Source organism: Nicotiana tabacum, chromosome 22, assembly GCF_000715075.1.
Source record: "Nicotiana tabacum cultivar K326 chromosome 22, ASM71507v2, whole genome shotgun sequence".
In the NCBI taxonomy this organism is placed as follows: domain Eukaryota; kingdom Viridiplantae; phylum Streptophyta; class Magnoliopsida; order Solanales; family Solanaceae; genus Nicotiana; species Nicotiana tabacum.
Window position 1 is genome coordinate 3,930,252 of NC_134101.1, and position 72,089 is coordinate 4,002,340.

General features: G+C 35.4%; 5 protein-coding genes across 6 annotated transcripts; 4 read left to right on the forward strand and 1 right to left on the reverse strand.

Annotated features, from left to right (window-relative positions):
* The first annotated feature begins 1,462 nt into the window (after nucleotides 1–1,462).
* LOC107830752 (E3 ubiquitin protein ligase DRIP2-like) lies at nucleotides 1,463–13,399 on the forward strand. Of its 2 annotated transcripts, XM_016658390.2 has the most exons (8): nucleotides 1,474–2,085; nucleotides 3,359–3,458; nucleotides 5,060–5,390; nucleotides 5,516–5,591; nucleotides 5,811–5,964; nucleotides 6,075–6,125; nucleotides 10,593–10,665; nucleotides 12,710–13,399. In XM_016658390.2, the coding sequence occupies exons 1-8, from the start codon at nucleotides 1,971–1,973 to the stop codon at nucleotides 12,887–12,889; spliced, it is 1,080 nt and encodes a 359-aa protein (XP_016513876.2). In that variant the 5' UTR covers nucleotides 1,474–1,970; the 3' UTR covers nucleotides 12,890–13,399. The 2 variants fall into 2 exon arrangements, with proteins under 2 accessions (XP_016513875.2, XP_016513876.2); XM_016658389.2 differs by having other exon boundaries at nucleotides 1,463–2,085; nucleotides 5,516–5,964.
* A 7,121-nt stretch (nucleotides 13,400–20,520) lies between these two features.
* Nucleotides 20,521–24,747, forward strand: LOC107830753 (uncharacterized). The gene is made up of 6 exons (XM_016658391.2): nucleotides 20,521–20,900; nucleotides 21,949–22,044; nucleotides 22,147–22,365; nucleotides 23,190–23,286; nucleotides 24,080–24,142; nucleotides 24,252–24,747. Exons 1-6 carry the CDS (start codon nucleotides 20,628–20,630, stop codon nucleotides 24,443–24,445), a joined length of 942 nt encoding a protein of 313 aa, XP_016513877.1. The 5' UTR covers nucleotides 20,521–20,627; the 3' UTR covers nucleotides 24,446–24,747.
* A 1,474-nt stretch (nucleotides 24,748–26,221) lies between these two features.
* LOC107830754 (histone H1-like) lies at nucleotides 26,222–27,519 on the forward strand. Its single transcript, NM_001326247.1, has 2 exons — nucleotides 26,222–26,503; nucleotides 26,731–27,519. Exons 1-2 carry the CDS (start codon nucleotides 26,312–26,314, stop codon nucleotides 27,376–27,378), a joined length of 840 nt encoding a protein of 279 aa, NP_001313176.1. The 5' UTR covers nucleotides 26,222–26,311; the 3' UTR covers nucleotides 27,379–27,519.
* A 2,148-nt stretch (nucleotides 27,520–29,667) lies between these two features.
* Nucleotides 29,668–38,804, forward strand: LOC107830755 (flowering locus K homology domain). The gene is made up of 7 exons (XM_016658394.2): nucleotides 29,668–29,801; nucleotides 31,366–31,869; nucleotides 34,174–34,423; nucleotides 36,240–36,388; nucleotides 36,469–36,744; nucleotides 37,042–37,236; nucleotides 38,364–38,804. Exons 2-7 carry the CDS (start codon nucleotides 31,369–31,371, stop codon nucleotides 38,544–38,546), a joined length of 1,554 nt encoding a protein of 517 aa, XP_016513880.2. The 5' UTR covers nucleotides 29,668–29,801; nucleotides 31,366–31,368; the 3' UTR covers nucleotides 38,547–38,804.
* Nucleotides 38,805–44,916: 6,112 nt separating this feature from the next.
* LOC107830756 (iron-sulfur protein required for NADH dehydrogenase, mitochondrial-like) lies at nucleotides 44,917–49,863 on the reverse strand. Its single transcript, XM_016658397.2, has 8 exons — nucleotides 49,656–49,863; nucleotides 49,429–49,564; nucleotides 48,602–48,724; nucleotides 48,348–48,445; nucleotides 48,072–48,198; nucleotides 47,080–47,165; nucleotides 45,960–46,085; nucleotides 44,917–45,584 (listed from the first exon to the last, which is right to left on the reverse strand). The coding sequence occupies exons 1-8, from the start codon at nucleotides 49,680–49,682 to the stop codon at nucleotides 45,414–45,416; spliced, it is 894 nt and encodes a 297-aa protein (XP_016513883.1). The 5' UTR covers nucleotides 49,683–49,863; the 3' UTR covers nucleotides 44,917–45,413.
* Between the last annotated feature and the right edge of the window lie 22,226 nt (nucleotides 49,864–72,089).

Below are 72,089 nucleotides of genomic sequence, written 5' to 3' on the forward strand. Positions count from 1 at the left end.
GAAGATCGGCCCCAAGCCCCACCGGGTTAGCAACCGGGACCAAACACCCGTATTCGATAACACATAGGTCGTGACTCCGGAATCGGTCCTGGTTCAAACGACCTCGAAGAAACATTGTTACCATAACAGAAGACCGAAATGTCCGTGACTGATCGGATATTACGGCGGAGAATCTCGGCATGTATCAATAAGGAACAGACAATCAGCAAATCAAGAGATTTTTTTTACTTTTTATAGAGTTGTAACTAATGTAGGACTCCCTTATTATATAAAAGGGTATGATTACTTGTAAAATATATTGTAACACGCATTCCAAAGCGATACATTATTATTCTCTTTAATCTCTTATTCTTCTGTGTCTTGATACCGATCGAAGTACGTCCGGCTCATGGGTGATTAACCTTCCAAGGCTGAGACTGTTCAATTGTGTAGTTTGCATTTACTTTCTCATTGTTTATTTCAATTGCAATCTAATTTATCGTTTTGTGTCAATTTAATCCTCGTATCCTTAGAACCACTTACAAATTTAATTGTTATCCGATTTTGAGGGTAAACAATTCTTCAAATCTCTTAAACTTTTTTCTCCCCAAATTTCAAATTACTTCAAATGAGATATTATTTTCATAGGCATCATAACTTTTTAAACGAGATATTATTTTCATAGGCATCATAGCTTTTTAGTTTGTTTAATCTTTTGTTTTTCTTCATTCTCGCGCCAAAGAATCCCAATCAAAATGAAATTCCAAGCAAGATTTTTGGATAGTTGATTTCTATTTCCAATTTTGATACTAACCCAGCAAAAGAATATAGTATAATCACGATTTAGTCTAAATAAATTTATCACCAAACACTCGTCTTTAGTCCAAAATTTACTGTCCTATAAAATTTTATAGAAGTAAAAAAATAGAAAAAGGATGTTCTAATATATTCCATATATAATTCTTATCTTTTCAAATTAATCGTTACCAAATTATCTCACACTAAGCTCTACGAGAGTTGAATCTAAGATTTAAATTCTATGAGTTCAGCCTTTAAGATTCCTAGTATTGAATTCATTATATTTCTTAAAGTTATAGGTATGGTATATACTTATGATTTATGGCGATTTCAATAAATTTGAGCACATAAATTTGTGATTCGTATCGAAAGTTATTGATTCGATAAAATCCGTTGCTATAGGGCTACATCCTCCCCGAACATAATAGGTGAATTTTACGTGTTTAAATTCTTAGAAAAAAATTATATTTATTCCTCAAACTTTGATATGATCTACAATAAAGAGCAAACATGAAACTTATTTCTAATTTCATTACAAGGGTAAAATTCGACAAATATTTTCTAAAGTTAAATCTCAAATAGTACAAGGTAAAATTTGTGACTTTTAAAAAAATATATCTGTAAAAATAGTAAAACTTGCAAGTTACTCTGTCCGTAATATATTTTCTAAAAAAAAGTACAGAAAGTATTCTCTTTAGTTCATGCCATTCTGAACACGAAGCCTCAAAGCCATTTTCTCTCGATTTCAACTCCCAAAACCCAAATTACACAAACACAATACACACAGAAGTAACAGAGAAGAAGAAGAAGAAGAGAAGATCATCAACGACCCGAATCCCCCCACCCCTACCCCAAATCCATCACCAACCCACGTCCCCTTTTCCGAAATCAAATCTACCCCTTTTTTCAAATTTCAATCTTTTCATACCCAGATTCACATGTCACTTTACTGTGATAACAGTTTTGCTTCATAACAAGTTCTGTTTGATGATTTTAGTTTCTGTTTTTTTGGGTTTAATGCAGATAAAGAAAGGGCAAATGGACGTAAATTCCATGTGTTTATGAGGTGTTTGTAGCATGCACTGCTTGATTTTACGTGAGATTTGAGACTGAGGATCTATAACGAGGACTGGGTTTCATATTCAAAGAATTGTAATTAAGTGCGAAGAGCTGATAATTAATTAAAGAGAAATATGGCGAATCAAGTGGTGAAAGTGAAGAGAGATAGAATTGCGGCATGCATAACATGCCCTCTTTGCCATAAGCTCTTTAGAGATGCCACTACTGTTTCCGAATGTCTTCACACGTGTAAGTTCTTTCTATTGGAATTTTGAATTTTCGATCTGAGTTTGCTTTATTTGTACTATCATTTTAGGTAGATTAAAATTTGGGTGATTTTAATGTGCTCAGAGGTTTTATGTAGTCTTTTCTTTTTAGAGAATTGAGTATACCTCTTTGTCTCGGTATTTGAACGGTTATAGGGTGGTTCGAACATAAAGTCAGTATCTTGGCTTTATTAACTAAATGGGACGAGCTATACCTGTTTGATTGATAAGCTTGGTTAAATAAATGTCGCATATTTGCTTAGTTGTAATGAATTAAATTAGCAGTTGCTAATTTTTATAGAAATTTCCTATCCAAGATATCTGCTTTGTCAACTATATAGAACGAGCTATACTTGTTTGATTGATAACCTTGTTTAAATAAATCTCACATCGAACATAAACTCAGTATCTTGGCCTTATCAACTAAATGGGACGAGCTATATTATTCCGATATTTTTTGGCTGCTACAGAGAAGTGTTGTTATAGAAGATATATTATCACATAACATAAAAATTGGTTCCAAGAAAAAATGGCTTTTATAGAGAATGATTGTTATATATGAATGCCGTTATAGAGAGGTCTGACTGTACCTTTTTGATTAATAAGCTTGTTAAACTAAATGTCGCGTATTTACTTATGTAATGAATTAAATTAGCATTTGCTGATTTATATAGAAATTTCCTATTCAAGATATCTTCTTTATCAATTAAATAAATGGAGCTATACTTGTTTGATTGATAAGCTTGTTTAAATAAATTTCACATATTTACTCAGTGGCAATGAATTAAATTAGCAGTTGCTGATTTATGTGGGAATTTTCTCTTCAAGATCTTTGCCTGATGTTGTTCCGAGAGAGAGAGAGAGAGATGGACACTTAGGTTCATTATGTGTAATTGAGCTTCAACAAAATGTGGTGACGTGGCACATGACTTATTCTTATGCTATATCTCTTTAATTTTCACAGGGTTCAATTGGAATTTTTTATGAAATATATGTTAATTATGCAGCTATTGGAATGTTAATTTCTTCGCTAATCACATAAGGAGGAACATATGCTTGATTGACCTTAGTCAATGTATACTTTTTTAAACATCATGGTTAATGAATGACTTAAACTTCCTTACATTCTTCTCATTCCCCTTAAAAAGAATAATTTTGCTTTTTAATTTGAGCAATATCGACACTAGCTTCTGTTGTTTCTAGAAAAGATGAGTTTTTTTCTTCCTGTGATAATATTTTTTCTGAGTTTCACCCAGTTTGCAGGAAATGCATCTATAAGAAGCTCTCCGATGAAGAAACGGAACGCTGCCCAATATGCAATATTGACTTGGGCTGTGTCCCATTAGAGAAATTGAGGTCATAAATATCTTCCTACTTTCACTGTTTTCCCTTTTTCTGTTAATCTTCACATGCAAATGTGTGCTTGAGTGCTCAATTGGCATATTGATGTAGATAGTTCTAGTTTTACCTTTTGCATTTATAGTTATACGCGGAACTTCTAGTAGCATATCACTCTTTTGATTAACTTCATTTTGTAAGCCTATCAATTTTAACAGCATGAAGCGTACTGCATGTTCAGTTCCAGACTGCTTTGCAATGTTGTCCCTTTGAAGTTTGATATGCATATGCAACAAGTTAGAGCGTCTTGACCCTTGTGTGAAAGATATGGGGTGGAGACTTTAGCTTTATAGTTTTTTTTGATATTTAAAGAGGCCAAATGCCTGGATGTGCATGTGTTACCTTCTTACTTTTTACTGACCTAACATCAATTAATGATGAATCTGAGAGCAATGTGCTATGCTCATAGGAGGATGGACATTCGATGAAGTATTGAAATTTCCACTTTCTCCCACTACAGTTGCATTATTCTCTACGTAGTTCATTGCCAAATAAACAATTCTCCAAGTTGTTCATCAATATTTCGTGCTTTCCGTACATAGATGAGTTAGAATCTTAAGAATACTGAACAGAGATCACAGTGCTCTACATGATTGTTTTGGTGCTTATCATAAATGAATTAGGATTTCACTTAGAAGATTGGGCAGAAATCAAAGTGCTCTTCCGTGTTTGTACTATGTACTGCTAAGATTGACTAGAAAGTTTTAACCGAACACACTGCAAAATTTCGAATTCACTTAAAAAGTTGATCTGTGATACATTTTGGAGGTTCTGCCAAATGAGACCACATAGGCAATGACAAGTGATTGCTTGCGGTATGTAGAGAGGAAACTTGACATAGACAAAGTAAGGTGACTTGTACTCTAAGAATGGCCTTGATAACATTAGGATTTAAAGTTCACTTTCGTGGATCTTGGAAGTTCTTGAAGGCAGTAGAAGAGAGAATGACAAAAGAGAAATGGGAGTATGTAGTGCAACATTTGACTTGTGGATATTAGCTAATTGTATATATCTTATTAAATAAAACTGGGTAGCTTTCACCATTTACCTTAGGCCAGGCGCAGTGCGATGCTCATTGGCTATCATGAAATTTTGCTGATCATGAGTGCACGTATATCTTATTAAAACAAAATTGGGTAGCTTTCACCATTTACCTCAGGGTAGGCTCAGTGAGATGCTTCATTGGCTAGCATGAATTTTTGCTGATTATGAGTGCACATACCTGCACTTATGCATATAGTATTCACATCCATGGTTGCTTGAAATATGAGGTTTTCCTGAAGCTTGTTCGCCCTTTCTGCCTTATCCTGGAAAATCTTTGTTGAATAACTCCTATAAGAAGAAAAAAGAAGGCGTTAAGAGACCCTTTTGGTCCAATCTTAGACACTCGATCCTTTTCCGAACGTGCTCCTATTTCGAGTAAAGAGAGAGATAAATATACACAGCACATTGTACTGATGGGGCCGGTTCAAAGTGACTGAGGGGTTTTCTGGTTAACTCTTCTTATTTGCCATACCCCACATGTCAATTTATCTTTTCTTTTTTCCTTTTCATTTCAGGCCAGATCATAATCTGCAAGATGTAAGAGCAAAGATATTCCCTTACAAGAGGCGAAAGGTGCAGGCACCTGAAGTTGTGCCTCCGATTTCCCTTCCAGTCAGGAGAAAAGAGAGATCACTATCTTCACTAGTGGTCAGCACTCCAAGAGTATCAACACAGACTGGAACAACAGGAAGAAGATCAAAATCAGTGGCAAGAAAAGCATTACGAGGCTCCACCTTTTCTGTTGAGAAACCTATCAAGAAAGAGGAAAAAATATCTGGAGAAGATCAACTGGATAGCTCTAGTTCACCTGAGACTTTGACCAAGTTCACTCAGAACATAAGGCAGGTAAAGTCATTCTTCAATAGTGGTGTGGTGCATCATCTTAGGCTTCCTTGGAATATTTTCTGAGGTCAGTATCAAGTGTATATGGGTGGATATTCTTGTTAAACTTAATCCTGCCGCTTCTGCAGAATTCTTCCAGTGCTGAGCTTTCTGGCCAACCCACGCCTGATAACGAAACGGAGAATGGCACGGACCAGTGGGAAGGTAAAGTTGATTTATGGAAACCTTTGAACTGTTTGGTCGAAGTAGCAAACCAGAGCAAGTCTGCGAAGTTTACTTCCCAAGGTTCTACTGCTAAATTAGAATGTCTGCATTCCCTTGGCAATGAAGCTCATGTCCATAAAACTAAATTGAAAAAACGTGGACTGAAAATCAAAGTTCACGATGACAAGAATAACAGCGGAGCTTCTCATTTGGGATCAGATAAACCTAAAAAGTTGCGAAGGAATCGCCAAAAGAAGGCATCAGAATTTGGAGAATCTAGTATTTCACCACAAACTGTGCTGGATGCAATCACTGCCAAATGTGAAAGAAGGAATAATCCAATTTGGTTCTCATTGGTGGCCTCTGAAGATCAGTAAGAATCTACTTTATCTTGTAGAATCCTTTTTATGTGTATATCTTTCTGAGAAAGAAATTGTATTTCCAAATGATTTTATTCAATGAATCTCCAATCAATTGTTTCAGGGAGGGAGGTGCACCCTTGCCCCAGATTTCTGCAAGTTACTTGAGAATAAAGTAAGCTTCTTTGTGATTTCATTCCTGTCTTGTAGTGAAATATTTATCTTGTGATGCGGTTTCTGTCTGGTCTTAGAATTCTTTGTTAAGTTCTAATGATCCGAATGAATTGCATAAAAAATGTATATGGCTGCACGAGTTAGATACTTAAAGCCTCGATATCTTTTGCTCTATCGATATGGTAAGAGGGTGGAGGAGGGAGTAATGTATCATTTCTTCTTTTCGAATTTTGAGCTTAGATGCTAATTATCTCTTTTGATAGTAACTATGGCATCACCAATTTCTCCTAGTGCCAAGAAAGGAATAAAACTAATTATGTTATGTTTTTCGATTTAAGCTGTACAGATTCTATTTTCATTTCTTAAACTGAAATATCTTGCATCTTATCATAAATTAGCAGTTCGTATATGTGCCAGCTACAAAATAAACCAAAAGTAGCATATCACCTCACTTTTAGACCTCCTTGTAATAGAATAACCATAATTTTTACTTCTATTGAATTAACTATTCAAAGTCAATATTTCTCTTCTAGAAATCCTATAAAGTTAAACCATGACGTTCAATATGACATGGAGAGTAATTGGTAATTGCAAGATTACAGCGAGAAAGCAATCTTGCTTTATTATCTTTATAAAAGACTAACTAAAGTCTTCCCAGCTTGCTATGTCCTTTTCTCAGTCTCTGACAATTGATTATTTTCTCATTAATTTTTCTTGTTGTGGTCTTTTACCACTGGTGTTTGATGTCTTCTCTAAGGCATCATTACTTACTATTGGTTGGTTGACCTCTTTCTTGTAGCAAAAAATCATATGAGGGAATTTCACATCCAACTTAGGATAGTTCTCTCCAACGACTTAGCTTCTTTTGCTCCATTGATTGATCTTGTTTGTCTTAAAGCTAACTTAGTAGCTTGTATTACCTTTTCACATTTGATGGATTTGGAATTTTGGATATCTTCATATAGTTTTCCCACTATATCTTCATATAGCTAACCCTGCTTTTAGAACTGATTGGACCAGCGCTAGCCAGTTAAGCTGGTCAAGTGAAAATCAGACCCTTACTCTTAAAATTTATAATTCTGTGAGTTGGACATCTATCACTTGTTGTGCAGACACCGCCTTGGAAACAGATGTAGTCGGAGAGCATCTGGAATAAAGAGTGAACTCAGATGGCAATCACACTTAGAAGAGTAATTTATATGTGCAAACAATTCCATGCATGGAACAAATTACCCTGTCTTCATATACCAAAAGGGCTTAATATCCAACTCTAACAAAGGAGGACAATTAACTTCCACGAGACGTGCACCTAATGAAGCCACTGGATGAGGACCTGCGGGGCCATTTTAGTACCTTGCCTAATGGATTCTTGCTGAGTTGTTCACATTTTGGACTTACAATAATCCATTTGATCATAAGAAGGTTACGACCGAGATCAATTCGTTGTTCAGTTAAGATGAATGTAATAGAAATGCGGATATTGAGATCGATATGCATTCATACAAGATTAGGGGAAGATATAAATAGCACATATAGATGATAAAATGGGAGAGGGTCGCCTGAGATTGTTTTGTTATGTTCTATGTAAATCTTCAAATGCACTAGTATATAAGTGCAATAAGTGCAATACAATAATGATTAAATGTGTTAAAAGGAGACGAAGCAGACTTACAATTACATGGAGATAGTTGTGGCCTACAATCTCTCAAAATTCATGCAGACTTGGAGGAGAATAGAAAAGAAAGAAAACAAATTATATATAGGTGATACCAACTAGTTGTGATTAAGACATAGTCACCTTGATACAATACAATTACACCAGGCTGGTGTAGAGAACATCTAGTGTAAGAGAGCCCGTAAATTAATTTGAGTATTAGGTATGGGTGTTTAACGGGCGGGCTGGGACGGGCTGGACACAAAAAAAATCAGCTCGTCCGTTTAACGTTGCGGGCTGTTAGCGGGCTGTACTTTTTAGGGGTTTTTTTTGTTCGTCCGGGTTCGGGCTTAGCGGGCCGTGGAATTTTTATTTTTTTTTAAAGTAAATTTTGTTTTTCTTATTCAATGTTATTGATACTTAAGTGTTTGAAAACTTTTAAGGCTTAGAATTAAACTTTGAAGTTTAAAGTTTTAAATTTGAAATTTAAATTTTATAATTTTAAATTTGAAATTTGAAAGTAAGTGGCTACAAAAAATTATTTAATAAGACCAATTGGCAATATGTAAAGATCAAGCTCCGAAGACTTTCATTTGATATTTTTATTGAATAATATATAATACTTCAAATTAAGTTGCAAGTTCTTTTTGATTTTGTTATTTTTGAACTTGCAAATTAAAAGTTTACAACAATTATAAAAATAAAAAAAATAGTACATCACATGCTTTGCATCATTTTTGTAAGTTCATCCATGTCAACATGAGGTTCTTGGTTTCCGGCATTGGTTGAATCAGCACCATAAACCATTATATCTCCAATTTCTTGGTCCTCCGCTTCATCTACCTCGTCACGCCCTTGATTTCGTCGTTATGATCTTATCCAATCTCTGAAGCACACTAGAATTTCTAAAGCGTTGCTACCCAATGAATGACGGGTATCTCCTAGTTGCTGCCTTGCTCGGCTAAATGCACTCTCTGATGCGACTGTTGAAATCGGCACATTTAGCACGTCTCGAGCCATGGCTGAAAGAACAGGAAATTTATTTGAGTTGCTCCTCCACCAACCCAGTGGTAGAAATTCCTTTGTGCCGGGCTCTACTGACTTTTGCAAGTAGAATTGAAGTTCATCAATATTCCTGTTACTGGTTTGTTAATGCTCCCCTAGTGTAGACCAAATCAAATAATCTTCAACACCATCATTATCATCCAAAGCACTGGTCCCAGATGTTGAAACTGAACTTGAAGGAATATTTGCATCTACAGCAGAAGAAGCATCAACAATATTAGCATAATAATTATATAATGTTTCTAAATGTTTGTGTAGATCAGAAATACAAGTGTCAATATCAGGAGTTTCAGTTGGTCCATTAAAAAAAAAAAAAAAAAAGGGTTAAAAAATGGGCTGTAGCCCGTTAACAACCCGTTAACGGGTTAACTGGCTTAGCGGGTTCCGGTGCACCGGTATCAAAAAAATGTTCGTTTGAAACCCGCTCCCCGCCCAACCCGTCCCAGCCCTCCCCCACGCTACAGTACCGGGCTGAACTGGGTCAGCCCGGCCCGATTAACAGGTATAGTATTAGGTTGAAATGGGTCCAAATGGAGTGGACTTGATATCGATGGTTCATATACTAGACCTCAACTAGGTCGGAATTTTTAGTGAGTGTGATACAGCACTCCCATAACCATTACTCCCTCCGTCCCAATTTATATAACACTCTTTCCTTTTTAATCCGTTCGAAAAGAATGTCACTTTCTGTGTTGAGAAGTTTAACTCAAAAATTCCCATTGTACCCTTAATGAGATGATTTATGGCCACACAAATATCTAAGGCTTGTTTTAGATCACAAGTTTCAAAATTTTTTATTTTTTTCTTAAAATCTGTGTCAAGTCAAAGGGTGCCGCATAAAATGGGATGGAGGGAGTATTATATATTACGTGCCCTGAAGTTGCTAATTGGATTTCTTGATAGAGATATGCGGAGGATACGGGTTTTGGAGTCTACGCAGAATATGCTGAAGACAATTAAGGTACCAAAGGGAACTGCTTTTTAAACATTGAGGAGCTGGTCTGCCCTTTCAGTGTAAGTGGTTTAGGACAGTGTTCCTTAAATAAGCAACTAGTTGAGACAAATTCCTGTTGTTCGACCTACAAAATTGGGTTGAATGCAAGGTAAAAAAGACGTGGTTGTGAACTACAGTGGTGGTTTGTTGGTAGAGTTGATAGGCCAATCATCTAACACCATTAGCTCTTCCTCTTTGTTCCATTAGGGATAAGCTGAGGAGGCATTTCTCTGTCTCTGGAGCTCCTTGGACAACTTGATGATTAATATTTGTGTGTTGCATGATGTTTTACAAAGCATTTTTACCAATTGAGCTTTTACCTTTGCGTTCCTTTTTTCCCCTTCACTTGTTTGATAGCTTCTCAAGTGTTGCCTCTCTATATGAACTTCTCACATATAATTTCTTGCTTTCACTATCTCACTGAATGTTGTCATGTATTGGCAGTCTTTTCAATATATTATTGGATCAGTTGTTGGTTCTGAAAATATTGAAAGGGACGTAATAATCCACATTTTACTGTATTTCTTCTGGTATTATAAATACCAGCATCAATCCGTTCTGATTTTCTGTCACCAATTGGTTGGTCCTTATAGAGACTGAGAGGATCTATAGGAAGGTCAAGGGAAAAATAGCCATGCACTAAAATTTAGATTTAAATTGTCCACTTATAGTCGGATACAGCCACTAGTTTAGCGTTTTGCGACTGTCTGCACATTTTTGTTATAGTATTCATGTTCTTTTTCATTCTGTTGCAGGGATGGAAATATTCCCGTTTCTTTCATCCAAAAGTATCTGATGAGGAAGTTAGATCTTATGAGCGAAGATGAGGTAATTTTTGTTGCTCTTTGGCTACCATTTAGCACTTACAGAATGCTCTCAACATTTATGCACTAAATAATCCAGCATCATTCTGGTCAAAGTTCAAACAAAATATGGAGGGGCTTGATTTTTTCTAATTCTTTGTCCTATTGAGTGTGATTTTGGTCTAGTTGGTTTCGGTCCTTCTGGAAGTAGGAAGTATTAAGAAAATTGGTCCAACTGGAGAACTTTTTGGGAATAGAAGGTGCAGAAATTGTTTCAGCATTGAAGAAATCACCTTGCATCATGTTTGGTAACATAAACCTTGGATAGTTTAACCGTTTTGAGTTATGTGAATATTAAGACGAGGGACGGTAATTTGTCTTATGTGATGTTCAACGGTAATATGTGGCATCTACTAATAAGTTATTTTCCAATTTACCTTTCATTTCATTCAAATTGAGAAGGGAAAGGGTAGCAAAGACGCATAGAAGCAGGCGCAGAATAATATTGTTTGTTACACCACAACACAACAACCCAGTGAAATTCCACAAGTGGGGCCTTGGGAGGGTAATGTGTACGCAGACCTTACCCCTATTTCATGAAGGTAGAGGGGTTGTTTCCGATAGACCCACGTTTATTAGACCATACACGGTGAAATAAGTAATCCGTGTTAGTTTCAAGGGAAAAAGGCCAAATATACCCCTCTACTTTCGGATATTGTCTACATTTAACCTCCGTTATACTATCCGGCCAAATTTATCCCTATCGTTATACTATCCAGCCAAATTTACCCCTACCATCAGCAAACTTTTAAAAATTACCCCTTGATCTGTTAAGTAATCCAAAATCTCTCAATTTCCTTTTATTTAAATCACTTGTTCTTCTTGGTCCACTATTTTTAGAAATTACTATTGATGCGAATGTTAAAGGTACTAGACTATACAAATTATTCATGGATATATTTAATTACCAATGCACCCAGTTCTTTTCTTGTGATAATGAGTTTGGAATTGGTTTAAATTTTATTTATTTTTCAACCATATACACACCGCAGAATTCAGTGGGTCTATTTATTATGTATTATATGCAGTTGATCATCATGTATGTACATGTATATTCGAATATATTTTGTTATTGTCCGGTTAATATAGAGTTTGATCGACTAACTTAAGAGTGCACAATGCGTAGGCATTTGATTAAAGCAATGTTGAATTCGACAATATAAAGTCTCCAAGGAACTTTAACTTTTATCACTAATACTTGCAAAGTCTCCATACCTTTGGTCCAACGAATTCATTAAAGTTGGGATGTTGTAAATACTTTTAAAATTTAGACAAACTACCTAATTTAGATTCTTCAATTTACTGTACTTTGTTTACTAACCGTTGTATTATTTTTAATATTTCTTTCTCTTATTTTTTTTTCAATTAAGAAAGCAGGTAAATGCAATTATTTCGAAAATAGTGGATCAAGAAGAAGAATAAATGACTTAATTAAAACGATCTGGGAGATTCTGGGTCACCTGACGGATTGGGGGCATAATTTTGAAAAGTTTGCTGATGGTAGGGGTAAATTTGGGTGGATAGTATAACGGCAGGGGTAAATTTGACCGGATAGTATAACGGAGGTTAAATGTAGACAATATCCGAGAGTAGAGGGATATATTTGGCCATTTTCCCTAGTTTCAATGTTGGAAGAAAGTAGCTGGTCCAAGCAATTTATACTAAAATATTTGACAAATAGTAGCTGGACTATATCAAGTCGTTAATGAAGTTGTACTAGAAAAGAGCTAGACGGCTATCAATAGTTTTGGTTCTAGGGTCTATCAGTGACTGAGTTTTTCTCATGGTTTATTGTCATTTCAGCACAAGTAATACAAAGTCAAGCAGGTGAGTTTCAGGTGGTTGTGTTTTTTTATGATGAGTTTTGGCATCTCCATGAACCTGTTTTATATCTTTTTCATGCATTACTGATTCTCCTAGTTCTCCACAATCTGCGACTCAAGAATTGGGTGTTATATAGGGAAGCATATCTGTGATGGTTCCAGTTCTATGATTTCGTTATTTTGTAGGTTGAAATTAGATGTATGGGTCAGTTGATAGTCCCCACTTTACAACTGAATACTTTGGTGGATATGTGGCTTGAAACTACCAACTCAGAAAGAGTACCGGCTATAATTGGTTCATCAGCAAAAGACTTTGTGATGGTGCTGGTTTATGCTCGTAAAGTCCCGGGCCTTCCTGCTTCTTGAATTATTCTTTCTGCCTCCAATAATCTGCGTAATATCCGGACTATCAGCCCAAAAATTGCTAGACGAAATGTGTCCTATAGAGGCATGTTGTGTGTAAGATCCTAAGCTATTTACATGCTGCTGCTGCTGCTGCTGGAATTGTCACAAATCAGCAGCAAATGAGCAATGACCGACGGTGCAGAACAACTCGAGGATGACTCTTCTTGCACTTACCAGAGTTACTTTGTGTTTCTCCAATGTGTTGTATGATTGTACACTACCTTGTACTATCATAAGGGATGAATTTTGTCTTGTTAACCGCGCGCCAAGATTCATGGTAGCATGTATTTAAGTCAAACTATTGAGTGTTTTTCTCAGTTTACCCTTCTTTAATGAGGCTTTTCCGGTGCATGTGGAGAAAATCCAAGAAGTTGGCTATAAGATATTTATTTCAAGTGCAAATTTATGACTTCAAATTATCTTTTGTATTTCGTTTATACTCTATATCAGACAACTTTTGGATTTCTAGTTCTTACATATGTCTTCTTTAAATACTTTTGTTCATTCATCTAATTTTAGTCTTGATTTTTCTTAGTATATTCAATCAAACAATACGAAAATGAGGCAATGCTTTTAAGTTTACATTGATGGTAGAGTAAAAAATAATGCGCCTACAATTTAAAAAAAATACTTTTGAAAGCAGGTATATTTTAAAGGTTAGTATTCATTTCATATATTGTTTCTTAACATGAGAATTGGAACTTTTTAATGTTATATTGAAGTATTCTACTTTTAGGTAACACATTGAGAATCCTAGTGATATTAGTGTTCTTATTTATTGTTTTAAAAATATGGTACTGAAATAGAAGAGAAATTGAGATAATTGGAGCAATACGAAAAAGTCTAATTTTGATCATACATGATAAATTAATTGATTTTTTTTTAGTAATAACAGGTTAAATCGAACCGTTGACACTTCTAATTCCTCAGCCAATCATTCATTGTTACATAGTACTTTTAACCTGATCTCGATACATGGTGTGCCTACATTTTTTTTTGGAAACCCTAAGTAAATAAATAACTGGGGCTAATGCATAAATAAATAAACTCGAACCTTAAAGATTTGTTTAATTTATGTGTTAGTTATATTGAAATGCAAATTCGTTATGCAGTGAATAATACTATAATATTATGTAGTTTGTCGTGCAATAAATAACATATAGGAATTGTTTAGTTATGTGTGGGATACCAAACTTAATTCTCATTTATTACTAATTAGTTTCTCCTATACATTTTAATTTTTGAAAACTCTAACTTACTAATTAGTTTAGTCGTGACAAAAAATTACTCATCGAAACAAAGCAGGAGGAAGGGATTATGTTAGTTTAAGTATCACTTGACAAATTGAGTCAAATTCGATAAAGTCAGCAGTCCAATTATAATTTATTCGGTCGCCGCATTAACAAAAAACATTCTCTTTTGAGACTGCAAATTATATTTATGGCTTTATCTTTTATTTTTTAAAATTGTTGAGTAATCGCAACAAAAAATTATAAAGTAACAAAAGAAAAAAGTTATAATATTAAAAATGTTATAAAATAAAAGCAACTTAGTAAAACATGAACAAGACATGTTGTTATGAAATAAAAGCAATTTAGTAAAACATGAACAAGAAATGGAGATAGAGAGAAGGAAGAGATTTTCTTCTTCAATTGTGTGTATTTTCCTATCTATTACAAGAACTTTATATATGCATGAAAAGTGAAGAAAAATATGTCATTGAATATGTCATTAAGCATAGAAATATGTCATTGAATATGTCATTAAGCATTTGAGAATATCATGGAGGAAAAGTAGACATCCACCATAATTTGATTTTTCTTAAAACACTCCCCCTTGGATATCCATAGATAATGTGCCTCGTTAAAACCTTATTAGAAAAAAATCCTATGGAAAAAAAAATCCTAGTGAAGGAAAAAGAGTACACATGTTTAGAAATACGCCTTTTGGTTGCCTCGTTAAAAACCTTGCAAGGAAATCCCAGTGGGACAAAATCTTGTAAGAAAAAAAGAGTACAACGCGTATTAACTCCCCTTGATGAGAGTATCAATTCACATCCTTGAGCCACATCCTTGAGCCTTCACATCCCAATCTTGTATACTAGTTTCTTGAAGGTTGACGTCGGTAGAGATTTGGTGAACAAATCAACCATATTATCACTTTAATGGATCTGTTGCACATTCATATCATCGTTCTTTTGAAGATCAAGTGTGAAAAATAACTTTGGTAAAATGTGATTTATCTTATCCCCTTTTATGAATCCTCTCTTCAACTGGGCTATGCATGCTGCATTGTTTTCATACAAAATTATGGGTAGTTTGTTACACTTCAAACCACATTTGTCTCGAATAAGGTGTATTATAGACCTCAACCATACACATTCTCGACTTGCTTCATGAATAGCAATTATCTCATCATGATTAGATGAAGTAGCCACGATTGATTGCTTAGTCGATCGCCAAGATATGACAGTGCCTCCATATGTAAACACATAGCCTGTTTGAGATCGAACCTTTTGTGGGTCATATAAATACCCAGTATCGGCATAACCAACAAGATCAGGACTGCAATCATTGCCATAAAATAATCCCATACCGGTAGTCCCTTTTAGATACTGCAATTTGTGTTTGATTCCATTCCAATGTCTCCTTGTAGGAGTAGAGCTATATCTTGTTAAAATATTAACTGAAAAAGTTATGTCAGACCTTGTAATGTTAGAAAGATACATTAGTGCACCAATTGCACTAAGATATGGTACGTCGGGACCAAGAAGCTCTTCATTATTTTTATGAGGTCGGAATGGATGTACTTTATCCATATAAAATCACTTTAAAATTATTTTAGTGTATGTTGATTAATGGACAAAAAATCCATCTTTTATATACTCAATTTGTAGATCAAGACAAAATTTTGTCTTTCCAATATCTTTCATTTCAAATTCTTTCTTTAAATAGTCTACTACTTTAGGAAGCTCTACTGTTTTAGGAAGCTCCTCAGGAGTTCCAATGATATTTAAATCATCAACATACACGGTGATTATAATAAATTTAGATCTAGATCTTTTTATAAAGACACAAGGACAAATTGAATCACTCTTGTACCCTTCTTTCAACAGGCACTCACTCGGGCGATTATACCACATGCGCCCTGATTGTTTCAATCCGTATAAGAATTTTTGAAGCTTTATTTAATAAATTTATTGGAAACCTTAATATGCTTCAGAGCAATTTAAATCCTTCAATGATTTCCATTATACGCATATCACGTTTTTCTTGTATTGCCAGATTAAAATCTGAAATGGCGACATCCACCACAAGAGAACATGTCTCTGTATAATCAATGCCAGGATATTTACAAATCTTCTTGTGACACAAGTCGTCTTTATGTCTATCGACTTGACCCTTTTTTTCGCATAAGAACACATTTATACCTCCACTGGCTTTATACTTTCAAGTGTTGGGACTATCCGTCCAACTTCATATTTTTCATGTGAAATTAATTTTTATTGCGTATTTTTCATTTGGCCAATTATTTATCTGTCCAAATTTCATGACAGATTTTAGCTCAAGATCCTCGTCAATATAAATAATATTGAGCGCTACATTAAATTAACAATATCGTCGACGATCATTTTATATCGGTTCTACTATTACCCAATAAAGACATAACTTATTGAGATCTCTTTATCTTATTATTTTCAGATACCTGAGCCTCTCTCATGAGATCTTATGAAGTGTTATGTCGTGGTGCTCTTCTAGAGCACTTGCCTCCTTATTATGACCATCTTGAACATTTGCTCATCTCCTTCTTCAAGGAGTTTTATCTTTGGAACTGATTAGTCTATTATGCTTTATGCATGCCATGGACTCTATTCATTATGAACTTTATTTTATTTGGAGCATTAGCAGTTGAATATGACATTTAGCTTTAGGTCAGCAAATACGCCTGGCAATATTTTGCAAATGAATTATCACTTGAACTTCAAATTCACATTTTCTCGTACGAGGATCTCGATGTACTCATAATAATTCATTACATGCATTATTTTTTCAGCTGCCCATTTTCTCCCCCTATTGTTGGGATCACCAACATATATCCCTAGCCTTATTTAGGGATCTATCTTTGTGCATTGTGATGGAACAATTAAATCATATAGCACATTCATATTTCTAGATGAAAATTATTTGGTTCCTGACCTGAACCGATTATGATAGAGAGAACTTATCATAACTTGGCTAGATGCGTACAAGTGCTGTTGTATATTAAATAATACATCACATGTCAATTTTTATTTTGGCAATTTTGTTCTCATAACCAATGGTTTAGATCTAATTGGAGGCATACAATTTCTGCTAAACCAACTTTGATTTAAACTAGTATTATCAAGATAAATTATCATAATTTATTCTGGAACTGTGTTCTAATAATTTAAGCAATCAATCTTGCAAAAGCCAAACTACAAGTTGATAACAAATGCACATGTGACCATAGAATATATGCATCTATTAAAATTATATAATAGTAAACGGTCCACATGGAAGGTGACTGGGCCCATATATTTATCACCTTTTATTCGTTCCAGAAATCAAGGGATTCAATCCCAACCTTAACTGGTATATCATGAAAATAAGCAGCACTAGAGAATTCTTGAAGAATCTATGCCAATGTAATTCTCAATTTTTTTTTGCATCATAATTGAACCGAGATGGTCAACCGGTTATGCCAACTAATATTTGTTTCAGTAAACCTCTAGTTTACTTGTGGCTTGTGATTGCATCATCATGCTTATACTTGTGTAGTACAAATAGAAGAAAAGTCAGGTAACCTTTCATATTTACCTGATATGATTATAGTAATATAAAGATATTCAATCTTCTTTTCATTTATAGTCTCAATATGCCAACCACTTTGGCCAATATATTTGTAAATCAAAATATTTCTTTTGAGATTTACTACAATATTAATGTCATGAATAATTTCATTAATCCGGGTAGTAACAAATTAGTTCTTTCAGAGCTCTTAACTGCTTTTGTACTACAAGATCTTTTGTCACACTATCCATATAATGAATGTCTCCTTCACAAAGAGAATCATCTCATAATAATTGTCATGTTCAAAATCATCACAAGCAAAATAATTTCTTACTTTAATTTTGATTTTAATAACTTTCATAAGGCATGACAAAATATTTTTTGGCGCATCACATGCATGCGACCAATGATATATTCATGTAACTACACAATAATATTCATTATCTTTCTTTGTCTCAAACCTCCCTTAGAGGTAAGTTGTAGTATTTATCCAACCATGCACAAGTACATTATTATGCATAATCTTTATCATATATATATATATATATATATTTGTAGTATTTATCCAACTATGCACAAGTACATTATTATGCATAATCTTTATCATATATATATTTTCACATTCACTTTCAGGAATGAGTATGCAATCTCAATGTTTATCACAAGTCATATTCTCTTCAAAGAATTTCTCCCTTTTTATAATTACCATAGTGATAACTATTATTATTTTGGCCTTTCGCACGCCCACATTCATTGGTCAACCACTTATCTTTATTTAGACTTATCATGCACTGCTATCACATTCACTTAAAAAATGGAGCAAATCAAGTGGGACACGCTTCATGCTTTTTCATGAAAATTATATTATTTTTCTTTAGTTATTATTATTATTATCAATATGGTGCATTAGGACTCAAACCCAATGTCTTACTCATATAAAGGCATACTAGGCCATAATGCGTTGGAACTTGAATCCAACGTTTTTTCATCAACATAGTGCGTTGAGACTTGAACCCATCGTCTTACCCTCGATCTTTGGCATAATAGGCCAAAATTCACTAGGACTCGCACCCGAACCTTTAAAATATTATTACTTCATAATTATAGGCATAAGTAAATTAACTTTCAAGAAGACATATATAATTATTTCAATCTTGAAACAGTTCCTCTGCAACAAAAATGCTAGTTAGGATATATGCCAATTTTGCTTTCAATGAAATACATCATGTTATGGTAAAAATATTATTACTAAATTACCTTAATAATTATCTATCATAGTATGTAAAAGGTCAGAACATATATATACGTTGGAATATTATCTTTGTCATATAAGAGATGTAGCAAATAAAGACATGCCTTTCCAGTTCTTTATTTCACTAGATACAGTTGAAAAATATTTTTTTACTAAACACTGCACATAAAGTTAATGCAAAGATATGAAAGTATGAATGGGTTGCGTACATGTGATATGCTCAAATATTTCGCATACTAAAAGAAACCTATAAAATTAGTTGGTGAAAGAATAAATACAACCTCATATTACAAGTGTGAAGCACATGTATTTAATTACCATATGAACAATTCCGCGAGATGACATTAGCTCAAATAGAAACCAAATTACATGTGTTGCATTTTGATCGCTGTGTTTAATAAGTTTGGTGAAATAAAGTAATACAATACTTTCTGTAGAGAAACCACCCAAATAATGAAAGCTATAGTTTTATGTTAAATAGGTGCCTAACTTAACAAAACCTTTTAGAGAGGATCAATTTATCTAAACTATATAAAATTATAGAAAATACATTAAAATTATTACGAGGATATCATCATGTAAGAGACAACCTAGCACACTTTCATGAATTAGTTTTACAACACAAGCATAATTTTGTAGTAAATATAGCTAGTCAATCAACTGATATTGTCCAATTGAAAAGTATTAATTCTAGAAAAATTACTTCGTATGTTGATCTTTCCACCATCATGTATCACCAAGTAACTAAAACGGGAGTTAAAGGTGAGAACATGACAGAAGGAGCATACTAATTATAAACCATAATTATAATTTATACTAGGTGCACATACCTCATCTGACTTATTTATTAGAAATGTGCATACCTTATTTGTACGCTTAGAATGATCGTAGAGGGCAATTCTTACTGTTTGATGGCCATATAAGTGTGGTATAAGAAAAGTCCCAAAACATGAAAACTATTGAAGGATGAACTCTATATAACACACTAACAAAAGTCAAGACCTCAATGAAGCTAAGTCTACAATTATGTTATCTCTTGTAGGAAGTGTAGATAAAATAGCAAATCGAGCTGATAACGTGTTATAAAATAAAAGTAACTTAGTAAAATATGAACAAGACATGTTGTTATGAAATAAAAGCAATTTAGTAAAACATGAACAAGAAATGAAGATAGAGAGAAAGAAGAAATTTTCTTCTTCAATTGTGTGTATTTTTCTATCTATTACAAGATATTTATATAGGCATGAAAAGTGAAGAAAAATATGTCATTAAGCATAGAAATATGTCATTGAATATGTCATTAAGCATTTGAGAAGATCATGGAGGAAAAGTAGACATCCACCATAATTTGATTTTTCTTATAACAAAAAAGTATTAAAAAGGTCTCACTTTCACATCCTAATAATCCTAGCAGGGAGTATTTCTTTCTTTAATAAATTTTAATATTTTTGTAATGAATTATTCGGCGCGAATATAAATTAGTGATAAAAAAGAAAAAGAAGAAAAGAACTACTAATATATATGTTTCTTGCTTTCTTTCTTATCTCCCTGACCAGTGATATTACTGGAAATTCCAGTCTCTTTTAACTGAACTAATGCAAATTCCAGAAACCAAAATTACAGGAACTCAAAGAATATGTTGTTCAATACAACCTTTTCCACATATTTGTATCCCAAGATTCACTATACCCAGAAACTGAAAGCAGTGAATTCATCTGCTTCTGATAAAAGCACAACTTTAAAAGATGTCCCTTTTCATTCTCAAATACAGAAAAAGGTAAAAGACCTTTTGAATTGTAATAACAAATTATGCTTTTGCTGCAGTAGAAGAAGCTTTATGGCAGCAGTTGGAGCAGCTTCTCTCTTGCCTATCCATCCTTCACATGCTTCTGATTATACTGACCCAATGGTAAAATATAATGCTTCATTTTTACTTTTCTACTGTTGAAGACAACAAATTAAGTAGATAAATGGTGTTAAGCTTAAACTTTTGGACGAGATAGTCACACAATTCAACATAGTATCAAGCAGGCACAAGTGTAGCAGAGGCGGACCAAGTATTTTTACGCGATAGGGCACAATATTCTGCTCAATCAGTGCCCCTAAAGGCTTTTAGTGTTTATGCTTTGAATTAACTATTTTCAAGGTATATACACATATATATATATACAAGATTTTTGCCGAAGCTTACGGGGTCCGGAGACCCCTCCCTATAACACATAGGTCCGCCTCTGGCTTCAAGTCTCACCGCCGCCGATTGTTGAAAAAAAGAATAAGGCAACGTGTTGAAAATACAATTAAATAAATAAAAATGTATCCTCTATAACAATTTAAACTTTTAGATGAGATAGTCGCACAATTCAACGTAAAAAACATGAAATGTAAACAAGATCATTTTCATCACATGAAATTGGTATTTTGACCCTCAACATTAAAATATTCTGACCATGATATTAGCTGACCCCAACTAGTTTGGCATTGAATCGACATTGACTTATTGACTTGTCTGACAAAAATTGGTGTTTGGCGATTTTCCCTCACATTTAAAGAAACTGTCTGTAGAATTTTTTGGAGTTTAAGTTAAGAATGTTGGACTCTAGCTTGTAAAGTGTTTAACTTTTGAGATCAGAAGTTTTTTGCTAGTTAAGTTACTGATGTTTCCGGAAGTAAGGATTATGGGGAAGTTTTAACAGTCAGGAAAAATGTCTGTATGGAGAAGCATAATTTAAGGGCTAATCTGAGTCGTAGCATGACTATTTTTAGGAGAAGTTTCAATATAGTAATTTAAGCTGGAGAGTAGTTGCTCTTTCCTTAGAGGTATTGGAAAGTAAGAACAACAGAACTTTGCTGTGAGACAGATTTGCTAATATTGTATTTGTTCGATCAAAAACAAATGTTGCAGTTGTAGCGTTATCATGCTTTATCATTGATTTATCAATGACTAATTTTACATGTAGGCAATGTTGAATAGGTTGCATCCTCCTAGGCCAGATTGGTATGAGGAGTTTTTTGCAGCAGCGATGAACACAAGTATGAAATCTTATGAATCAGAGGTTAGCTCATATTTACCACTTGAAAGCTGCAGAAATTATCTTGAATTTGTAGATGATGGAAGTATATAAGATTTTCTGAACTAAATCAATATATTCTGTAAGATTGAAGGTTACAAGTCAGAGCTTTTTGCTAATCTGAAAGGTCAGGCCAAACAAATCCTCGAAATTGGTATTGGGACAGGTCCAAATTTGAAGTATTATGCCAGTGAGGCGGGCACTTCCGTTTATGGCATTGATCCAAACAGGAAAATGGAGAAATATGCACAAGCAGCAGCAGAGACTGCAGGCCTTCCACCTGCAAATTTCAAATTCTTGCACGCGGTGTGTACCTTTGACCAGACTCAATAAGTCAATATCATTCTGGTTTTAAAAAGTTATATAGCATTTTTGGAGAATGCGCTGCAAGAATATAACAGTATTGCTTTATTGGTAAACTTGCATGGTTTTATCGGCCACAGTTACCTTGTAGGCATAAAGACCTTCTAGGATAAACCGTTGCTTAACTTGCTTTTACTTCTTTCCATATAATGTGTTTTTGCATTGTTCAAGTTGCTTAGCTTAATGCGATTTACATCACATAATCAGAACAAAACTAGTACTATATGGTATAATTATCTATGCCCTTGAACCATTCTTTTTGTTATATCTTTTAGGCATTGCTTTTTGTTTTTCTTTTCAGTTATGAATATGATCGCTTTTAAGTACTCTCCGTTATTCTTCCTTTCCCCCTCTTCTTATAACATTTTATCGTATGTTTTGTCCTTCCTCTTTGTTCTTCCTTAGAGACACAATCTCGTCAAGCTAACTTTCAAGTATTCTTAATTTTCCATTCGAGACCAGACTTTTCGTCATATATTTCACTTTACTGTCTTTTCTTTTTTCCTTTTTATTTCTTTGCTTATATACTTTTTCCTCGAGGCTTTTCAAGTGTCTGTATTTTGGACTGATATATGCAATGCAAATCCCTCTAATGTGTAATTCTTGTATCTCAGTTGAGTGAAAGATGTGAGTTATGCAAAATTGTGTTAGTTGGTATAGTAACATTCTTTATATTAGCAGGCACCTAGTTGCTCACACATCATTATCGGGTGACATGTCCAATACATAATAAGGATTTGTAAGTTGAAGTTGATAATTCCATGCAGGTTTCGGAGTCCTTGCCATTACGTGATGCTTCAGTTGATGCTGTCATTGGCACCCTTGTGTTATGTTCTGTCGCAGATGTTAATCTGACGCTGCAGGGTATATAATCTATTTTTTGTTTATGCTCTAATGAACTGTTCAATTCATATGCTATAATGTTCCTGTTGAATTCATATCGTATATCCCTCAAGCCTTTGTTATAGGACTTGTATCTATCTCATGTATTTTCTTGTACTTATCTCATGTACAGCTTTATTCTATCCTCGGTGAGTGATATCCTTATTCTATCTCAAGTTTGAATTTTCCAATACAAGAAGATAAGCAACATAGGCTCATTTCATGGAGCCATTCACTAAGCTTCCTCACTTAGCTGTAGAAGTCACTCTTTTTGAAAATGTTAACCCTGCAAATGCACAAAGTTGTCAAAGATGAAGGAGAAATATGCGTGTCTGTATTTGTGAACCGATGAGCTTCTGGATCTGTTTCTCTACTAAAGTCTTCTTGTTCATCTAAACTTATAGTAACACTATAACTTGTGAAAATGTTGTAGTCTGGTTACTCTGCTAGGTGAAAAATCTCTCTTGTTACTGTCAAAGGTCTAAGGTATAATCCTAACCATGTTAGTTTATGGAACGTCAACCTTCTCTTTGATAACCACTTCCATTGGGTCCTGAAGCAGCCAATCTATTAATTCAGGTGTTATAGTGATCAATCATGTCATTTTCATTTAAACGAGGTGAATCTCTTAGCCAGGATGCTGATATCCGTTTGTATGTCGCTGTTGTTGTTGAAATGCTCTTTCCCTCCAGAATTCTATGTTTACTTTCTTTTCTATAATATAAAGATAAGAAAATGAAGAGATCCTGATATAATGCTCTATCTATTCTCCTAGAGATCAGAAGAGTGCTCAAGCCCGGTGGCCTTTACCTCTTTGTTGAACATGTAGCTGCAGCAGGTAAACATAATAGCCACAGTCTTCATTTTAAACTTTTTCTCTGCCTCTCCTGATGTGTTTTCTGCATCAATTAAAAGTGTATTCTTTTCGACTGCAATTGCACATGCAGATGGAACAATTCTCAGATTCGTTCAGGGATTGCTTGATCCTTTGCAGCAGACAGTCGCGGATGGTTGTCACCTTACCAGGAAAATAGGAAAGGATATCAGTAAAGCCGGTTTCTCAAATGTAGACAGTCATCAAGCTGTCTTATCAGCTGCGTCGCTGATTAATCCTCATATCATTGGTCTAGCTCGCAACTAGATATATCCAAGTGCTACACTGGTGTCTTTGTGAATCATTAGCTCATGTCAAAGCTTCTCCCACGGCAAGTTTAAGCCGCCTAATATATTGCCCCGGAACAGCAAGGGAACAACACCTATTGTAGGATTAAGCATCACCATTTACTAGAAAAGAGATAACTCATGTTCTTGATATTAGGTTACCTTGACTAGTTTTTTAGTGTCTTAACTGAAAACAACAGATTTCACTGCATTTTGTAACGCACGGTTGATCTCGCAAGGGGATGCTATATCATATCTAAGCTTAGTGTATAGTATACAAAATTCCTTTTTGAAGCATGTTTATAGCATAGGTGCGTTTGCAATGTTGCATCAACCTTCGAATCTGATTTGCAATCTTGCTATGTTGATTGAGTAAACAATTAATACATGAACGTTTCAATGTTTGACTGCTAATTCTTTGACTTATTGATCCAAGCTACAATAATCTGGAATATGATATTAAAGTGGGGCGAAGGCCAAGCTAAAACAAGTCATTGGTGCTAAATTTACTAGATGTATATAGGGCAATCAGTACACAAATTTATACACTAGGAAGTTGGTTTCATCTTATGGCCATATTCAATGGCACAAGTGGGTGTCCAGTGGTAAACAATACATCTGCTCCTGTTCTTTGGAGTTCAATATAGATTCTTACCGATCCCTTATTTGTCCATTAAGTTAGTTTTTCGACTAAACGTAACATCAAAAATATCTTCATCATAATACGTGAAATAAAGAGCGGTTGAGCAACTATATTACTATTGGCACCCTAAACTAATATCACTAAGAACACTAATTTTAATTATTAGTGTTTAGGGACGATGAGAATGTCGTAGATGCTTCGTATTAGAATACAACAGTCAATGCATATAATATCATGGCACTCATTAAATCAAAGTTGAGAACATAAGATAAGAATCGAGTATGAAACCTGTAGCAAATGAACTTGCAACAATCTACTTAGAGACATATTATGTACGATAATAGTATAATAGTAATAATTTTAATGTTGGAACTAGAAACAAGTAACGATTCAGTCATCCAAGAGTGCAATTGTGATATGAAAAAAATATTAGTAGAAATTAATGAGATTTGTGAAGAAAATATATACACTTGCTTTATACTTCAAGAAGTACAAATAGTTGTGTATGTGTTCATCTTCAATGACATTTGAACCAATAGTTCCATGACCAAATCTGATCGGATTTTTGTGATTCTTGATTTCACGGACTCCTTATTTAGTCTACTATCACACCAGAGGAAAAAACCAGTTTTTTAACCAAAGCATTGACCTAAAATTAACCAAAACCCCAAAAGACTCCAAGAAACTCATTGATCAGACCACTTGCTATTCAAAATTAAAAATCTCCCAGATTTCTCATCCAAAAAAATCCAAATAAATACTCTTCAAAAAGCTTACGAAATTATCTACCTAATAAAAAATATTTGATCTAAATCCATAAAGTATAGCTCAACTTTTGCCTAGATCAATTGAGCACAAAAACACAACTCAAGCAACCAAAACAAGCTTTTCTTGTTTCAATCCCAATCCCTGTCTTAGTCACCTACCGTTACGATCCGTCGATGAAATTAAATCTAACGGTTTATATTTAAAATTCGCCTAAACTATTAATCCGCGTCAAAAGGCTATCAACCAATCAGCTCTCAGAATTCTGGATATGAACTACTTCACCCTTACTATATATGGTCTTCTCAATTTCATCAACAAATTCATACCTGCAAAAAAGAAAAAGAAATCCCAGTAATTTCTACAGATATAGATCTGTTTTTCCCCATTTCCAATTCTCTTATAAACCCTAACCCTAATCCGATTTTCTGCTAAGAGATGGCGACTGAAGAACCAGTTGTAGCAACCGAGATTGTAACTGAACCGGCGGTGGTGGAAGCTGAGCCTGCCAAGGAAGATAACCCTCCGGCTGTGGAGTCCGATGAACCAAAGAAAGAGAAGGAGACTAAGGCTAAAAAACCAGCTGCTCCGAGGAAGAGAAATCCTCCTACTCATCCTTCGTACTTTGAGGTAAAATTTGTTAATTAAATTGTTCATTTTGTTACGGAAATGTTGAATATTGGAAATTAGGAATGTATCCGTGCAAATGAAGCGAAATTAAAATTGAGGATTCGCATTGATTGAGCTGTAGTAGTTGTTATGCAGATGATTAATGAAAATTGAGGATTTGTATGGACTGAGCAAGCTGTAGTTGTTGTTATTGATGAATTAATTTGTTAATTTGCCTAATTTTGCAGATGATTAAGGATGCGATTGTAACACTGAAGGATAAAACTGGATCGAGCCAGCACGCGATTACAAAGTTCATCGAAGATAAGCAGAAGAATCTTCCATCAAATTTCAGGAAACTGTTGCTTGTTCAATTGAAGAAGCTTGTGGCTTCTGGTAAACTCGTCAAGGTTAAGAGTTCATACAAACTTCCAGCTGCACGATCTGCAGCTCCAAAGGCTGCCGCTACTGCGCCGGTGAAGAAGAAGCCGGCAGCTAAGCCTAAAGCAACAAAGGCAAAACCGAAGCCAAAACCTAAGACTGTTGCTCCAAAGGCAAAAACTGCTACTAAACCAAAGGCGAAGCCAAAGCCTAAGGCGAAGCTTGTTGCTAAAGCTAAGCCTGCTGTGAAGCCTAAGGCGGCAGCTGTAGCGAAGCCGAAAGCTGCGGAGAAGCCTAAAACTCCTGTTAAAACTAAGGCTGCGGCTAAGCCGAAGGAGAAGCCAGCTAAGGTGGCGAGAACTGCTACAAGGAGTACTCCGTCGAGGAAAGCTGCGCCGAAGCCGGTGGCGAAAAAGGCTCCGGTGAAGAAGGCGGCACCTGCTGCTAAGAGTGTTAAAGCTAAGACGGCAAAGTCGCCGGCGAAGAGGGCATCTGCTAGAAAGGGGAGGAAGTAATAGATAGGGTTAGGATTGTAAATTTTCTGGATCTTTGTGGGTGGTTTGTATTTGCGCCCAATATAGAGAATCGTATTTTAACTTTCAGTTGTATTTTCTGTTTTTAAATTTGATCTTATAATAATCCTTTTAATATCTGAATTTATGCTGTTCAGTATACTTTATTAGATGACATTCTTGTTACAGCTTATGCCCTATATTATTTTCAGCAACTCTCCATTTTATTTCTGGCCAATTTTTTTAGTGTTGTAGCTAGCAAAATGCGTCTTTTACACGCCAGTAATTTTAGTGTGACCCTACGTACCATTAACAGACTACTTTTAAGACAATTTAAAAAGAAAAGAGGCTGAAATTATTAATACACATCTAAATTCCAACTTGATTGGATTGAGCAAATATTTGTAACCACATACCAACATGACTGAAGAAGGTTAGTTACATTTAATTCACATGGAGTTTATCCATTTCAAGCTAAAGCTCAACTAATTGCAATATTAAATACAAGATGAATAGCAAATTGAGCAATTTCAGATAGAACATTAACAAATTTGGACAAAATTTGTTAATTTTACATGAACCATTACTATGTTGAGAGTTGAAATAGTTTTCCTTTGTTAGTAAGATTCGTCTTTTCTTTTTAATAGATTCATCTCTTAGTTATACTTGTGTATATTAAATTTGTTATAAATATGAAAAAAATTATGTTTTAAAAAGTTTGAGGAATTGACGGCTAAATTGAAAATAAAATTAAATAATTTATCCCTCGTTCTTCAATCTGTTAACAACCATTTTTATATTACAAACATACTACCATCAAACCTCTCTATAACAACTCATTCGTTTCGATATTTTTTTACTGTTATTGTAAAGTGCTGTTATAAAGGATATATATTAATAACATAACATAAAAATTATTTTTGATAAAATATGACTTTTATAGTGAATGATTGTTGTATATAGATGTTGTTATAGATATGTGTGATTATAATAATAGTCTAAATTGGCAAAATGGTCTATTGACCACTTAAACTTTACTTGATTGCCAACCGGTAAAGAAACTTACAACTTTTTCATTTGAATACCTCAACTAGTATATACGTAAACTAATAAATACATTTGACCATTAAATATGCTTATGTGGCACGATCATATATGACATGAATAAAGTGTGTGCAACTCATATAATTAACGCGCGTGAGTACGGTAATTTTGGATTAAAATTTTTCTAAAATAAAAAAAAAATAATAAATAAAAAAGAAAGGCTCACAGTCCATCCCTTTCTTTACCATCAAACCCTTTCCCACTTTTTCATCTACCACTGTACGCTAACCCTCCGTTCCCACCCCCACCCCCACCCCCAAAAAAAAAATAATCCATTTTCTTCCTCTTACTTTCAAATCAAACCCAAAAATTTTACTGTCACAAGTATCCTTCAATTTTCTCTCACGCTATTTTTCCAGTGAAAGTCAAGATTATAGTTGAGATGGAAATTAAGAATTCAAAACTTATACGTCAATTTTTGAATTAGGCAAAAACAAAACAAAAAATAATTTTGGAATTTTAGGAGAAAATAAATAATGGCTTCAATGGGAGAGCATAATGGTGTAGTTTTGTGGTGGTCCATAGGCGGGCAGGGAGTGGTGAGATTGTGGTTTTAGAGATAGAACAACTAATCGAGTTATCTTTGTTGCTTATTTTTCTCTTTTTCTAGTCTATGCACAAATAAATTCTAGTGATTTTGACTTATTTGTGGTGGTGTGATGGTGTGATGGAGCTGGCGGCAGAGATGTGAATGGCGAGTTGATGTGGTGTGTTTGGGTGACATTGGAAAAAATATGGTTGGGTTGGCTTATCTGTAGAAGGCCATGAAGAAGAAAAGTAAAACCATGAAATTAAAATTTGATAAATTTGTTAAAATAAGAGGAACCCATAAATTATACATGTCAAGCAACAATTAGTCCTAGAATATGATTGTGTTATAATGTTAGAGCATTCGATATACACACTCCATTTGAGATGTTTATTAGTTCACAAATGTATGAGTTGAGGTGTTCAAACGAGGAAGTTATAAGTTACTTTACCGGGTTGACAATCAGGTACAAGTTTAAGTGTTCTGGGGGCCATTTTTCCAATATTTAATTTACAAGTTTTATGAACATAAGATATGCAACAATATATGTATAACAAAAATGAAGGGCTAATTGATACCTTTGCAAAGTATAAGACCTCAAAGACATGAAAATTTTGTACGACCTTACTAAAAGCATAAACCCGATCTCAAAGTTAAGGGGGGAAATTATCCAAAGATGGCGAGACTTCTCCTCAATAAAACCTAGTGACTAGTCTACGTCCCGCCCACTTGCTTTCATAACCTTCCCCAGCTCCCGCTATTCCTCTTTGATATTGGAACCTCTTCATTCACTGTAAGTATAGTTACAACAATTTTTATCTCACATTTTTGCTTAATTCCTTCTCAATTTGATAATTCTATTTCAATTTGATTTTGATACCTTACTTTTTCGTTGAATGTTTTGTTTCATAAGTTTTTCCCTTTTTTCCCGAGTGTTTAAGCCTAAGTATGTGTTTATACGTGCGTGTTTGAGAACTAGGTTTTGTTTTAGCTTTTCCGCAAGTGATGCTTCGAAGCTGCCGGTTCGTCACTATGATTTTAACATAATTGAAGTGAAGGATGTACTGAATTATGGAGGGTTATACATGTGGGAACTCTAAGCTATTAGGGTTTTGTTACCTTTTACTTACTGTTTTTTTTTACTTGGTATTACAATGTAATTTGAAAATAGAAACAGTATACTCCTTCCATCTCTATTTTGTTTGATAATCGAGAAATCCCTCAGGGCCAATGGCACATATTTGGAACTCTGTGGATAATGGACCAGAGGCTTTTCTCTGAAGCAGGATTTGAACAGACAAAAACATTTTGTTTTCTCTCTCCATCTCAATTTTTAGGGATTAAAACAAATTATTTCTACTATGTTTTCTTATAAAAAATCTCTTATATAATTTGATTATTCAAAACCATTTTATCTAGTTTTTTCTCTCTCCATCTCAACTTTTGGGGAGTTAAACAAATTTTCCCTACTACTCCCTCCGTTTCAATTTATGTGAAGCCATTTGACTGGGCACGGGGTTTAAGAAAAGAGAGAACACTTTTAAACTTGTGGTGTAAAATGATGCATATATATTTTGTGTGTCTATAAATCATTGCATAAAGGTAAATTGTTTCCAAATAGGGAAAGAGGTCATTCATTTTGGCACGGACTAAAAAGGAAATAGGTTCACATAAATTGAAAACAGAGGGAGTATTACATTATTTCGGAACATCTCTTATATATTTTGATTATTATGTTAAACTGTGATTTATAGTACCTTTTTATGTAGTTTTTACATTTGAGAGTTCGTTTAGAAAAAAATAAGAAATCAAGTTCGAGCTCACACCTACAATTAGATGCTTCACCCTCAGTATTTTGATCCTATCATTCTATTTGGAATTGGAGGAGTATAATTATCCATTTAGAGTCTTGAGGCTGGTCATTGGTTCCTTGGCCAATACTTTGGGGAGGGGGAGGGGATTGTGGGGAAAAAAACCCTATTTCAAGGTATTTATTCTTAAAAAAGTATTCCTAGAGCAGCCTGGCATGTTAGAGAATTTTATGAGCATGCGCAACAGTCATGCATGCAGCGGATAATGTTTAGCAGGTTCCCCTTAATATACTTTTTCAGAGTAGGGTATCAACATGAAATTGAAGTTATTGGTTATTCTCTGAGCTTCCTCAGCAAACTAGCTAGGACTTGTTCTCTTGTTGCCCCCAACTTTTCCATTTTTTAAAGGCTTCTATTTTCTACAATTCTGCAATTATGATCTTTTGGAATCACAAAGATAAACTATTATCTCATCTTAGCTTCTGGACATATCTATTTCCCTCCTTTGGTTATGTTCTAATAGCTGATTTTGGTTTTCTCTTGTAGCAAATGGCTGAAGAAAGTTGTCAGGAATATGACCTTGGTAATGTGTACGACGCAGACAATGTGCATGTGGCAGAGGGTGCACATAAAATGGATAATATTCAAGAAACGGACAATGCGCATTTGAGCAGCTTGCCTTTAGAAGAGGTACAAGTTGAGTCCCTTCAGGGATGTGAGATAAAATTGGAACCAGAAGAGGTACAAGTTGTGTCCCTTGGGGGAGATCCGATAAAATTAGAGGCAGAAGAGGTACAAGATGCGTCCCTTCAGGGACATTCAATAAAATTGGAATCAGAAGAGGTACAAGTTGTTGAAAACGGTTCAGGAGGCGGTGAGGAAAAAAGGTGGCCTGGTTGGCCTGGAGAAAATGTCTTCAGAATGTTAGTTCCTTCCAAGAAGGTTGGTGGCATCATTGGCCGCAAAGGAGAGTATATAAAAAAAACTTGCGAAGAAACAAAAGCTCGCATTAAGATCCTTGATGGTCCTCCTGGGTCTACAGAAAGAGCTGTGAGTTGATGATATATCTTGTTATTTGAAACCTTTAGGATTACATAACTATGTGGAGTGCTATTGTATAAATATCATGTTATGCACTTGTGATAATGTGACTCTATTGCTTTGAATATTTCAACTGATGGAGATGGATCAACACCCAAAGGTGTGGTCTACTGGTTAACGAAGTTGGGATGGATAACCTTAATCTTTAAAAAATTAGAAGTTGGGGTAGACCATGGGATACCAGGGTCAAATCCTTGCAGATCAAAAGCGCTAGGTCATTTCTTATCTATCTAAGCATTGTTGGAAAGTGTTATTCAATATTTGTGTTGGTGGGAGATAACATGTACTCGTGGATTAGTCGATGTGTAGGCAAACTGGCCCGAGTACCACTATTATTTAAAAAAGCTGATGCTGATGGGATCAGAAAAGTTTTCAATTTATTGCGTGCTATTCTTGTTAAATCTCTTTGGCTACTTCCATGTATTCCAACTATTCAGGCATTGAAAAGTATTTAAGTACGTCCTCCTGCCAGTTCTATCCTTCAATTCTTGCAGTAGTATGATTTTTTATTATTTGGAGTTGCTAAAAGCCTCCACTTGTCCTTGTGTTGCAGTGCCCAAGTTGATCTTCTAGTGTTCATAAAGATGTTAAAAGTTGAAGCTGCTCTCTCTTATGGGGAGTAGTTCTATACATGGGAGTTTCATGGTTCTAGCAAGATGCACTAAGTATGCTATATTTAGCTCATTCTGTGACCTAAACCTTCTGTAATTCTTTAGGTTTTAGATGTTATTGAGGCCTACTTAAATGTCTATTGAATAAAAAATGGTGTAAGAGTGATCAATCTTACATGATATCTTCATTAAAGGTTAAAAATAATTGTAATAAAAATTGAAATGGAACTGTTAGAAATAAGTTGATAAATGATAAAACTAATGAATCTGTAAGAACTATAACTAACTTGCTGAATGTGGGTTAAAATCAATCCATCAAACAACCACAAAAATCTGAGGGAGTTTCTTTATCATCATAACCAACATGAGTGTATGCAGGTTCTTGCCCGTATAAGGCAACATTTCTATCAAAGTGGCTTATACTAGAAGAACCAAAGATCCAAGCTGCAGCCATCAGCATTGAGCATTACAAGTGCTGGAAGTCCTTCTGACAATCTGTCAGAATTACCTTATCCGGACATCAGTACCCAGAAGATTGCATTATGTCTGGTAACTTCAAAACTTGGTCGGTTGGTATCTTGCCAGAAGGTTTTAAGCTCCATAAAGGAGGAAATATTATATAGAAAACAATTTGAAGTACATAATTTCCACAATAAAAACATCCGATACTATAAACTAGTGTCTACATGCTGGAAAATTAACAATAAACTAGGAAAAAAAAGAATTATCAACTGAGTAAGATTCTAATGTTTTAATTAATGAAACTTGCCTGAAATCTGCTAGCAGCGTTATATTCTAACTGACTATCTCCACTGAGATCCAACCATTTCTCTGTTTTCTAAGGGAGGTACTGCAACATGGTTTTTAATAAGATATGACATTTAATCTTTATAGAGAAGTCTTACACATACTACTTAAAAGGCTTAAAGATGTATGCTAATGAGTTTGCATATTTATAGGCACTCTTCAGTTGTATAAATGTGGACACTTGTTCATACAGACATAAGAATCAAGCGAATAAAGATTGACCTTGATTGATAGATAGACAAAACTTTCTGTAATTAATGGCATTCCCACACTTAGATCATAAATTCTCTTGCTACATTAAAATTTTAGTTGGATAATAGCTAAGCTGATGGGGCATCAAATGTCTATAAAAAAGAAGTTGATATGCCTCTAAGGAGTTAGGCTGTGGTAGTAAATTGAGAAAGTATTGCTGTATTCATAAGTGGATCCTTACATTATGGCCCTACGTAATAGCGGACTTTGAATGGGCACGTATCATGAATAAGGTACAGACAATGTCACTGCATCCTTTGCCAAGGGATGATAGATTATCTCGTAACAGCTGTTCCACTTTCAATCAATTCTCACGCTTGCTTGTATCTGCAAGCTTTTGCTAATTCACTTGTCTGTCTTGGTATTTTGTCTCTCACACGTCCAATCTACTTATGTGCATATCTTTTGACAGACTAAATGCACCGATTCTGCATTCTGTTTAATTTACTACAATTCTAATCCTAGCCGAAACATTCTAGGCACTAGCTTATGTTTGACATGGTCCGAGTGGTTGGAAGTTATGATGTTTATATGTAACTCTCTTTTGTGCTGGCCATGAATTGTTCATTCTTTTCAATTGCAGGTGATGATATCTGCGAAGGAAGAGCCTAGCCTCTCTATTCCACCTGCTATGGATGGCCTTTTGAAGGTCCATAAGCGGATTATTGATGTGGATCATGACTCCACCAATACTCCTTCTGGTGCTGGGAAACCAGTTTCTACTAGACTACTTGTGGCTGCTACACAGGCTGCTATCTTGATTGGAAAGCAGGGTGCAACCGTTAAGTCTATTCAAGACGAATCTCATTGCACTATTCGAATTCTTGGAGGAGGTGATTCTTTCTTTAATCTCAAATCTTTTCTTTTATTGTTTCCTTGAGAAGTTATAGATCCACTTCTGTTGCTTGCAGTCCTAAACAACCCTGTAATGCTGTAAAATCTGTATAGCATGGCATTGCAGGATAATTTGCCACCAAACAAGTTCTTGATATAGCATAAACATGGGGTGTTCATCTTAGTCTAATTCTTGTAATGTTGTGCTGGGCAGAGCCCAAAAAGGCTGGCTAGGTCATAGATATGTTACGTTATGAAGCTAAAAGGGCAGTGCAATATGGATAAATAGGGTCAAGAATTAGAAAGGAATTGCTGAGCACTCTAGAAGTGAAATGTCCAAGTTTGGACATATTCATGCTTTTCCCTAGATTATGTATATGACTATATGCTTCTTTACTAATAGATTGCTGTGTACTTCATCAAAGGTTTGCAGATAAACACTGTATGCTTAGTAAACATGTTGATATGGGAATAAGGTATATGGAGTCAACAGTTTTTCTCCAACCATTTTTGATATCACAAAATGCTGAAATGACTGTCTATTCATAAGTGCATTTCTCGGTTAAAACTCCTTTACAATATACCCTTCTCCAACTCGACATATGAAATTATGTTTGTGTAACTCGCTATAGTAGTCATCATTGAGAACTAACTGTAGCTGTCCAAAAGTCATATATTTGGATTTTACTGAAGAATCTTGTTTAGGTTAGGCTTCCAACCATCTATATTTGTTAAATACAAATAGTGCTTTTGGATTTAATTTATACCTTGGCCCCTAGGAGGACTTCATAGAAATGCTTGCGCACACTACCTTTGTTATATGGTACTTTGAAGTTTGAAGCTCTTTTAAAATGTAGAGCTGGTGGGTACATCGGATCAAAATGGGCTTTAGTTAGTATTTGCTACTGTTTGACCTTTTAATCTACTATCGTTGAGTGACTTTATCCAATGTTTAAATGTACTTCGTTGGAGATTATAATGGAAGGCATATTGATTTATCAGTTCTTTAAATGTGGATGAGCTCCGATACGGAAGATTATGATTTCTGGATTGGGGTGTCCAGCACAGAAGATATAAAGTTTGACATTATCTCTGACGTAAAGTATAGGCGTTTGATATGCGATGGCAGGGTATATATTTGAACAGTTTTACATCTTTATTAATTTGCTAATTTGAAGTTTACGGGGGGCAACATGTACTCAAATTTGATGATCTATGGGGCTTTTACTGACTTTCCTGGCAGTTCTCTTTTTCAATTGCCGGTATGGTCATACTTATAATAAAATGCCGCTATGGTCATTCAGCATATAAATGCATCACTAATTCAAAATGATCCACACATTTGTATCTTGAAATCCAGTCATCATATTGTAACTCTCTGTAGTAGGACACCCCCTCCATCCCAGATCACCTAAATAAGAGCGGAAACTTTTAGATATCGAAATTCCTCTCCATGTTTGCCCTTCCAAAAAAGGAAAAGAGAGAGTGTGTATCTCCCTGTATATATATTGTATTATCTCTCAAGAACAATAAGCACTCTGGAAGGAAGTGTAACTAATTAATTCGGGGTCCTCACTTGGTTTAGTTTTCTTTTCAAGTTATGATATTTTGTTTGAAACATATAACAATCAATGAAAGACCCACTTTGGACTTTCCAAAAGCTCACAAGCTGAATATTTTGCTGCTTTGTGACTTGAAAATGGTAATGTGAGTCGTGTGCTTTTTTGAAGTTCTTATTGTCTTTATTTTGATCTTTGCAGTCCATTTTGTCCTCATGGAATTTTAGTTTGGTGTCTGATTACATCTTTTGTTCAGAGCATCTCCCCATGTTTGCCCTGCCTGATGATAGTATCGTTGAGATACAAGGGGAGCCAGCAGGCGTGCATAAAGCAGTTGAAATGATTGCAACTCATCTGAGGAAATTTTTAGTTGATCGCAGTGTAATTGGAGTATTTGAGAAACTTGTAAGTATACTATTGTTTTAACGAATTTAGGATCTTATGTGACATTTCATTAGAGAATCATTCATATTTCTTCTGCTCAGATGCAAATGCCGAATGCTCGTGCACACCAGAATATGCCCCCGCCCGGGCCTACTGAACCTTGGGGTCCACCTCCATCCAGTTTTCCCATGAGTGTTGGGGGACCTGGATTTGGAGCCAACCCCCAGTATATGGCGCCACCACGGCAATTTGACAATTATTTTCCACGAGGGGACATGCCTCTAGATATGCAACCTCATCCGGGCCCCCTTTACGGCAGAGATGCTTCAGTGGGATCTCATGCAAATGTGCAACCACAACAATCCATAGTTTCAAAGGTGCACTTTCTCCTCCTTTAATCTGTTGAATAGAAAAATCTAATTGACAAATCCTATGAACTTAGTACAATAGGGAAGGAGGATTCTGGCGCTGATATTGAATTGCACAAAATATGCTACATAAGATTAGCATGTACATCAGCTTAGATATGTTGCATGTGATTAGAATCTGGCACCCTTTAGTAGTATCTTTTGTTGATTATAACGATTTGTGTTTCTTTTGGTTCATTTTGTTCATCCTCCAATAACGAGTTTTCTACTTCTGCTCCTTGTTTTTTAAACTTTTTCTCCATAAAGGTCACACAAAACATCCAAATTCCTTTGTCATATGCTGATGCCGTTATTGGGGCTTCTGGTTCGAATATTAGTTATATTCGTCGGACAAGTGGTGCAACTATTGCAGTGCAGGAAACAAGGGGTGTTCCTGGTGAGATGACTGTTGAGATAAATGGTTCGGCATCACAAGTCCAAACAGCACAGCAATTAATTCAGGTATTATTTTCTGATCATTTTTATTACTGAGCTTCAATTGACTTTTAGAGTTAGTCAATGTTCTTGTGATTCTGTGTGGATGTGTGGTAGTGATTAACGAATTGGTTAACTGCATTTCTGCTTGCTCTTTCATTGAGTCTAGTGGTTCGGCGATTTCTGGCCTTATGCTACAGATGTAGATATGCTCTCGATGTGTTCATTTGAAGAAATTTGTTGATTAACACGGATACACTGATGTGTATTCCTCTGGAAGGTAGAAAGTTCCTTCTTGGCATGGAAAAGCTGACATGTTTGATGTGGTTGATTAGTTCAAATACCATTGAGTGCAGTTTGCTCCTTGATAAATAACTTAGATGTATCTACACTGGAATTTTGCATCTTCTATGTGTTTGTTTTTTTCTTTCTTTTTTGCTTTTGGGTTAATAACCGAGAAATCCCCGATGCTAAGTGGCACAATATTGGAAACTCAGTGGATAATGCGCTCGGCCCTTTACCATTCTCCACTTAAATAGCAGGCTTTTGTGTCTACGACATGATAACCTGTGACACGTGCTTACACGTCGTGCTCTTACCACTAGACCCAAAGCCCTTGCAAAAAAGAGGTTTGCTTCTGCCACATGAATTCTGCTTTCCTTCATTTAGGCATGTGCCATGTGGTAAGTGGACTGATATAGTTGGTGTACTCTTCCGTATTTCCACTTCTCTAGTATTAAACAATTTCATGTTTCCGTTCTCAAAAAATTGAAACAGGATATAACAAACACCAACAACTTTCCTCTTATTTTTTTATGAACATTATTTAGTTAAATATTCCTGCCTAAAATGTTAGGCCAATTCATAACACAATGTTCAATGTGGACTCTGAGCAGCAGTTAAATAATTGAACATATTTATTTTGACATTAGTGTCCACCGATTAATGAGATTCAGCTGTAATTAGTGGGAATTTGGCTTTCACTATAATATTCTGTTTGTGGTCTAAGGAGAGTGTGATCTTGTTTGCAATGCACTATCAAGTTATGAAAACAATTAAGGAGACAAAAGGCTAAATTATCATTGAAATGCTGTGGTTATACTGAGATGTCTAGATGCATATTATTCTGACGACCCTTATTCCTTATGGTGCAGAATTCCATCGCCGACGCTACCAACTCAATGCAGAATGCTGCTGCTGGACCACCTTCCCAAGGTTATAATCCTTATCCTTCTCAGGTTCCTGTGTACCCTTCACAGTCTAGTGCCACTGGTCATGCTGGCCAGGCGTCAGCTGCAGATTATGGTTCTGTTTATGGAGGCAGCTACGGTTATTGAAGGATATATCCAGCTCAAACAAGTCATGCCTGCTATCACAAGAACTACGAGTCTTCAGCTACTGGGAAATTTTAGCTTTAGTTAGCTGTATAATGATTTCTAGTCTAGCTGTTGAGAAATGAATTGCTGGGTTTGCCTTCTAGTAACCTGTTTGTCCTATTTAATTTCTGGTCTTCTGCACTCTCAATATTGCTATAACACTTGTTAATTTGACGGTGTACTGTTTGACCAATATAACTAGTGAAATTAAATTAAAAACTATTTGCAGGCGCTTGTCTGGCAATTACTTTTGTGGTTTGCAAGTTAGATTTCACAGGCTTGATCCTAATCAGAGAATCGATAACTGCTGAAAGTATATCTTGATTCTAAAATGCTCTTTGGTTTTTGCTTGTGGTCGCTCTATGGTCTGTTTTGACAAGAAAAATGGTAAGTGATCACTTGTTTCTTGAATGACGCAAAAGCTTAACGTCTAAAAGATTCAAAATTACCAAGGGTTCTTATCCGAATATCTGTTAGCTGATTTTGCAATTTTTGCGTCACTTTTTGGGCACAAAATAAATATGAATGCTTAATCATATGATTCCTTACCAGTCCTTTACATAAACATGAACATCATGGATGTACCAAAAACTACCTAAGCATTATGGTCTGCTTCTCAAATGCTCAAAAGTAATGTTTTCTTTTCCTTCTTCCAAAGCCTAGATATGAAGTGCATCCTTTACTAAACCTGCATTGTTAACTGCATCTTCAACCAGTTCAAAACGACCCACCACAGAAGAGAAGCCACCTGAAGTGCAATAAATTAATTCAACATTGTTAAAATTATATGGGAAAACAAATTAAAGTTAAAATTTATATGGGAAAATTTTAAATTTTTTTCTACTTGAAAACTAACAATGTCTAATATCCCAATTTAGCAACATATTATATATTCTTATTACTTAGATGGTTTAGTAAAACATGAACAAGAAATAGAGATAGAGAGAAGGAAGAGATTTTCTTCTTCAATTATGTGTTTCTTCCTATCTATTACAACGCCTTTATATAGGCATGAAAAGTGAAGAAAAATATGTCATTGAATATGTCATTAAGCATAGAAATATGTCATTAAGCATTTGAGAAGATCATGGAGGAAGAGTAGACATCCACCATAATTTGATTTTTCTTATAACACTCCCCCTTGGATGTCCATAGATAATGTGCCTCGTTAAAACCTTATTAGAAAAAAAAACCCTATGGGAAAAAAATCCTAGTGAAGGAAAAATAGTACACATGTTTAGAAATACGCTTTTTAATTGCCTCGTTAAAAACCTTCAAGGAAAATCCAGTGGGACAAAATCTTGTAAGGGAAAAAGAGTACTACGCGTATTAACTCCCCCTGAGAGCATCAATTCACATCTTGAGCCTTCACATCCCAATCTTGTACACTAGTTTCTTGAAGGTTGACGTCGGTAGAGATTTGGTGAACAAATCAGCCATATTATCACTTGAACGAATCTGTTGCACATTGATATCATCATTCTTTTGAAGATCATGTGTGAAAAATAACTTTGGTGAAATGTGCTTTGTCCTATCTCCTTTTATGAATCCTCCCTTCAATTGGGCTATGTATGCTGCATTGTCTTCATACAAAATTGTGGGTTATTTGTCACACTTCAAACCACATTTGTCTCTAATAAGATGTATTATAGACCTCAACCATACCCATTATCGACTTGCTTCATGAATAATAATTATCTCAGCATGATTAGATGAAGTAGCCACGATTAATTGCTTAGTCGATCGCCAAGATATGGAAGTGCCTCAACATGTAAACACATAGCCTGTTTGAGATCGAGCCTTGTGTGGGTCAGATAAATACCCATCATCGGCATAACCAACAAGATCGAGGTTGCAATCATTACCATAAAATAAGCCCATATTGGTAGTCTCTTTTAGATTCCGTAATATGTGTTTGATTCCATTCAAATGTCTCATTGTAAGAGTAGAGTTATATCTTGCTAAGACATTAACTGAAAAAGTTATGTCAGGCCTTGTAGTGTTAACAAGATAAATTAGTGCACCAATTGCACTGAGATATGGTACTTCAGGACCAAAAGACTCTTCATTATTTTTATGAGGTCGGAATGAATCTTTATTTATATCGAGTGATCTCACAACCATCGGGATACTCAATAGATGTACTTTATCCATATAGAATCGTTTTAAAATCTTTTTAGTGTATGCTGATTGATGGACAAAAATTTCATCTTTCATATACTCAATTTGTAGACCAAGACAAAATATTATCTTTCCAAGATCTTTCATTTCAAATTCTTTCTTTAAACAGTCTACTACTTTAGGAAGCTCCCCAGGAGTTCTAATGATATTTAAATCATCAACATACACGGTGATTATAACAAATTCAGATCCAAATCTTTTTTATAAAGACACAAGGACAAATTGAATCATTCTTGTACCCTTCTTTCAACAGATACTCACACAGGCGATTATACCACATGCGCCCTGATTGTTTCAATCCGTATAAGGATTTTTGAAGCTTTATTTAATAAATTTCTTGGAAATATTATATTCTTCAGAACAATTTAAATCCTTCAATGATTTCCATTATACGCATATCAAGTTTTTCATGTATTGCCATATTAAAACCTTAAATGACTACATCCACCACAAGAGAACATGTCTCCATATAATCAATATGAGGATATTTACTAATTTTCTTGTACCACAAGTTGTCTTTATGTCTACCGACTTGAACTTTTCGCACAAAAACACATTTATACCTCCATTGGCTTTATTCTTTCAGGTGTTGGGACTATCCGTCCAACTTCACATTTTTCAGGTGAAGTCAATTTTTACTGCGTATTTTTCATTTGGCCAATCATTTATCTGTCCAAATTTCATGACAGATTTGAGTTCAAAATTCTCGTTAATATTAATAATATTGAGTGCTACATTATATTAACAATATCGTCGACGATCATTTTATATCGATTCTATTATTACCCAATAAATACATAACTTATTAAGATCTCTTTATCTCATTATTTTTAGGTACCTGAGCCTCTTCCATGAGGTCTTATGAAGTGTTATATCGTGGTGCTCTTCTAGAGCACTTGCCTCCTTATTATGACCATCTTGAACATTTGCTCCTCTCCTTCTTCAAGGAGTTTTATCTTTGGAACCGATTAGTCTATTATGCTTCATGCATGCCATGGACTCTATTCATTATGAACTTTATTTTATTTGGAGCATTAACAGTTGAATATGATATTTAGCTTTGGGTCATCAAATACGCATGGCAATATTTTGCAAATGAATTATCACTTGAACTTCAAGTTCACATTTTCTCGTACGAGGATCTAGATGTACTCATAATAATTCATTACATGCATTATTTTTTTCACTGCCCGTTTTCTCCCTCTATTGTTGGGATCACCAACACATATCCCTAGCCTTATTTGAGGATCCATCTTTGTACATTGTGGTGGAACAATTAAATTATATAGCACATTCATACTTATAGATGGAAATTATTTGGTTCCTGACCCTGAACCGATTGTGATAGGGAGAATTTATCATAACTTGGCTAGATGCGTACAAGTGCTGTTATATATTAAATAATACATCACATACCAAATTATATTAAATAATACATCACATACCAAATTTTATTTTGGCAGTTTTGTTCTCATAACCAATGGTTTAGCTATAATTGGAGGCATACAATTTCTGCTAAACCAACTTGGATTTAAACCAGTATTATCAAGATAAATAATCATAATTTATATTTTGGAACTATGCTTTAATAATTTGAGCAATCAATCTTGCAAAAGCCAAACTGCAATTTGATAACAAATGCACATGTGACCATAGAATAGATGCATCTATTAAAATCATATAATAGTAAACGGTCTACATGACAGGTGACTGGGCCCATATATTTATCACCTTTTATTAGTTCGAGAAATCAAATGATTCAATCCCAACCTTAACTGGTATATCATTAGAACAAGCAGCACAAGAAAATTCTTGAAGAATCTTATATTTCTTCAATATACGTCAATGTAATTCTCAATTAATTTTTAGCATCCTAATTGAACCGAGATGGTCAACCGGTCATGCCAACTAATATTTGTTTCAGTAAACCTCTGATTTACTTGTGACATATGATTCCATCATCATGTTTATATTTGTGTAGTACAAATAGAAAAAAAATCGGGTAATCTTTTATATTTATCCGTTATGATTATAGAAATATAAAAATATTCAATATTCCTTTCATTTATAGTCTCAATATGCCAACCACTTTGACTTATACATTTGAAATTCAAAAAGTTTCTTTTGAAACTTTACAATATCCATATCGTGAATAATTTTATTCATCCGGGTAGTAACAAATTAATTTTTTCGGAGCTCTTAACAACTTTTGTACTACAAGATCTTTTATCACACAAACCTCCCTTAGAAGTGAGTTGTATGGTATTCATCCAATCATGCATTGCATGTCTTTATTCATTACTTTTATCACATATTGCAACATTCACCTTTAGGAATGGGTATGCATTCTCAATGCTTATCACAAGTCACATTCTCTTCAATGAATGAATCATAATCAGCGAAGTGCTTTATTATTTTTCATACCAATTTGATGGTAAACACTGCTTTCACATTTTGAAGGACTATTTTGAGAACCCTTATTGTTCTCCTTTTATAATTATAATGATGATTATTATTATTTTGATCTTTGGAACGCCCACGTTCATTGTTCAACCACTTGTCTTCATTTAGACTTATTATGTGCCGCTACCAAATTCACTTCAAGAATGGAGCAAATTAAACGGGACAATCTTCGTGCTTTTTCATGAAAAATATATTATTTTTCTTTAGTCATCATTATATCATCAATATGGTACAGTGAGACTCAAACCCAATGTCTTACCAATATAAAGGCATATTAGGCCATAATGAATTGATACTCAAACCCAACTCTTATCATCATGGAGCATCAGGACTTGATCCCGATGTCTTATCCTCATGGTGCATTGCGACTTGAACTCATTGAAGTTGATATTATTAATAGCAAAGGACCAAAATAATTTCAAATACAGAGAAAATGCTTACTTCTTGAGTTAAACTCTTCATAATGTCATTTGGATATAATTCTCAACAATAGACTTTCGTTTACTCAAATCAGCTAAGTTTTTAGTGTCAAACAAATATATGAAAATACAAAATAATATTAAAAATTTACATGTGATCTTTGCTGCAATAAGCCTACTTTAAGATGAAAGTGATATGACCAGAACATTAAGAAAAATAATGTATAAAATAGAATAATAGTACTACTAATTACTATGCACTTTTGTGGAAACTAAGTATTATGCTCTCTAGAAAAACAAAGAGATATAGCAGAACCTTTAAGTCAATCAGGGAATAAAAAAAATAGTGGAGAAATCTCTATCTACTACTATATGCTTTCCACATGGAAATGATTCTAACATATTAATTTGATAACAACTATAATCAACGAAAAAGTTGGTGTAGTACGTACTTCTTGTTCTAATATTTTATCTTATTAAAATAAAATAGTTACGATTTTTTTTATTATTATTATATTATATTTGACAATAAACTAATATATAATCACTATACTAGGCATACTAAAATCGTATTATAAGGTAAAACCATAAGCATACATAATAAAGTATAATTTTAATTTTGTAGATTATTTAGTCTACCACATGCCACCTATTATTTAGTTCATGAAAATTTAACAATACTATATTCATGAACAAGATGCTCAAGTTTATATTATGATGAAATATCACAACAAAACAAAAATGAAAGAACCAACATTCATTCGGCGGAATATACTCATATGTATATGTGATATCAAAATTTAAAAGAATTGTTAGGCTTGATAATTTCGACAAATAGATCATCGAGGTATACCTTACCAGAAGTGGAATTTAATCTTGAGGTTAGAGACTTCGTGCTCATAACGTGTTATGAAATAAAAGCAATTTAGTAAAACATGAACAAGAAATAGAGATAGAGAGAAGGAAGAGATTTTCTTCTTCAATTATGTGTTTCTTCCTATCTATTACAAGGCCTTTATATAGGCATAAAAAGTGAAAGAAAAATGTCATTGAATATGTCATTAAGCATAGAAATATGTCATTAAGCATTTGAGAAGATCATGGAGGAAGAGTAGACATCCACCGTAATTTGATTTTTCTTATAACAAAAGTGAATTATTCATCACTTCTTGATAAATCAACTTTGTAAATCATCATAATATGATGTACTCTTATCGTTTTGACTCAAAAGAAGGAATGAAGTTCCCCACACTAAAACCAACACAGAATTGAACCATCCATTCCAACTAACAAATACGAGCGCATCCAATATGGGAAAATAAAAGCTGAAAAATCCAATACAGGAAAAATCTCTGATCCTCTCTCTTTTTTTTTTGCCCCAGAATGATGACAATGGCTAATAACGTCGCGATTAACAGTTATGTTCATCATCTGTAAACATCATCTTTTCATGTTGTATAGATGGGTTCAACTCTCAAAAGGGATACATTGTCATTCCTGGCGACTTTCAGTTAGTGTAAATTGTCGAGTGACAACCCCGCTATTTGGCCAGAAAAATAGTCCATAAGATCGCCAGCAAGCAAGCAAGACAAGATTACCACTTTTCTCAACAATGAACTCTCTTGAACTCTTCTTAGCCTTAAATGTGCTTTCACTCGTGCTCTATATCTGGAGCCAACTGGAATTTCCTCTGATTTTGTTAGAAGGGGGCAGATTCTAATGATTACTGTTACACTCAACTTGGCCGGTAGCTTGATCAACGCATTTAAAGAGATATATCTGGCATGAAATTTTGCTCCTTATCTACCTCTTCAAGCCGTATGACAACTTTTTCAGCCACCTCGCCATATACTTGAGAGATTACAGAATCAGGCTTTGACATAACAATGGGAACACCTTCATCCGAACCACTTCTGATCTCTACCTCAAGTGGTATCTACAAGGGAAAAGCACAAATATTGAAACAACATATATACAAAAAAAAAATTGAAGTTGGGAAAAAGGTGTCAACTATTTAGTTGTATCTCAATAAAATGCATAAAGATTGTGTCAACAGGAAAGAAATAGCCACAAAGAGGGAACACAGAAGAAGCATAGGAAATTAATAGGACCATTTTTAAGGACCGTTTCATTGAATTTTTTTCCAGACGTGCCTACAACATGTTTTTTTAGGCATAATTCAAATAGAGACATGGAAAAGAATTTGGGGATTTTTCTTTTTGGGGAGTGGGTGGATTGGGGGGGGGGGGAGCACAGCACCTAATAATAATGGCCATGAGTGTGTGTATTCAAAGGAGAAATGGTGACATACCTCACCAAGAAATTTCAGACCCATCTCCTCAGCTGTTTTACGAGCTCCTCCTTGACCAAAGATATAGGATGCTTCATTGCATTTCGGGCACTTAAAGTAGCTCATATTCTCCAAAATTCCCAATATCTGTGGTAAGTAAAACTGTTCAATTATAACTATATCATAGAAGAACTAAGCTATAGTATACTTCTGCATATCTCAATGTACAGTATTCTGATACCTTTGTATCGCTATGTCAGGTTGGTAACAAGAATTAAGGAAATGGAATTTTCTGAATCTAGCTTCAACTACTAATGTTAGTCTAACAGATTATCAACATTGTAAATGATTGTGCTCGGTTTTTTATTAGATTCCTCTGTTATCCACTTTTTCCCCCTTGTGTGGAAGGGGAGTCTTGTGTTAGGTTCATGGTATCAGTCTTGACATACAACAAAATTCACTTAAGTGTTCTCTTTGACTATGGCGAAGGTGGAGCTCCAAACAGAGGAAAATTGTAAATCTCTGCAGTCTTAACAAAATTCCAGTCTACATATGTCTGTATGCATGCGCAGAAAGGGGATTGGGTATTATTCCATGAAGCGAGAAAATAATGAAGATTTTGACTTCTGACAAAATTGAACATCCATTTGATCTAGAGGGAGTCATTCATCAACTAGATAAAGGTAACATTTTTTTAAATCTCTATGAATAGATTTGTCATCACCAAGATGAAGAGGAGCGTAAAGCACTAATAGTATATATGCCAGTAGATCCTAAATATCAAACACAAAGGTAGTGATTTTACAAATTAAGAAAATAATTTCCAAGTTTAAATGTTCGTTGTTTTTTGCATTATTGGGTTGATGGTTATTCAATCACTAACTCACTATTTATGACGGATATATCTAATAAGGCACACACTGTATTAAATTTCATGAGGTGGTTCATATTTATACTGCACAACTTGACCAAAGAGAGTCACAAATCATGCTTCACAGTCCCATCTTTTAATCCTACATTTCTACTCTCTCCTTTGTTTTTTGTATGGGAAAGTATAGAATGTTAAACTCAGACCTCTAAAAAAGGTAGTATTTCTAGTAAGACATAGGCTCATAAATAACAAGCTCAGTAAAGATCATACCGGAACATTAACTTTGGAGAACATTTTAACCCCTCTGCGAGCATCCAGTAAAGCAACATCTTGAGGAGTCGAAACAATCAACCCTCCTGCCAGCATAGTCAAGTGCTTAGAATAATATCGTGCAGAAAAATAGTATTACATAAATTCTCACCATAAATTAATCCTGCAGAGGCAATGCCTGAGAACAGAAGTAATTCGAGAACACAGTGCTGTTATCCTATAATGACTTGAGATTTTAAGCAAATATTGTCCGGAGAGCACGGGTGTCTAAGAATAGACAACTGAATATTTTAAATTATAGCTTCATGCTTCTAGTAATATTCTCAAATTGGACGATTATTGATGCTAACTTTCAAACAGAACACGAAACAATATAGAAAGGATGATATATGCAGCTGGAATTTAAACAAGAAAATAGAAGAGAAGTAAATCGTAAATTTACCTTCGTCGTATAAATTGTTAAACTCAATCTTATTAGAACCCATATGATAATGCATTATACGAGCCTAAATTTCACTCAATCCGATCGAAAGCCCAACCCGAGATGCAAATCCTCAATTGCCAGACTCAACATTTGGAATCTAAGTGGTTGTGAAATAGCAGCGGCGTTCTGATTAGACCATCAGTCATTTAACATAATGAATGATACAATCAGACCTCTCTATAACAACATCTTATATAACAACACTTCACTATAAAAGCCAAGCTTTTCCGGAACCAATTTTCATGTTATGTTATCTTCTCTATAACAACACTTCGCTATAACATCCAAAAATATTCGGAACAAAAGAGGCTGTTATAGAGAGGTTTGACTGTATTTACTTCTGTGCCTGAAAATATGGATATCTTCGTTTCTTTTCATGAGTACGCAGTAAGTTTATGTTTTGGGCTTTTTGACATGAATTAAACATGATGCAATAGCTTCATTCATGGCATATTTCCATAGTCCAAATTCTTTTAAAAGTAAGTACTTCCAAACAGTCTTGAGATACCTGATAATTGTAGCCTCTGGGAAATAGATATCTGTGTATCACCCGTACCAGGAGGCATATCTATCACAAGAACATCTAGGATACCCCAATCAACTCCCCTTGTCAACTGTTCAAGGGCTTTCATTACCTGCAAGTTTACATTTGGGTCTAAATGGATTTAGATGATTGAATTCTACCTACTCAGAATGTCTCATCAAGCATTAAAATGTTAGTTCTCTTTAACCGTAAATGTGCTACATCCTTATATTAGTCATTATTTTGTAGGCAGAAGCATACCATAGGCCCTCTCCACACAATTGCTTCCCTTTCGTCTACAAGAGATCCAATCGATATACACTTAACTCCATAGCTTTCAATTGGAATCATCTTCCTATCTGCCCAAATAACATGATAAGCAAGCAAGAGTCGAAAGAAATACAAAAAATATAGCAATAATAACACTACTATCTTAGAGGATAGGGCATGTTGATACTAAAATAAGCTGAAGAACTGCTCAGCAGTTAAAAAAATTAAGGTACTTAAAGCATCACCATTGCTCAGTTCCGGCTTTCCCAGGAGTCTCATCATCATAGGAATTGAAGGCCCATATATATCCGCATCCAGCAACCCAACTTTAAGTTGACACCTTTTGGCAAGTGAAACAGCCAAATTAACTGCGAACCAAACATCGTCATTGGTGAGCAAACAAATTGCTGGGAAGCAAATTAAAATCATCACCCAAAACTAAATATACTAATCCAAATTCATGGTACATTGTATATCTGGAACTTTATTTAATGCACAAAATCATTACTCCTAGTAAATTGAGTATCAAGAACCATAAGAAAGAAAAGAATGATTCTACTCTTCCAACAACAACAAAAAAAAAAACAGGTGTAATCCCACGAGTGGGGTCAGAGAGTATAGTGTGTACGCATACCTTACCCCTACCTAAGGTAAAGAGGGATGATTCTACTCTTCCACCACTAAATATCTCAAGCATCCAGCTCGAACGCAATACGATACACAAAAATCTGGTTTTTTATTTTCAATTAGCTCAATTTGTTAAAGGTGTGTGCAAGCTGCCCGGACACTAATGTTACCAAAAAAAATAAACTTTAGCTCATTACTTCTTTTTCCTCTTCCTTTTCTCTTCTAATTTAGTTCAATATTTCAAATTTTCCTATCCTGAGCTGAATTGGTCATGTTCTCCAGTTCAATTAGCAACTCCTGAACTTTTGGCATCACAATACTAAGTATACTACCAGCCAAAAAGAAGAAGAAGGCATAATTCAACTAAGTTATCATTCAATCAACTACAGCTTAATCCCAATTCTACACTTTAGAAACCGAACAGAGAGAAGAGAAGTAGTAGTACCAGCGGTAGTGGACTTGCCAACTCCACCTTTACCAGAAGCAACTGCAATTATATCTTTAATCCCTTCAATCTTTAGGCTTTTTTGGGTATTGGGATTTCTTGCATTTTGCACAGAAAATTCCCTCACCCCTCCAATCTGCAAAAAAATAAAAAATTAGACCAAACTATCAAATTCTGGGTTTAAAAAAATGAGAACTTTGAAAAAGTTGCTATTACAGATCACTTACACTGAAATGTTTCAAGAAACGCTTCATTATAACACTTGTGCCGGATATTGAAGAAAAACAAACCCTAGGAAAGAACTTCAAATTGAGATTTAAAACTTTTGTTTAGTTATTAAAAGGTTTGTTTTAGTGACGAAATGAGTGAAATTCTTTTAGATTAGAGTTCAAATTCTAGACGTGAAAAAAATATTCTCTCATAGGCGTAAGTTTTGATAGAAAATATATATACCTCAATTTTGGCTCCATATTTTCGTTTCTCTCTTCTTTATTTGTTTTTTTGTTATTGGAAAAGGTATTGCAACTTTTACTTATTCACTGTCAATTTTACCAAAAATATGTTTTTGTTATAAGAAAAATTAAATTATGGAGATGTCTACTCTTCCTCCATGATCTTCTCAAATGCTTAATGACATATTCAATGATATATTTCTATGCTTAATGACATATTCAATGACATATTTTTCTTCACTTTCCATGCCTATATAAAGGCCTTGTAATAGATAGGAAAATACACACAATTGAAGAAGAAAATTTCTTCCTTCTCTCTATCTCCATTTCTTGTTCATGTTTTACTAAATTGCTTTTATTTCATAACAACATGTCTTGTTCATGTTTTACTAAGTTGCTTTTATTTTATAACACGTTATCAGCACGAATTGCTCATTTCATAATCTTTTATGTCAAGACTATGTAAGTTATAAGCAGGCAATGAGATCAAGTACAATAAAAAATGTCTTGGATGATAATACAAAGATAAGTTTTACATCCATCTAAACCCATTCATATTTTCATATCTTTGCATTAACTTTATGTGCAGTGTTTAGTAAAAATATTTTTTTCAATTGTATCCAGTGAAATAAAGAACTGGAAAGGTATGTCTTTATTTGCTACATCTCTTATAGGACAAAGATAATATTCTAACGTATATATATGTTCTGACCTTTTACATACTATGATAGATAATTATTAAGGTAATTTAGTAATAATATTTTTACCATCACATGATGTATTTCATTGAAAGCAAAATTATCAAATATGTAGGCGATTTTACAGTACCTTGCAAATTTGGCATTCGAATATACAATCAATATAAACTCAATATAGTTATAATTTATAATAGTCACAGTTATGCATTAAGCCTTAAATATTTTTGCTGGAAACTTAAGGCTCATTCCTCCGTATTGGATTTTTTTGGTGAAGTTCTTATAGTCTTTGAAATATAAGTGGTTATAGGCTATCTACACCTTTCCCCTAATTAATTTATTAAAATGTAAAAGTGATTGTATCATTTGAAAACAAAATGGCATATATCCTAACTAGCATTTTTGTTGCAGAGGAATTGTTTCAAGATTGAAATAGTTATATATGTCTTCTTGAAAGTTAATTTACTTATGCCTATAATTATGAAGTAATAATATTTTAAAGGCTCGAGTGCGAGTCCTAGTGAATTTTGGCCCATTATACCAAAGTTTGAGGGTAAGATAATGGGTTCAAGTCCCAACACACTATGTTGATGAAACGATGTTGGATTCAAGTTTCAACGCATTATGGCCTAGCATGCCTTTATATGGGTAAAACATTGGGTTTGAGTCCTAATGCACCATATTGATAATAATAATAACTAAAGAAAAAATAATGTAATTTTCATGAAAAAGCATGAAGCTTGTCCCACTTGATTTGCTCCATTCTTGAAGTGAATGTGATAGCAGTGCATGATAAGTCTAAATAAAGACAAGTGGTTGACCAATGAATGTGGGCGTGCGAAAGGCCAAAATAATAATAGTTATCACTATGGTAATTATAAAAAGGGAGAAATTCTTTGAAGAGAATGTGACTTGTGATAAATATTGAGATTGCATACTCATTCCTGAAAGTGAATGTGAAAATATATATATGATAAAGATTATGCATAATAATGTACGTGTGCATAGTTGGATAAATAATACAACTCACCTCTAAGGGAGGTTTGAGACAAAGAAAGATAATGAATATTATTGTGTAGTTACATAAATATATCATTGGTCGCATGTATATGATACGCCAAAATATATTTTGTCATGCCTTATGAAAGTTATTAAAAGCAAAATTAAAGCAAAAAAAAATTATTTTGCTTGTGATGATTTTGAACATTACAATTATTATGATATGATTCTCTTTGTGAAGGAGACATTCATTATATGGATGGTGTGACAAAAGATCTTGTAGTACAAAAATAGTTAAGAGTTCTGAAAGAACTAATTTGTTACTATCCGGATGAATGAAATTGTTCATAACATTAATATTGTAGTAAGTCTCAAAAGAAATATTTTGATTTACAAATATATTAGTCAAAGTGGTTGGCATATTGAGACTATAAATGAAAAGAAGATTGAATATCTTTATATTACTATAATTATACCGGATAAATATAAAAGGTTACCTGACTTTTCTTTTATTTGTACTACACAAGTATAAGCATGATGATGCAATCACAAGCCACAAGTAAACTAGAGGTTTACTGAAATAAATATTAGTTGGCATGACCGGTTGACCATCTCGGTTCAATTATGATGCGAAAAAATTAATTGAGAATTACATTGGCATATATTGAAGAAATATAAGATTCTTCAAGAATTCTCTTGTGTTGCTTATTCTCATGATATACCAGTTAAGGTTAGGAATTGAATCCCTTGATTTCTGGAACGAATAAAAAGTGATAAATATATGGGCCCAGTCACCTTCCATGTGGACCGTTTACTATTATATGATTTTCATAGATGCATCTATTTTATGGTCACATGTGCATTTGTTATCAACTTGTAGTTTGGCTTTTGTAAGATTGATTGCTCAAATTATTAGAGCACAGTTCCAGAATATAAATTATGATGATTTATCTTGATAATACTGGTTTAAATCCAAGTTGGTTTAGTAGAAATTGTATGCCTCCAATTATATCTAAACCATTGGTTATGAGAACAAAATTGCCAAAATAAAATTTGGTATTTGATGTATTATTTAATATACAATAGCACTTGTAAGCATCTAGCCAAGTTATGATAAGTTCTCCATATCACAATCGGTTCAGGGTCAGGAACCAAATAATTTCCATATAGAAATATGAATGTGCTATATGATTTAATTGTTCCACCACAGTGCACAAAGATAGATCCCCAAATAAGGCTAGGGATATATGTTGGTGATCCCAACAATAGGGGGAGAAAATGGGCAGCTGAAAAAGTAATGCATGTAATGAATTATTATGAGTACATCGAGATTCTCGTACGAGAAAATGTGAACTTGAAGTTCAAGTGATAATTCATTTGCAAAATATTGCCGGGCGTATTTGCTGACCCAAAGCTAAATGTCATATTCAGCTGCTAATGCTCCAAATAAAATAAAGTCCATAATGAATAGAGTCCATGGCATGCATAAAGCATAATAGACTAATCGGTTCCAAAAATAAAACTCCTTGAAGAAGGAGAGGAGCAAATGTTCAAGATGGTCATAATAAGGAGGCAAGTGCTCTAGAAGAGCACCACAACATAACACTTCATAAGATCTCATGGGAGAGGCTCAGGTACCTGAAAATAATAAGATAAAGAGATCTCAATAAGTTATGTCTTTATTGAATAATAGTAAAACCGATATAAAATGATCGTCGACGATATTGTTAATATAATGTAGCGCTCAATATTATTAATATTGACGAGGATCTTGAGCTCAAATCTATCATGAAATTTGGACAGATAAATAATTGGCCAAATAAAAAATATGCAATGAAAATTAATTTCACATGAAAAATATAAAGTTGAACGGATAGTCCCAACACCTGAAAGTATAAAGCCAGTTGAGGTATAAATGTGTTCTTGTGCGGAAAAAAAAAGAAGGTCAAGTCGATAGACATAAAGACGACTTGTGTCACAAGAAGATTTGCAAATATCCTGGCATTGATTATATAGAGACATGTTCTCCTGTGGTGGATGTCGCCATTTCAGGTTTTAATCTGGCAATACAAGAAAAACGTGATATGCGTATAATGGAAATCATTGAAGGATTTAAATTGTTCTGAAGCATATTAAGGTTTCCAAGTAATTTATTAAATAAAGCTTCAAAAATCCTTATACGGATTGAAATAATTAGGGCACATGTGGTATAATCGCCTGAGTGAGTACCTGTTGAAAGAAGGGTACAAGAATGATTCAATTTGTCCTTGTGTCTTTATAAAAAGATCTGGATCTAAATTTATTATAATCACCATGTATGTTGATGATTTAAATATCATTGGAACTCCTAGGGAGCTTCCTAAAGCAGTAGAACTTCCTAAAGTAGTAGACTATCTAAAGAAAGAATTTGTAATGAAATCTTGGAAAGACAAAATTTTGCTTGGTCTACAAATTGAGTATATGAAAGATGGAATTTTTGTCCATCAATCAACATACACTAAAATAATTTTAAAGCGATTTTATATGGATAAAGCCCATCCATTCCGACCTCATGAAAATAATGAAGAGCTTCTTGGTCCCGACGTACTATATTTTAGTGCAATTGGTGCACTAATGTATCTTTCTAACATTACAAGGTCTGACATAACTTTTTCAGTTAATGTCTTAACAAGATATAGCTCTGCTCCTACAAGGAGACATTGGAATGGAATCAAATATATATTGCGGTATCTAAAAGGGACTATCGGTATGGGATTATTTTATGAAAATGATTGCAGTCCCGATCTTGTTGGTTATGCCGATGCTGGGTATTTATATGACCCACAAAAGGTTCGATCTCAAACAGGCTATGTGTTTACATATAGAGGCACTGCCATATCTTGGAGATCGACTAAGCAATCAATTGTGACTACTTCATCTAATCATGATGAGATAATTGCTATTCATGAAGCAAGTCGAGAATGTGTATGGTTGAGGTCTATAATACACCTTATTCGAGACAAATATGGTTTGAAGTGTGACAAACCACCCACAATTTTGTATGAAGATAATGCAACATGCATATCCCAGTTGAAGGGAGGATTCATAAAATGGGATAGGACAAAACACATTTTACCAAAGTTATTTTTTACACATGATCTTCAAAAGAATGGTGATATCAATGTGCAATAGATCCATTCAAGTGATAATATGGCTGATTTGTTCACCAAATCTCTACCGACGTCAACCTTCAAGAAACTAGTGTACAAGATTGGGATGCGGAGGCTCAAGGATGTGAATTGATGCTCTCATCAGGGGGAGTTAATACGCGTTGTACTCTTTTTTCCTTATAAGGTTTTGTCCCACTGGGTTTTCCTTGCAAGGTTTTTAACGAGGCAACCAAAAGGCGTATTTCTAAATATGTGTACTCTCTTTCCCTCACTAGGATTTTTTTTTCCCATAGGATTTTTTTTCTAATAAGGTTTTAACGAGGTACATTATCTATGGACATCCAAGGGGGAGTGTTATAAGAAAAATCAAATTATGGTGGATGTCTACTCTTCCTCCATGATCTTCTCAAATGCTTAATGACATATTCAATGACATATTTCTATGCTTAATGACATATTCAATGACATATTTTTCTTCACTTTTCATGCCTATATAAAGGCCTTGTAATAGATAGGAAAATACACACAATTGAAGAAGAAAATCTCTTCCTTCTCTCTATCTCCATTTCTTGTTCATGTTTTACTAAATTGCTTTTATTTCATAACAACATGTCTTGTTCATGTTTTACTAAGTTGCTTTTATTTTATAACAGTTTTCACTTTTTTACTTATCAATTTTTTACAAAATGAAGAGAAAATAATTTTTTTTTATATTTACGCTTATCATTAATTACTCATTCCTTAAAATTATTTCCCAGGGCTTATTAAAATGCTGCAATTATTATGAATATTCTGATAAAATATGTACTTGATTTATCATTTCTTAAGGGGCATATCAAGTCCATTGTGGATAAGTAAAAACGAAACTGAGGGAGTAAAACACATCAACTCAAATGAAGTTACAATTATTAAATTAGTTAGTAATTTATTTTACGGGTGATAATAGTTGGTAGTTTCGTGTTTTCGTGTTGCTAATCCACCGGCTATTCTATTTTGCTCATTACCGAATTAATGAATTATGTATCTTTATTCATGTAAAATAGATGATGTGATAAAAATTATGTATTTGAAGCATGAAAATTATCTTTATAGCATTCACATTGATTTTCAATGGTGTGAGGTTATGTTGTAGAGCAAATTGTAGTGTACATAGTTCCACGTGAATGTAACATTGATATATAGAGTGTGTTGCTAGCTAAAAAGAATTTAAATTGTTTAGACAAATGACAACATTTGAAATAAATTTCTGTTGAAAAAATATGAAAAAGAAATCAAATGAATTTAGACTGTCGTGGTTTATTGGGAAAAAACTCTTGTAAAAAGTAAGTATTTTATGAACGAAAAAGTTGTGTTTATATAGTACGGCAATAAACACATTTTCGTTCCTATTAATAAAACATCCTCTTTTTCTTCGCTCTTGTGGAACCGATACAGATATAGGTGTGCTTCTTTTAATCCATCTATCCAATGTCTATTGTTATTGTTATTATTATCAATTTAATTATTATTATTATTATTATTATTTTATTACTAATATAAAAGTGTGAAGACTCTAACTAAAGTCGAAACCTTTTTCCCCTTCAAATGAATTTTTATCATTAACATTTATACATAATAACTAATCATCTAATCGTTGAAGTTGAAAAACATATTCAGTATTCGATAATAATATGAAATTTAAAAAAATATTTTAACACTTAGACTAACCTAACCTTCTAATTCATACAACTTATAATTTAAGTAAGATTTCTAATCTAATCCCACAATACTCAACTGCAATTGTAACTGGTCAATCCCACTCGGATCAGCTATACAAAATGCGTTCAAATATATTTTGTGAGAGTTTATTGTTCAAACATAAGTTTTCAAAGTATGAGACTACTAATTGATAAATTGCTATATGGTGTTGCACAATAATCTATATTATTATAAAAACACGACTAATTTATGCTAAATGTTGAACGACTAAAATATTCCTGAGATATTGACCGACTTTATGTCTTAAAATATTTGTATAATTTAAGGATCAAATTGTAAATTAACTAATGGTGAAATTCTTTTTCGATTTAAACTACACGTATGCCGATCCTCCAAAGTTGTCAATATGAGATTGTACAGTTGTCGAGTTTGAGAATGTTTAGGAAATAAATACTATGAGTTAGAAGTTAAACATGATAGTAGTTCTAACTCTATGTAACTTTTGATTAAAGAAAATAAGGTGTATTAATACAACCACCGTACACGGTAAGAAGACAGTGAAAAAATTAATATTTTTGTATCCAGAACATTGTATAGCACAAGAGAGTTATTAATTTCTTCAATCTTCACACTCTGCATATGTACATAATTTTTTTCTTTATGCCTTACAATTGGATCCTGCATGTTTTTCTTTAATGAACTAAGTTGATGATTCCGCAAAAGTTCTGTGAGTTTATTTGGCTGTTGAAGAATAGTAGTTAAGATCTTTGTTGAAATTAATTTTAAGTTTAAAGAAAAAATGAATATATTGTTTGTGAGTCAATATAGATATTTGTTTTCTTATTCTTTTATGAAAGTCGACGTATGATTGGTTTACTATACTGAAGAAAACTGTAAGAACACATAACAATTACTGGTCAATAATTCTTCGGATGGGGTCAAGCTATATAGAAATTTGGGGTACGTAGTGCTCCGTAGTCTGTACAATCAATGATCAACTGTATTTTTGGTGCGTTTGTGAGCTATATATGTTCTTTGATTAAGAATTTAGATGTTTCAAAAAATTCAATAAGACAGATGAAACTCTTAACTTCCTCTCGAATAAGCTTCTTCAAAGAAGCAACAAGGGCTCAGATGTAATGTTACTGAAATCATTGATTTGTGATTTGAGAATTTGACTATGAGTACGAAGAAGGGCACATATCAATAGGAGTTTGCATGTCTGCGACTTTAAGGAGCCTTTATGTTAAAATTATTATATGTAACCTGGCCTTTTAATAGATAAATCTATTAGATTCATATGTTCATGTTCACAGTCAAACGTCTTATTTCTCATCGTTCTCCATTATCAATATAACTTTATCTTGAGATATATATTAGACTTCACCTTAAGGCTTAACTAAAGTTATTCATAACTTCAAATAAAATAGTAAATAATAATGCATTCTTTATGTTATTTTAAAACTTTAATCACATAACTTTGTGATTCCAGAATGTTTAGTTTCAATTTGTCCTCCTATATTTGTCAAAACATTATTCATGACTTGGCTTGTATGATATATTATTTTTTTTATAAATTTATTTTAAGGAACTAATTTCATACTGTGTTCATATTCAACAATATATGCAATTAAAAGTTCATTAATGTCAGTATGTATTTTTCGTGCAACGCACGCACGAACATAATCGGTTGCTGCAAATATAATTCGGTCTAAGAATCCGGAGTCGAATACCACAGAGAATTAAAGTTTAGTTACAACTGTTCACTATCACTAGGAAGACAAGTTTGAACAAGTCCTAAGTTATAAATATAAAGATTCTTATTTTAAATTAATTAATTAACAAATTAAAGGGGTGAATTAACAACTAAAGATACTAAGGGTTGGAGACAAGATTAAGGAGGTCTAGAGTTATGATTTCTCCAATTATCGGAATCCTTCCCGCTATGTCTTCTATAATTTCACCTAATTATTTTCTACCGATCGTGAGTACTTTGGGTGTCGTAGTTTTCTCTTGAACAACTACCACAATTTACTAGACATATTCTCTCGAACTACGCTAGCTGGCACTAATTCACCGCTCACTATGATCGCACCAAAGTTTCATTATCTCTAATCCCGCCTTTAAACCCTCCGTATTGATCTCTCACATACGATAGGAGTGATAATGTTCAAAAATTACATAAATTCACCCTCCCTCGAGCAGTATATGCTAAATAGGGACAGTCAATTTATGGCCATTCAATCAACATCAACAAACACATAGTTGAACAAGTAGAGAAATCCAACGGCTCAATTATATAAAATCATAATAAGAATTTATCCTACAAAAGGTTTCATCAAAACCCTAGATAATAAATTAGCTATTTATAATAGTATGCATAACTACAATACTAGAATTCATAACCAATGATGGAAATAGAGGAAAAAAGAGGGAAAAACGTGATGTTGAATCCTTCTCCTTGCTCCAAGTGTGTTCTTGCCTCCCCAAAGTCTTTTCTCCCTCCAAAGTAGTGTCTCTCTCTCAAAAGCACGTTTTATGATGTATTTATAGCGACTAGAGTTTGTATGGGGTGAATTTTCCTTCTTCTATTTCAAATTGGAGAAACTGGTTTCTTCTGCTTCAGTCCCGGTTTGGCGAAGTGAACCTCGCTTCGCTGTCCGAGACTTTTCTCTTCAGCTCTTTTTTCACCAATTTTTTTCTTATTTGATCTTTTTCCGCATAAATCTATTCCTACACATAAGAAACATGTAATGAGCATATTTTTATTTCAAAAGCTGTGTGAACTCCTACAACTTACACAAGAAATAACACGCAAACACATTCAAAATATGCATCCTTTATCACAAGGTTAGCTTTAGAACTCAAAAAACTTTTGTTTTTCTTTTAATAATTCAAAGATGCTTAATGGTTTAATTGCCTAAATAGAAGTGTATTTGTTCTATGATGGCCTGTAAAATTGTGCAGCTTGTATACGGGTGAAATTGAGCTTATGGTGCATCTCAACCTCTGACAAAATAAACCAGGCTCAGGACAGGGCGACAAGGGACCGAAATCGAGCCAAAGTCCTACCGGGCCAGAATCTGGGGACATGACGCCTACCTTCGAGAATATCGAGGTCATGGTCCCGGAATCGGTCCCAGCCTCGAACGACTTCGAAAAATATTGTCAGACAATCCAACGTAGCCAACAAAAAGCTGAAATATCCGTGACCGGCTGGATATTAAGGCGAGGATCTCGGCACGTATCGATAAGGAACCGGCAATCAGTGAATCAGAAGATTTTTTACCTTTTATAGAGTTGTACCTAAAATAGGACTCCCCTACTATATAAAGGAGGTTTGATAATTCATGAAGTACATTGTAACACGCACTCAAAAGTAATATATTATTAATTTCTATGTCTCTAGCTCTTGTTCTTTTTCATCTGTACCGGTCGTGGTGAGTCTGGCTCGAGAGTGACTATTTCACTAAGGTTGAAACTATCCAACTCGTGTGGTTTGAATTTATTTTATCTTTGTTGGTTCAATAGTAACTTAATTTATCGCTTTGTATCAGGTTAATCCGCATTTTCTTAAAACCACTTACAAATTTAATTGTTATCCGATTTTGAGGGTAAACAGTTTGGCGCCCACCATGAGGCTAAAGATAATAGCGGTAATTTGATACAAATTCCCGTAACACACCATATTTTACACTTGTTATTTGAAGTGTCTTTGATTTCAGGTTAAAGTCGAAATATCAAACCCCCAGTCTGCCCCTCAAAACACGGATGCTGAGTCCATCCACCATGGCGAGAACAACAATGTAGCACCCGATAACGAGGTTCCCCAGGTCGATCTCGGCGGAGTTCCGATCGCGGACCCTATCGACGCCAGTTCGCATGTGGCCGTCAATACAAATTTGCCTACTGATCCTGAGAACAGTGTGTGCAGGGAAGTTCGATCGATTGCCCAGAATACGCACAATGGTGAAAATAATGGGATTAATTTGCGGGTGATCTTTGAAATGTTAAAGGCTCAACATGCAGCGATAGCCCAGTTGCAACACCAAAGCCGAGCACCGAGCAGGGTTGAGCCTGAGCCATCCCGGGAAGTCACCCGCAGAAATGAACCGATCATGGAGAGGCCAAATGAAAACGAGTCAGAGACCAACCCCGAGATCATAAAGATGCTCGAGGAACTGACAAAACGGATAAAATCGGGGGAGAAGAAAATTGAAGCCAATGACAAAAAGGTGGAAACCTACAATTCTATGGTCGACCAAATCCCAGGAGCACCTCTAATATTGAATGGCTTGGATTCCAAGAAGTTTGTTCAAAAACCTTTTCCTCCGAGCGCAGCTCCGAAGCCGATCCCAAAGAAGTTTCACATGCCCGAGATTCCTAAGTACAACAGAACGACCGACCCAAATGAGCATGTGACTTCTTACACATGCGCCATCAAAGGGAACAACTTGGAGGATGATGAGATCGAGTTTGTCCTACTGAAAAAGTTCGGGGAAACTCTATCCAAGGGAGCTATGATATGGTATCACAATCTACCTCCTAATTCTATTGACTCATTTGCTATGCTTGCAGATTCCTTCATAAAAGCACACGTCGGGGCTATCAAGGCCGAGACCAAGAAGTCAGACATTTTCAAAGTGAAACAGAGCGATAATGAGATGCTCTGGGAATTCGTGTCCCGGTTTCAAATGAAATAGATGGACTTGCCTCATGTCGCAGACGATTGGGCCATTCAAGCCTTCACCCAAGGACTCAATGATCGAAGCTCGTTGACTTCATAGCAGTTGAAACAAAATCTGGTGGAATATCCGGTTGTCACTTGGGCCGACGTGCATAATCAGTATCAATTAAAAATCAAGGTCGAAGACGATCAACTCGGGGGGGCCTTTCGGGTCCGTTTATCCTGTCAGAGCCGTCAACAGAGTCAAGAGACGTTGATCGTGAACCGAGGTCGAATAGGGATCGGTATCAGCCATACAATGAAGATTGAAGAGGATCTCGGCAAAACCCCATGAAAAGTGAAAGAATGAGTGATCGAGGTCAAAGCAATCGGGGACTCATGAGCAAAAATAGTTTTGACAGGCTCATCGGGCATAAGCAGGTGCCAAGGCTATCGGAGTACAACTTTAACGTCGCCGCCACCGCCATCGTATCCGCCATTGGACGCATCAAAGACACCAAATGGCCTTGACCTCTACAGTCTGATCCAGCCCAAAGAGATCCTAACCTAATGTGCAAAAAATAAATAGGCACTCACGGTCACAAAACAAAAGATTGCCGACAATTAAGAGAGGAAGTGTCCCGGCTATTCAATAATGGGCACCTCCGAAAATTCCTGAGCGATCGAGCCAAGAGCCACTTTAGGAATAGAGATTCTAGTAAACAGATCGAACAGGAGGAACCTCAGCACGTCATTAACATGATCATCAGTGGGGTCGATGTTCCCCAGGGGCCGATGCTGAAGCGCACCAAAGTATCCATCACAAGGGAAAAATGGACTCGGGATTACGTGCCGGAGGGAACCTTGTCCTTCAACGACGAAGACACTGAGGGGATCGTGCAACCCCATAACGATGCACTGGTAATATCAGTACTTATAAATAAATCTCGAGTTAAGAGTGTGTTAATTGATCCAGGTAGCTCGGCCAACATCATCAGATCGAGGGTCGTGGAACAACTAGGCCTACAAGATCAGATTGTGCCTACGGCTCGAGTCCTAAACCGGTTCAACATGGAATATGAGACCACTAAAGGGGAGATAACATTACCGGTGAACACCGCCAAGACCGTTCAGGAAACAAAGTTCTATGTGATCGAAGGGGACTTGAGGTGCAATGCTCTGTTTGGAAGACCATGGATTCACAACGTGAGGGCGGTACCCTCGACTCTGCACCAGGTGTTGAAGTTCCCGACGCAGGGAGAAATAAAAATAGTTTATGATAAATAACCGGCCGCAAAAGATATGTTCGCGGTCGACGAGGCGGTCATGATATCCACACTTTCGACACCGAAGGAGCTGCATCCGGTCACCAAGGGAGAAACCAAATAGCAACTACTGACACCTACTCCGTCCCAAACGGAGAAGCATGAGATGGGTGAGGACGACGACTATAGGGTTACCAGGTATTTCATAGCTCCCGACGATTCCGACGCTACCATTAACGATCGAGGAACTGGAGCAAGTCGTACTGATCGAACACTTGCCCGATCGAAAGGTATACTTGGGCACAAGGTTGAATCCCGAGCTCAGGGAAAAACTCATTCAATTTCTTATAGCTAACGAAAATTATTTTGTTTGGTCCCACCTTGATATGACAGGGATTCCGACAGAAATAACCACTTACAAGCTAAGCCTGGACTCGAAGTTCCACTCGGTCAAGCAGAAGAGGAGACCCCAGTCCGAGGTCAAATTTGCTTTCTAATAAGTGGGGATTTTGACTGCTTATTAATGTCTTTTAGCTTTTGTTTTAGTCTAAAAGCATTGAATTGTGTTTTCGAAACTAATAAAATATTTAAAATTGTAGGAATGCTGGAAGTTGGACTCCCGAGATGAAATCCGACTAAAAAAGGAGTAATCTAAACACAAGGCAATAAAGGGCACAGAAACATGCAATGTGCGGTCCGCAGAATTCCATCTGCGGCCGCAAACAAGGAAGAAAAACCCAGTAGATATTTGTGCAAATTGCGGACCGTACATAAATTGTGCGACCGCAAGAGTTGGGCTAGGATCCAAGATCAGAGAGTGCTAATTTCCAAGTCCTGGGCCTCTGAGAATTGTGGACCGCACAAGAATTGTGCGGTCGCAGAAGAAGTGTCTTACGACCGCAGACATAATTATGCGGACCGCAGAAGGATGACTGGCGGCCGCAGTTCAAAAATGTGCGGCCGCAAAACTCAAATTCTTGTCAAGATGAAGAAATCTACAGACCGCACGTGAAATTATGCGGCCGCAGAACCTCCCGAGGGTATTTTTGTCCGAGATTTTCAGACTTGTATAAATAGAAGAGTTTCACGAAATTAGGTCTAGTTTTGACATCACCAATTACTGTAGCCGTTTTTCTTTGCCTCTTTTGGAAGTTTACTATTTTTTGGTGTAATTTACAATAGATTTTATTATTTTAAGCTTACATTATGAGTTTAATTAGTCTTTCTTCTTCTTTTCTTCAATTCCAAGTATGAGTAGCTAGATTTTTACTAGGGCTGTGACTCAACCCTAATGTGTAAACTTTATGGGTAGATTAATTTAGTGCTTATTTATGATTTAGTATTTATTATTTAACCTAGTTCATGCTTTAATTTGTGAAATTAATGGTTGCAAACATTAATTCATGCCTATTTGACTTAGTCTCTACTTGAGAAAGAGAGACTTAGTCTAGGAAAATTTGACTAATAAGGAATTGGGTCAATCGAGAGATTGATTAACCCAATTAAAGGGTTCAACCTAGAGATAGTAATAACCCGACTTGAGCTTTTATTAATTGTTTTGTGTGATACCCATTTGGTCTTGAGAAAGTCAAATTGGACAAAATTACTCTCTGACCGAGAGGTATTGAGTAGATAATTGAGAGTTGATAGTTATAATATACCCCGATCAACAAAACAGGCATTAAGGTCTTTATCCCATTAGGCTAACACCTAGGTAATGCTCACAGCCCTAGGCTTTTTATCAATTTGAAAAAACTCAAAAACAATTATCTTAGTCTTCTTTCTTTATTCTTCAATCTTTAGTGTAAAATTAGAAATAGAAAACAAACCTTTTTGTGAAAGTGCAAATCAAGATAATTCAATCACGCGCATTAAAATATATACCCTTAACTCTCATCTTAGCTCCCTGTGGATTCGACCCCGATTCTTAGTTGGGTTACTATAACTGCAAACGACCATTTCATATCTTTTTAGAGGTATGCAATTGGACATGATCACTTTCATCAAGGACGAGGTATCTAAACTCCTTAAAATAGGGTCCGTCTGGGAGGTTAAATACCCGGACTGGTTAGCAAACATAGTAGTAGTCCCCAAAAAGGGGAACAAATTAAGAATGTGTGTGGACTATAAAGACTTGAATAAAGCGTGTCCCAAGGACTCTTTCCATTTGACTAACATCGATCGCATGATCGATGCAACGGCCGGCCACGAGATCCTCAATTTTCTCGAAGCTTATTCCGTATACGACCAAATTCGGATGTACCCGGATGATCAGGAAAAAACTTCCTTCATCACCAAGTACGGCACCTACTGCTATAACGTGATGCCGTTTGGACCAAAAAATGCCGGTGCCACTTACCACCGCCTAGTAAATCGGATGTTCGAAGAACAAATAGAAAAATCAATTGAGGTTTACATTGATGATATGTTGGTTAAGTCCCTGCGAGTAGAGGACCTTTGAAACATTTGCAGGAAACCTTCAGCATATTGAAGAAATACAATATGAAGCTGAACCCGAAAAAATGTGCATTCAGAGTCGGGTCCGGTAAATTTCTCGGATTCATGGTATCCAACTAGGGAATCGAGATAAACCCCGATAAGATCAAGGCCATCGAAGATATAACTGTTGTGGACAATGTGAAAGTCGTACAAAGGTTAACCGGACGCATAACTGCCTTGGGATGATTTATTTCGAGATCATCTTATCATGCCCCGACCTCGATGAGCGCGACCGGCGCTCAACCGAGTAAACCCAGTCGAGCAAGCCTAATTTACATTAACCTCTCATCATTACTCATGCATGATTTACCATAACATAATAAGATCTTGACTTTCATATTAAATACATTTGGCTCAACGTTCTAAAATTTCTCCTCACGATGGGTACATAACTTTTTAAATATCTGCAAATACTGTGAACATAGATACATGACAAAACTTAAATCTTTAAGTACATAACCCACAATATACATGGAGCTTATATGACAATAGATACCTATATACATAAAATGAACTAGACCATAACATTCCACTAGAACTGTAGCGGGCTCACCATAAGCTGAGTAGTGAAGAAGATCCCTATCAAAGATCCATATCATCTTGTAGAAGTATACCAGCATCTATTAAAAGATACAACGCCCCCGGCAAAAGGGATGTGAGTACATGTGGAATAGTACTCGTATGTAAGGCAGTCAAAACAACATATGAAAATACGGTAACTCAAATAAGAGGCAAATAAAGTACATCAAGAGACTAAGAAACATCCCATAGAATCACATTTCAAGTCTTCTTACACTTGCATCATTCTAAACTTCATTTAGGATCAACTGAGCCATATGACTATATGTGGAATACATAATATAGTGTAATGTAATAACATGTACAAACAAGGACAATGAAAGTGGCACCTTCCTATCCTATTTTTCACATATACATTTCATAGACCATCCTTAGTGTTCACATATCATATTATACACCTATGTGTCTCATAGACCGTTCACAGTATAACCATATCATATTATATACCTATGCATCTCATAGACCGTTCATAGTATCACCTACACAATACACTTATTTAAGGGCTTGGAAATACAACATGAATATGATGAATCATGGTAACAATAAAAGGGCTTAGATAGCCATCAACGTTTACTAAGAGCTTCCATTAATCATTTATAGATATTATGTCGGGGATCCTCTATAAACACCTTCACACAAAGGGGCCCTGCCGCCTCACCCCAACATATGCGGGTGGAGGTGTATCACGATACCACAATCTCTACACAAAGCGGCCCTGCCGCCTCACCCTAATATATGTGGGTGGAGGTGTATCACAATACCACAATCCCTACACAAAAAGGTCCTGGCGCCTCACCCCAATATATGCGGGTGGAGGTGTATCACAATATCACAATCCCTACACAAAACGGTCATGCCGCCTCACCCCAATAGATACGGGTGGAGGTGTATCACAATACCAATTTCCCTACACAAAGCGGCCCTGCTGCCTCACCCAATATATGTGGGTGAAGGTGTATCACAATACCAGAATCTCTACACAAAGCGGTCTTGCCGCCTCACCCCAATATATGCTGTGGAGGTGTATCAAAATACCACAATCCCTACACAAAGAGGCCTTGCCGCCTCACCCAATGTATGCGGGTGGATGTGTAATCCTAATCACAATACCATATATAAACTCAAAACGACATAGTTTGTCATTACATTTAAGGTCGTAATTTCTAATATCATTGGAATACTTCATGTTCATGCTCATCATAGAGAAACACAACTCATTACATTAGCACATGCATGGTAAATCAATAAGTCGATTTCAATGGTACACGAGCCCTTTCATCATCCTTTAGCATAGGACGTGAGTACATCATCCTTTAAGGTTCATCATCCTTTAGCATAGGACATTTCCCTTTCATCTCGTTATTCACTCACTTGACATCTTGAGGTCATTAGCTAGGTTCATGACTCTTGGGGACTTAACAATCAAAGTCATTTACATACATTATTTCAGAAACATTCAACTATAGTTGAAACCATTGGGACATACAACACCTCATAATTCTCATTTAGGCAACAATCACATTTCGTGTTCATACTACCACTTACTTGTACTTGCCATGGGTGGTCACAGGAAATTAAGAACATTTAAAACATTTAGGAACACCATAGCCTCTCTTCATGAGGGCGTAGGAACTTATAGCACATTGGAAACATAAGTATGCATACGTTCATCTCATAACCTTTCACACCATATATCACTTCATTAGTACTTTCAACTACTTACAATATCATTATTTCATTGGCTCTCTGGGCTATACATGTGATTCTTCTTTTATGGCACAATGGCCGTATTTCATATTCCACACTTTTATTTCTTTCCTTTCATGGGTCATCATCATAAACATTATCATATAGAATACTCTTGAAATACCATTCCCCAAAAGGGAAATACACAATTTCAACTCATGAATATGTAAGAAATCAAAACATATTGGAAATACCTACCAAGCATAAGCATTAGTTAGAACAACCACATTTGGATATGACTTGAGTACATAAGCTTTTGGATAATTCTATTTTCGGAGTCAATTTGGAATAGTTGTATCAAGGCTCATTTCATAATATTTCACACATCATTTCATTTCATTGGCGCTATTGGCCACAAGTATAACTTTCATTCTTGGCACAATGTCCATACTTTATATCCCCAACTCACTACTTTCACTTTCAAGAAACTTTATAGATTATCGATAACAAAGAATCTCTAATCACGACTTTTAGTACTCCTATGAGCAATTAAGAGTCTTAAGTATATTCAGACTTCTTACACAATTTGGCATAATAGCCTTCACTTGAAACACTATTTAGAGTCATAACATTTTTATACCCAACTCATACTTTGAACACATTCCCGAAGGATAACATCATATGATAAGAGCATCCGGAACACATTTTTAACATATACCTTTCAACACAAAGCTTATTCGAAAATTTGATTTATAAAGAATAACTTGGGATTTACTAGAACATCATGTGATTCAATTCTAGGAAAGAAGTTTAGCCAATATACCTTTCTTGAGCTTTCCTTATATTACTACGATGTTCAGGAAATTCTAGCAACTTCAATCTATTTAGAAACATAACAAAAGTAAACCATAATTAGGAAGATATTCATAGGTTCACCTCACTTAAGCATTTCATCGAACACTAGGTGTGCAAATTGGTTATAAGGTTCTTCCACAAGATTTTCTTCACTTCACAACCCAATCTTTACCCATTTGAGCTCGACAATCTCCCCACAAACCTTATTTGTACATACATGTATACATAATACTCTCACACCCAAGAATCATACTTCTCATGACCTACTTTAATTCCAAATCCCGAAATTTAGGGCTAGTGAGTAGAATCTTACCTATTAGATGAGAATCTTGTGAAATCTTCAAGTCTTGAGCAAGAATTGATGAACAAATTAGCTAGGCCTTCTCTTTCTCTCTCTAAGATAGATCTCTCATCTCTCTAAAAAAATCACATTTTACCTTCTAAAATGACCCCCTAAGGCCTTATATCAAAATTGGATCGGATATGAAAATTTCCAAATATGACCCCCGAAGTCAATTATGTGGTGCAATTGTGCTATAGCATAATAGTTTTGTGGGCAACATAATCAATTATGCAACAACATAATCAATTATGCAATAGAAGAATATTTTTTTCAAAATTTGTCCGTCTCCGCTCCACTTTGCGATGCTTATGCGGTCTGCGGAATCGTTTTGCGGTTGCAAAATTGACCGCAGATCCAGCCTTTGGGAATTTGGTCATAACTTCTTGTAGGAGTGTTCAAATGACGAACAGTTTGAAGTGTTAGAAACTAGACTCGACGATCTTTCATTTGATAGGTTGTCCATCACATAAATCCTTATATATGTAGATATGCTTGTCCAAAGTTTGGTCTTGTGCGTACTCATTTGGAACTTTAGTCTATCATGTAATTTCCAACTTGACTTAGACTTAGGACTCTCCTTAGACTCCACATCACTTATAATATACCTCGTAAACTTATTATCATATGCAATTGATATCTATCGTATTAATAGTCCTCGTCTGCACACAAAATAATATAATTAGCGTACATCAACTTTTTAAATAGCACTTAAGTACTTCGACATTTTTCGGGGTGTTACACATCCGACTAGAGCCATCGGTTCGTCTCACTGTTGAAGAAAAAAAATAACTTCTCATAGACCCCGGAGTGCCAACGAGCCTTGGAGGAGCTCAAGCGATATCTATCGAGCCCACCGCTGCTTCACACGCCGAAGACAGACGAACAACTATACCTATACTTAGCAGTATCGGAGATAGTGGTAAGTGGAGTCCTGGTCTGGGAAGAGAAAGGTACACAATTTCTAAATTACTATGTTAGCAGGACTCTAGGCGAGGCCTAAACTAGATACCCTCATCTAGAAAAGTTGGCGCTCGCTTTGCTAAGCACCTCTAGGAAGCGAAAACCGTACTTTCAATGTCACCTCATATGTGTCGTAATAGCTTAACCATTGAGGAATGTAATGCATAAACCCGAGCTCTCGGGACGGTTGGCCAAATAGGCCATAGAGATCAGTGGGTACGATATAGAATATCGGCCTCGGACCGCCATTAAGTCTCAAGTTTTGGCAGACTTTATGGCCGATTTTACGCTGACCCTAATACCCGAGGTCGAAAGAGAGTTGTTGTTCAACATGGGGACTTCTTTGGGAATCTGTACCCTCTTTACGGATGGCGCCTCGAACGCAAAGGGTTCCAGACTCGGCATTGTACTGAAGCCACCAACAGGTAATGTAGTTAGACAATCTATTAGGACTATAAAATTAACTAACAATGAGGCCAAGTATGAGGCCATGATTGCAGGTCTCGAACTGGCCAAAAGCTTGGGGGCAAAGGTGATCGAAGCTAAGTGCGATTCCCTCATTGTGGTGAACCAAGTTAATGGAACGTTCGAAGTTAGAGAGGAATGAATGCAAAGATACCTGGATAAACTACAGGTAACGTTACATCAGTTCAAGGAGTGGACTCTATAACATGTGCCTCGGGATCAAAACAGCGAGGCCGATACCCTTGCTAACTTGGGATCGTCGGTCAACGACAATGAGTTCACCTCAGGGGCGGTCATACAACTCATGAGATCGGTAGTGGAAGAAGGTCACGCTGAGATAAACTCAAAAAGACTAACTTGGGTCTGGAGAAATAAGTATATAGAATATCTGAAGACCGAAAAACTGCCCTCGGACCCTAAGGAATCAAAGTCTCTGCGTACAAAGGCGACCCGGTTCAGCCTGTCTGAAGACGGTATTCTGTTCCGGAGAACGTTCGATGGCTCACTTGCAATATGTATAGGACCAGGAGACACCGAGTATGTTCTGAGGGAAATCCACGAAGGCACCTGCGGAAATCATTCGGGCGCCGAATCATTAGTTCAAAAAATAATCAGAGCCGGCTACTATTGGATCGACATAGAAAAGGATGCGAATGAGTTCGTACAAAAATGCAACGGATGTCATAGGCATGCTCCGATGATTAATCAGCCCAGGGAGCTGCTACATTCGGTCTTGCCACTCTGGTCGTTCATGAAATGAGGGATGGCCATCGTCGGCCCCCTTCCATGGGCACCCGGTAAGGCTCAATTTATATTATTTATGACTGACTATTTTTCTAAATAGGTGGAAGCCCAGGCGTTTGCGAAAGTTTGGGAGAAGGAAGTCATTGATTTCATCTGGGACCACATAATATGTCGGTTCGAAATGCCGACCGAGATCGTGTGTGACAATGGGGAAGCAGTTCGTCGACCGAGATCAAAATAATCCTGTCAACCCCCTATCAGCCTAGTGGGAATGGTCAAGCGGAGTCCATGAACAAAACCATACTCCAAAACCTCATAAAGAGATTGACCGACACCAAAGGAAAATGGAAAGAAATCTTGCCCGAAGTCCTATGGGCATACCGTACGACCTCGAAGTCTAGTAGTGGAGCCACCCCGTTCTCATTGGTTTACGGCGCTGAAGCTCTAATACCGGTCGAAGTCAGAGAACCGAGTCTCAGGTTCCGATATGCGATCGAAGAATCAAACAACGAGACCATGAATACGAGCCTGGAATTGTTAGATGAAAGGCACGAAGCTGCCCTCGTCCGGTTGGCCTCCCAAAAATAACGGATCGAGAGGTATTACACTCTAATAGCCAACGTTCGACACTTCAATATCGGGGACTTAGCGTTAAGGAATGTTACATTAAACACCCGGAACCATAACGAAGGGAAGCTAGGGCCGAACTGGGAAGGTCCGTATCAAATTATCGAGATCACCGGAAAAGGGTTGTACAAACTCGGAGCAATGAACGGTGAGCGACTACCGAACAACTCGAACATAATTCACTTGAAACGATATTACTGCTAAGGTACAACCCTGTTTACTTCTTTTATTTATTTACATTTTGGACTAACACTTGCAGGTGACCGTCAAAGAATGATACAATGTTTTAGGCCTAAAAGCACGCGTTGCACTTTTTTTTTCCTTGAACCGATTTTTTCGCAATTGGGTTTTCCGGCAAGATTTTTAACGAGGCAACATTGGATCGTGCTAACTTAGAATCAAAGACCGGTTGCGAACCAATGCCAAGGATCACATCAACAGTATCCGAGGCTTCTCTATGACCGGCCTCGAACACTGGGGGCATCACCCTCGGATAATAAATTTAGCAAGGAAAGAAACTTTGTGCTCGAATAGTCTAGGATCGATCGATAAGATTTACTGTAAGGGCCAAACAGTCAAATGAACCGTGCCCATATAGGCCGCCCGAGCCCGGACACAAAGCTTGAACACATGTGTAACTTTGTATATTACGTACTTTTTCTTTGCAGATAAATATTTTGTCCCTTGAAAATTTTCTTTATTACATTTGATCCCCTAAAGACATCAAGCCCAAGGGCCACCTCGCCCGGGGACTGCCTCCCAAGGCAGGTTCAGACAGCCCGGGATAACGAAGCCCGGGGGAACAAAGCTTATTAGGTTGTGCCCGCACTTTAAAGGCTACGACAACCCCCATTCGGGGACGGTTATCTCGGTTAAGCCCGAATGACTCAGGGTAACAGGCCCACTAGGAAACACCCTAACTAGAAAGGCTACGACCATCTTAGAACAACTCGGAGACATCCGAGACCCATAACCAAAA

Bases quoted from the DNA above. Each gene is read 5' to 3' on its own strand.
- LOC107830755 (XM_016658394.2), top strand. From the start codon at position 31,369: ATGGCTGAAGAAAGTTGTCAGGAATATGACCTTGGTAATGTGTACGAC. The intron at 34,424-36,239 runs GTGATTCTTTCT...TCTTTTGTTCAG, and splicing joins TATTCGAATTCTTGGAGGAG to AGCATCTCCCCATGTTTGCC. The intron at 36,745-37,041 runs GTGCACTTTCTC...TTCTCCATAAAG, and splicing joins AACAATCCATAGTTTCAAAG to GTCACACAAAACATCCAAAT.
- LOC107830754 (NM_001326247.1), top strand. From the start codon at position 26,312: ATGGCGACTGAAGAACCAGTTGTAGCAACCGAGATTGTAACTGAACCG. The intron at 26,504-26,730 runs GTAAAATTTGTT...CTAATTTTGCAG, and splicing joins CTCATCCTTCGTACTTTGAG to ATGATTAAGGATGCGATTGT.
- LOC107830753 (XM_016658391.2), top strand. From the start codon at position 20,628: ATGTTGTTCAATACAACCTTTTCCACATATTTGTATCCCAAGATTCAC. The intron at 20,901-21,948 runs GTAAAATATAAT...TTTTACATGTAG, and splicing joins CTGATTATACTGACCCAATG to GCAATGTTGAATAGGTTGCA. The intron at 22,045-22,146 runs GTTAGCTCATAT...ATATTCTGTAAG, and splicing joins TGAAATCTTATGAATCAGAG to ATTGAAGGTTACAAGTCAGA.
- LOC107830756 (XM_016658397.2), bottom strand. From the start codon at position 49,682: ATGAAGCGTTTCTTGAAACATTTCAGT. The intron at 47,166-48,071 runs GTATCTCAAGAC...CTATGCTGGCAG, and splicing joins CCAGAGGCTACAATTATCAG to GAGGGTTGATTGTTTCGACT. The intron at 45,585-45,959 runs GTATGTCACCAT...TTTCCCTTGTAG, and splicing joins GTCTGAAATTTCTTGGTGAG to ATACCACTTGAGGTAGAGAT.
- LOC107830752 (XM_016658389.2), top strand. From the start codon at position 1,971: ATGGCGAATCAAGTGGTGAAAGTGAAGAGAGATAGAATTGCGGCATGC. The intron at 5,965-6,074 runs GTAAGAATCTAC...CAATTGTTTCAG, and splicing joins TTGGTGGCCTCTGAAGATCA to GGAGGGAGGTGCACCCTTGC. The intron at 10,666-12,709 runs GTAATTTTTGTT...GTTATTTTGTAG, and splicing joins ATCTTATGAGCGAAGATGAG to GTTGAAATTAGATGTATGGG.